General features: G+C 46.7%; 3 protein-coding genes across 4 annotated transcripts; all 3 read left to right on the forward strand.

Moving 5' to 3' along the window:
- Positions 1-1,381: 1,381 nt before the first annotated feature.
- LOC117868701 (sushi, von Willebrand factor type A, EGF and pentraxin domain-containing protein 1-like) lies at positions 1,382-10,750 on the forward strand. The gene is made up of 11 exons (XM_034754897.1): positions 1,382-1,538; positions 1,753-1,968; positions 2,443-2,535; positions 2,789-2,962; positions 3,718-3,873; positions 4,876-4,996; positions 5,425-5,642; positions 8,497-8,721; positions 9,401-9,550; positions 9,723-9,826; positions 10,409-10,750. The coding sequence occupies exons 1-11, from the start codon at positions 1,463-1,465 to the stop codon at positions 10,667-10,669; spliced, it is 1,794 nt and encodes a 597-aa protein (XP_034610788.1). The 5' UTR covers positions 1,382-1,462; the 3' UTR covers positions 10,670-10,750.
- A 1,715-nt stretch (positions 10,751-12,465) lies between these two features.
- Positions 12,466-26,617, forward strand: LOC117868703 (platelet endothelial aggregation receptor 1-like). The gene is made up of 17 exons (XM_034754898.1): positions 12,466-12,681; positions 12,989-13,135; positions 13,951-14,115; positions 14,558-14,709; positions 15,009-15,177; positions 16,042-16,150; positions 17,298-17,443; positions 18,381-18,506; positions 19,440-19,619; positions 19,826-20,050; positions 20,779-20,905; positions 21,875-22,074; positions 22,513-22,725; positions 23,498-23,643; positions 24,191-24,318; positions 25,761-25,893; positions 26,270-26,617. The coding sequence occupies exons 1-17, from the start codon at positions 12,594-12,596 to the stop codon at positions 26,615-26,617; spliced, it is 2,802 nt and encodes a 933-aa protein (XP_034610789.1). The 5' UTR covers positions 12,466-12,593.
- A 218-nt stretch (positions 26,618-26,835) lies between these two features.
- LOC117868642 lies at positions 26,836-52,039 on the forward strand. Of its 2 annotated transcripts, XR_004643679.1 has the most exons (17): positions 26,836-27,078; positions 27,531-27,657; positions 28,023-28,234; positions 29,915-30,077; positions 30,526-30,608; positions 32,397-32,557; positions 34,108-34,261; positions 35,424-35,599; positions 35,697-35,766; positions 36,387-36,539; positions 37,797-38,132; positions 40,553-40,662; positions 41,282-41,397; positions 44,848-44,977; positions 46,475-46,606; positions 48,391-49,688; positions 50,027-52,039. XR_004643679.1 is itself a non-coding variant. In XM_034754777.1 (16 exons), the coding sequence occupies exons 1-16, from the start codon at positions 26,880-26,882 to the stop codon at positions 48,607-48,609; spliced, it is 2,541 nt and encodes an 846-aa protein (XP_034610668.1). In that variant the 5' UTR covers positions 26,836-26,879; the 3' UTR covers positions 48,610-49,981. The 2 variants fall into 2 exon arrangements, 1 of the variants encoding a protein (XP_034610668.1); XM_034754777.1 differs by lacking the exon at positions 50,027-52,039 and having other exon boundaries at positions 48,391-49,981.
- The last annotated feature ends 18,170 nt before the right edge of the window (positions 52,040-70,209 follow it).

The raw sequence follows: 70,209 nt of genomic DNA on the forward strand, positions 1-70,209 counted from the left end.
TGGTGTGCCGAGTCTTCATTTATTCACTCTAATTTAAGGTTTCGCGTGCCAGTAGTACATTTTAACGTTTTTAGAAGGTCTCTTTCTATATGTCTATAATATATAACTAAACTATTGTTGTATGTAAAGTAAATAAGGTTTTTAAAATGTTTAAGAAGCTTCATTTACAATTAAATTAAAATGCATAGCCCCCTGGACTGGTGACCAGGACCCGGGCAGTGTGAGTGCCACTGAAAATCAGCTTGCGTGCCGCTTTCGGCACGCGTGCCATAGGTTGCCTACCCCAGGTCTATATAGTTCTCTTCCTGCCATATAAGTCCCACCACCCATTGTCTGCAGGGGGCATCAGGCATCCGTATTTGCAATTCATACATGAAACCCTCTCCCCTTGATTTGTCCTTGCCATCGACCTCTTGTTCCGTCAGCCCCACCATAAGTACCATGCCCAAAAGCTATTGTGTGAGGGGAACAATTCTATTCCAGACAAATTTCTCTCTAGATTTTTGAGACTGTTTGCATAACTTCCTTTCCCTGACATATACCTCTAATTTGTTAAGGCTGAAGGAGTCTAGAGACACCAAACATACCGAATCTCCTCTCTGTTCTAGGTGTAAAACATGTCCGTAATAGTTCAGCCTTTTCATATCCATGCTGCCTCACTCCCATTTGTCCTCTTATGATGAGTGGACAGAGATGAGTGAATAAAAATTTTACTTTTCATCCCCAAGAATCCCAGAACATTGCAAACTATACACAGCGGTTATTCACCCAATGCTGACATATATCCTCCTCTGGGGTGGAATTCATGACCCTCTTACCAGCACACAGCAACACTACACAACGTGAGAATAAGTGAAAAAGAATGCCATTTCCAACTGGCATTACAGAGGTCCACAGAATGCAGGGGCTCAGAATCTTGTTTTCATGCCTCAGTACCTTTCCCCCACCCCAGCAGCACAGCACCAGGCTGACTCTGAAAGACAGGCAGGACTACCTACCAAATTACCAGCAACACTTCCTACAGTAAACCTGAGTTGTCCTTAGCAGCCTCCCAAGCACCTCCCCTGCTCATTTTGTGAGCTATGATGGGATTACAGCAGGACGGATTGGCCAGAGGTGAATGATGAACAAAGCATTTTCCATCGCTCTGTCAGTCTTCCCCATTAGGATTTGATGTATTCCTGCTGCAAGATACATTTCTTCTGAGGTTGCAGCTAGGCCCAGATCCACACAGATATTTAGTATCTTAACTTCCATTGAAATCAGTGGAAGTTAGGAGACTAAAGACATTTGAGGATCTCTGGGCCACAGTGAGATTAGTGGGAACATCTTCTGTAACAACGGCACTTTGTCTTCACAGACCACAAGCAGTGGGGGGCCATGTCCCCCAGGACACTACTGCACAGTGGGGAGCAGCAGAGCACAGCCATGCCCTGCAGGGAGCTACAGCCCATTCTGGGGCATGGTGCAGTGTTTGGAGTGCCCAGAAGGCTTTTACTGTAAGGCTGGTTCCAGCAATTACACGGACTGTCCCGCAGGTGAGTGTGTCTGCAGTTACATCATAGGGAATGCTTCCACCTTGGCTGGAGGTCCTGTATAATACTGATGAGTCACACCATGGACTGATTGACATATCCTGGGATCAGTTCTTTTGGTGAAATTGATGGAGAGGGCACCCCAGCACCCTTGCCAACAATTTGAGACATTGCAAGCATCTCTTAACTGGTAGGAAAACTGTCGTCTCCCTCCTAGGACATTACTGCCCAAGGAATACAGAGTTTGCCACACAGTATCCCTGTCCACCAGGAACCTACAGTGAGGACTTAAACACGAGGGATGCCTCCAAGTGCCAGCTGTGTCCCCCTGGAAAAGTCTGCTCCAAATCAGGCTTGACGAGTCCTGATGGACCATGCACGCCTGGATGGTTTTGTCCACCCGGATCAGCATCAGGCGAGCCAATATCCCTAGGTAATCACGCTCCGGCACTGAAGGAAGCAGTGGAACTTGATTATTATTATTATTAGATGTGGTGATATTACAGAAGCATCAAGAAGTCACAGTTGAAGAAAAGGGCCCACGAGGTGTCTTTTTTCAATGCTGGAAAAAGACAGAGTGAAGAGAGGAAAAGATGCCGCCGCATGCAGTAACGTTAAATGAAACAAGAGCCCTTGTTTGTGGTGGGGATGTGTGTTTGCAATGGGTCTGCAATCTTGGCAGAAGTAGATCACTTCCCTGGGGAGAGGCTGGGTGGGTATTTCCATTGTGGGAGGACATGCATAGGGAGGAATTTCCACCCATCTGGTGCATTTCACATACTGTGGTGATGAAGGTCATGTGCTGTAAGTACCTAGCGAGAAGGAGAGGTTGGGACATGGGAGTGAGGCTCTTTCTGCTGCTGTATGTTCCTTTGCCTCTCTCAAGTTCGGTCCTTTCCATTAGCAGGGTCAGAAGCTTCACCTCGCGGGTCCTTCAGGCTATGCCAAGCAGGAACGTTTTGTCCTGGTGGTTCATCTCTTCCTATTCCCTGTACCCCAGGTAGGAGAGGATATATTATTTTTTGCCAGAGAGACCAAATTTTTGACACAAACCCTTCCCCCACCTGCCAAACTCCTCTGACTATCCCAGTCTTGTGCTGTCACTACTAGACCGCTGCTGTCTCCCAGTTACTGTTGCTTCAATGGCCTGTATGCGATGACATTATTGCAGCTCAAATGCTTTGGGGATCTAGTGGGACAAGCACAGAGACATGGAGCCTGAATGAGGATCTCCCTTCTGTTTCCTGTTCTAGGCTCGTACTGTGCATCTGCAGAGCTGGCTGCGCCATCTGGTCCCTGTGATGCTGGCTTTTACTGCACTGGGGGCTCCACGCTCCCCAACCCAACAGATGGGGCAGTGGGAAATATTTGTCCTCCAGGCTACGTGTGTCCCCAAGGAAGTTCTTCTCCATCTCCATGTCCCCCAGGTAGATCAGACAACAGCTGCTGGGTGCCCTTCTTTCCTTTGACTGATGCTTCGTGGGACACCTGAGTTCCTGACATTGTTTTAAAGCCCCTTGCTGTGTGGCACTGAAGCATGCCCCAGCAGTGCCTAAGGGGCAGCTTCTGTCAGCACGGGATCTTAGCTTTCACTCTGAGGCTGTTAAATGAGGAGCATCCAGCCCTAAATGTGCCCCCAATAACAGCTATGCTCCAGGAGGTGGAGAGATGGCTTTGCCAAGCCACTCTGGGAAAACGTGGCAAAGCAATGGGGAGCCGAAAACATTTAAAATCCTCCGTTTTGGTTCCGTTCCCTACAAACAATGGGAACTGGTCTTTCACACCTTCATTAAAAACGCATAAGGATTATGGCAAGGGGAGGGAGAGAGAGAAACACTTTTTGGATTGCTTAGTTTCCTGGTATTGGCCTGTAGATATTGTAAACCAGAGTTACTCCTCCTTAGGTAGGACCAGAATGGATATAAACTACCCAGCAACTAGCGCTCAAATGCCACCTCCTAAACCATCACATCACAGGGAAGACTGGGACTGCACTATCTGTGAGGTCCACCACAGCCAATGCTCATATACTATTCGCTTCAGCATCTCCTGGCCAGAGAGGCTGGGACTAGACTTGCGGAGAGCTCTCCCTCCAGCTTTTCAGCGCTCCTCCCCACAGGGATATCCAGGCACGTCCAGGATGCTGGGAGAATGTTAGCATGGATTTTTTTTTCTTTTCGAGGCTCTTTTTTGGCCCATCATGGTGGCCAATCAGCACAAGATTGCCGGCCCTGTTTAGCAGGATGGTTCTGCTCCCACCGAGGTCAAAGTACACCAGAGGGGCGGTGTAAGGAAGGCTGGTTTTGCCCAGAGGGGTCTGTATCAGGACTTAATCCAGGTAGGAAAGTTCTTGGATGACCCTTCTCATAGGGAAATGAGTGAAAGTAGCAATAACGGAAATGTTCCAGAATTGCTAGTTACTGTGAGATATGTCCCTTTAAGTCCTGTACCCAGCTTAGCCAAACAGGGGAGCTGTGAACAGTTCTGATAAAGCCACCTAAGCACTATCACCAGTTGCTGAGCTGAGCTGGGAGTGAATCTGTATGGTTGTCCAGTTTGTTCATTGTTATTTCTATTGGGGTAGCACTTTGCAGCCCCAGTTGTGGACCAGGACCCCTTTGTGCTAGGTGCCTGACAAACACAGAACAAAGAGGCAGTCCCAACCCCTCAAATACCTTACCCTACCCATGGCTATAATTATGCAAAGATTATCCCTTTGTGTTCATGGACTGGAACAAATGAAACAGAGGAAATCCCTGAAGAATCCATCTCAAGTTTTTCATAAGGCCCATTGTGGATCAGGACTGGACTTCGAGAGCTTTAGGGCAGTGGCTCTCAAACTTTTTTACTGGTGACCCCTTTCACATAGCAAGCCTCTGAGTGTGACCCCCCTGAGAAATATATTAAAAAAGTGTTTTTAATTTAACACCATTATAAATGCTGGCGCCAAAGCAGGGTTTGGGGTGGAGGCTGACAGCTCGCAACCCCCCATGTAATAACCTCACGACCCCCTGAGGGGTCCCGACCACCAGTTTGAGAACCCCTGCTTCAGGGTATACTCCGCCCCCAGTGAAGTCAGAGGAAGAATTTCAATGGTCGTTGGAGTTGTTCCTTATTGAGCCCCTTGTAGGCCTCCAGCCTGGCTGGATGTGTCTGATAAAGCTGTTAACATACCCCAGATTCTCTTCAGTTCTTCATGAAACATTCACGGTATTAAATCTGTGAGTTATTTCCCTTTGACACTGTCCCTTACTACAGCTGGCCATTACAGCCCTATACAGCAGCACTCAGAAGTTATGCACAGTCTCAGCATTAATCCAATCCGTTCTCTTATTCCTAGATTATATATGTCCTGTTGGCCACTATTGCCCCACAGGCAGCCCAGAGCCCAAACCCTGTCCCTCTGGGAAATACCAGGACCAGACTGGTCAAAGCCTGTGCAAGACGTGCCCAACAGGAAAGTAAGTGGAATGCATTTAGCCTGCTCCAGTATCCTGGTTCTTCTATTGGGAATTAGCATATGAATTCCCCTCTTGATGATTTGCCTTGGGCTGCTCTGTTATATCCTTTGATATACATGGCTGGTCTCCTTGATCATGTCCTTGTATCTCCTTCTGTCTGATTATATCCATTTCTGTATTGTAAGCCCTTCATCACAGAGTTGTCATCCTGTAGACATGTCTCCAGGGAGGTGCAAAACAGTCCCAAAGATAACAGCTTCCCCCAGACAGGTTTCATCTGAGTCCTTCATTTGTTTCCTGAAGGGCATTCTACATTGCCTTGTTTTGCAGTCACAGACTACAGGTGTTGCATGGAGAATGGCCCTTCTCTATCCTGGCGGAATTGTGGGCTGTGACAGGTTAATTTCAACTTGGCCTTTTATTGGTAGGTTCTGTGGCCCAGAAGTCCAAATCCAAGATCACAATGAGACCTTTTCACATGGAATGATCAAGCCAGCAGATTGCCCGGCTGGATACTACTGTCTCTCAGGAACTAAAGCTGCCAAGCAGTACCCATGCCCCCAGGGCACCTTCAGTAACCAGACTGGGCTGAGCAATTCCAAGGACTGCAGGGCTTGCCCTGGGGGAAAATTCTGTGCAGATGCAGGTAAGGAGCAGACAAGTGGAGATTAGCTTCCCTGTTCAGGCTGGGAAGATCCTGCATTTTGTCTTGGAAGGTCCAACTGAACTTGGAACGAAGACAGTAGGTCTTGATTTCATGCATGAGAGAGAAACCTCAACAGGGAATGTGGCCTTAGAAACTAACCCCCTGATTAGCTTGTTTCAACTGGGATACCTGTTTGCACATTGAATATACTTATCCTTGTTTAGTCGCTGTCCTGCACTGTTGTGTTGTGACGCTATGTCCTGGTAAACCGCTGTTGTGCTTCACTCCAGAAGTGGCCACATTTCAGCAGTGGGTGAAGCCATCTCTGCACAATCTTTTGGGGAATTTTTGGAGCTGAAAAGTGCTCTAGATATAGAAGATCCCAATGTCTTTATAAAACCTTCATCTCTGCAAGCTAGACAGAGATGGGCAAAGACAAAAATGGTTTTGGTTTGGCCAGACCCGGTTGGTGAAAGATTACAAATCCTGAACCAGAGGTGGTTTGGGTGTGGGATTAATTTATCCTGTATTCTCTCTCCCTGGTTAGGTGGATGTCAGGTTCTTTGTTAGCCCCATTTCTAAATGCCTCTGTGGATAAATCATAGTGTGGTGTAGGAGCAGGAGAGCGCTGCATGGGGCATTAGACACTGAATTAATCTAGATGCCATGGCTTGGCCATTTTTTGCAGCCCTGAGCTTGTGAACTACATAACGCCTCTGTTTTTTGTTTTTATCCTCCTCCGCACCAGGCCTCTTGACCCCGAGTGGCCCTTGTTTGCCCAGCTATTACTGCATTTTGAAGGCACATGTACCTAATCCTGTTAACGATGAAACTGGAGACTTGTGCCCAGCAGGACACTTCTGCCCACTGGGTAGCAGCAGCCCAGTGCCATGTCCCACTGGCACCTTTCTACCCCAGTCTGGGATGGCATCCCACAATGCTTGTCTGCCCTGCCCTGGGGGGAAGTTCTGCCAAGGAGAAGGGTTGGCCAGCATTTCAGGTGAGTAGTATACATCATGGATGTGTATGTATGAGATTCATGCCATTGTTTTTATTCCACAGCATCACCAATCGGTAGCTAACCTAGGAATGGGTCTGGCCCATTACAATTTGTAGGGCACCAAGATGCTGGGGAGAGTCAAGTTCTGAATCCTGTTCCAGTTTGGATCAAATGGGAACTAAACTTGGAAGATCCCCAGCCAGACTAAAAGCTGGAAGAGACAGAAATCTCAAAATTTGTGAATTTAACAGCTGGATTTCTAGACAAAAACTCTCTAGACAAGACCAGCTAAGCCACCAACCCACTGACAGTTCTGAGATTCACATTTCTTAGTCTTTCTCCTGAAATTCTCTGCTTTGCAGGAACCTGTCATGCTGGGTATTACTGTGATATGGAATCCACACGGCCAGACCAGAAACGCTGTCCACCTGGATCCTACTGCCCCAAAGGCACAGAGTCCCCAATCCCATGTGGTGCTGGAAGCCTCAACCCACATGGTGGGAAATGGCACTCAACAGACTGTCAGCCCTGCCCGGCCGGATATTTCTGCAGTGGTATGAGTCTTCATCAGTGTTGTTTGATGTTTGGGGAGGAGGAGGTGGAGTAGCAGACAAGTGGGAGGAGATGCTCTTCCCAGCTTTATTTCCTGTAGATTTGTCTTAACAGACATTCCAGGATCTATCCTGTTATAACTGCAGATAATCACATTAGCTCATTAGCCCATTTCCTTTGGCCAGTGTAGGATGGTTCCCTGCAGGGTATATGTCCAGCCTAGTTTTACTTGTCTTCCAACACTTCCTTTGGGTGCCTCTTCCAGACTCAGACATTTCACCATTCAGAAGGGTTTCTTGGTATGACAATGGTTTCCTTGGCTCAGCTTCATCCAGTTTCTCTTTTCTACCACCTTGGGCCAGTCACACTTCCTCTGCCCCCTTGGGGTTTAAACCCCTTAAAAAGCTGCTGGCGCTTGTTACCACGTTGCCCACATGCTCAGTGCCAGAGTCATGAATGAAATGTCTGGTGTGGCTCAGTAAAGTGAGGTAGCATAGGAACTTCTTAATATCATAAATAAAGACCCAACAGAAAGACAAAGGCACTGTATGATCTCGATGCCAGAGATGTCTTCCCCATACTCCAGGGACATGAAATAGCCTGGCGGGCAGGTGTTTGACACTGGTTAGCAGCCATGATCTACTGTAAGTGAAGGATCATATTACTGCTCTGAGATAGCTACTACTGTTCGGGTGGTATGCACCTTCTGTCTGTTTACCCAGGCATTTATTTGTCCCCTATCACTGTAATTAATATCTGAGCACCTCACAAGCATTAACTCACTTACCCTCCTGCTAGGGTGACCAGACAGCAAGTGTGAAAAATCGGGACGGGGTGGGGGGTAATAGGAGCCTATATAAGAAAAAGACCCAAAAATCGGGACTGTCCCTATAAAATCGGGACATCTGGTCACCCTACCTCCTGCACCTGGCCTGCAAGATACAGCAGGATTACTGTCCCCATTTCACAGATAGGGAACCAGGGGTGAAGTGGCTTGCCCAAGTTCACACAAGGAATTTGTGGGAGAGCGGGAAATGAAACTCAAACCTCCTAGATCCCAACTCAGAGCTGTACCCAGAACCCCATGCTTCCCCAGGACAGCTACTGCATAGCAGAGCTGTGCTTTGATTGGTGCAGTGACTGGCTTGCCTGGGTGATGCAGTAATAAGCATCTGTCTTTCTGAGGCTGGATTTTCACTGTGGAGAACATTTGTTTCCTGATTTGAACTGGGCATGTGATGAGGCCATGCACCTGAGGGATAGGATGGGAACCAAAAGGGTCTTCTTCTTCCATAACTGCAGGGCTAGGAAAAACTGCTGCAGAGGGACTGTGCTCTGCTGGTTACTACTGCCCGCCAGGCCAGACCTCATCCACTCCTCTCTCCTATCGCTGCCCCCGTGGCTTCTACTGCCCTGCAGGATCTGCCATTCCCATGGCCTGTGAGAGGGGGACCCACCAGACACAGGAAGGGAAAGAATCATGTGACATCTGCCCAGCAGGATTCTTCTGTGAACCATCCAGCAAAAGTGAGGGGGTGCTGGGGAGCGCTGTGCTTTTTGATGTAAGGGGGCAATGTCTGTTGCTGGGGGAAGACTGAGAACAGTGTCTTCCTGTTAAGCACAATGGGGCAAGTTCTCCTCCGAGACCCACAGGTGCAATTCCCATTGACTTCAGAATGTCCTTATTCACTTCAGTAAGCCTCTGCCAGGTGGGCACTGCATGCATTGGTATAGCAGGGAAGGGTGGCAGGTCAGTTCCGCCACTGGGTGAAGGAGAAATACACCTGTTGGAGTGTCAAGCAGCAGGCCAGAAGGGGTGGGACAACACTAGACCATTTCTGCCACCCTCAAGCCACAAAGCTTTGCAGCCAGACAAACATAGCAACGTAATAATGATGATGGACATTCCTGTAGCACCTCCGATTCAGAGAACCCAAAGCACTCAGCAAGATTTACTTACAATGAGCATTTCACCCATTGACCTGACTCTGCCCAGTCTTGGGAGGAAGATGGCAGTCAGCCTCTACACAATGCTCAGTGAATTTAGGACTAGAACTGAGATATCCTGCATTTAGTTGAGCCAGCAGGGGGTCAAGAAAGGCTTAATGTTCTGGTAGGAGTTTAGGGTCAACACATAAAAACTCCCTAGTCACAAGAGAAACAATCATGAAATCTCCAGAGCAAGTTGCCATTCTTTGTGTTCTAGGTTCTGGGACACAGACTCCCAGACTGTGCCCTAAAGGGTATTTCTGTCCACCCAGTACCAGCTTTGGTACAGAACATTCATGTCCAAGAGGTACATTTGGACCCAAGACTGGTGCCACTGGTGAATCTGACTGTGAGCCCTGCCCAGCAGGTAAGTAAAGGTCTGGCACAAGTAATCTATAGAGCATCTGAGGGAAGACTTGGGGGAAAGATGAAAGGTCAAATTCTGCCTTCAGTTACTCCACACTGACTTTCTCAGCAGATACGACATAGAGGAGACCTGGAGAGCCCCTGACTTTGGATTTCTTTTCTGTTAATTTCAGGCACGTATTGCTCATCTACAGCACTGTCCCAGCCATCGGGGCTTTGCCACTCCGGCTATTACTGCACCCAGGGAGCCATCCACCCAGCCCCCATCAGACACAAGGTGAGTGAATGCTAAGGGTTGGCTGCCCACCATGGTATCCCCAAAGCAGTGATCTTGGGTTTGGACTAGGGAGTAAAGGCTTCTAACCTATTAATAATAATAACCTATAATGTTGTAGAGTAATCACTCCCAAACACTCCAGTAATGCCCGTGGAAGTTGCAGTGTTTGCGATTGTTCCAGCAAAGTACCATGATGTTTCAGATGTTGTGGGAGAGCTCCTTGGTATTTGGAGGCAGCTCCATTCCTAATAAATTCTGAGAAGAGTAGGCAGTAGCCTGGCTGCCGAGATGTGATGATGCCTTGGAATCAGTCACTGCCATGTCTTTATTCCTGCACCTCTCATATCGGTGCTGTGCTGCCCACTGGCTAATTCATGGCACAAAAGTTGGCCAACGTTGGACCAGCCAACATTCCAGGAGCCCCTTTTAAGCCAGGCCAGTCATGCAGTGAGAGCTCCAATGGGAGCAGACCTGCAGCGCTCAGCTCACATCCATGCTTTCCAGTCTTTCTGCAGCACTAACTGGGAAACCTGTGTTTCCTGGGTGTTAATTTTCTCTTTTTCTCTATTTTTTGTTTCACAGGTGGAATCTGCTGGCCTACCTCTGCCTGGAAATGACATCTGCCCTCCTGGGCATTTCTGCCCCAGTGGCACAAGCCATCCTATGCCCTGCCCTCCTGGAACCTACTCTACCTCCCTGGGCCTGGGAGCAGAGGAGCAGTGCCAGCCCTGCCCAGCGGGACAGTACTGCAGTCAGGCGGGATTGTCTGATCTGTCCCAGACATCGCCTTGTAGTGCAGGGTGTGGCAGTGTGGTCATTCTCCTTTTTGTATTGACAAACTGAGACCTGCAGGCCTCCGTTGGAAGTAACATCGGGGCACCCAATAACACCTCATCATTGACAAATAGGGGCACAGGACTGAGATGACCCAGTAGTTGGGTAATAGGATATAGAGCTTTTGCCTCCTAGGTCACCAGTTAGAATCCAGCCCAAATTGATACTCATCAAATATTATTGCCATTAGGTGGCTACTCACTGACCTATGCAAAACGCATTTGTGATATCAATCCAGTTCTGTGGGACAGGAGTTCAAACCATGAAAGACATTGGGTCTGAATCTCTGTTGTCCTGCACCTTGTGTGTAATCGTTTATATCAGCTGGATGTAACTTGTAACCACAACACCTGAAACACCTGGTTCATTTTGTAGCCTTCTTTGCACTGGTGTAAATGACTGCTTAAGATGCAGGGCCACAGAAAGTCCGGCCCCGTGACACAATTGGCCCTCTTGTTGACAATCTCCAAACAGATGTCAAGGATTAACTGAACCCCAGTTAATCCTTCTCTCCCCTGGAGGGGTGCTGGTCCTTTCAGGTCAGCTATGAAGCCTGCACTTGGTCTGTCTGTTCTGTAGATGGTACAGAAGCCTTAAATCTCCATGGCTGTCAACCTTATGCCTTCCACCAGCATTAAATTAAATACAGAGATGTATGGTTTGCTACAAACTCATGATTTAGCCCAGAGAGCTTGCCTTTTGTGATGCCCAAGTAATGTATAATTTGTCAACACAGAACATTTTCTTTTTGTTTTCCTTTCTCCTGCATTAAACTCTTCTCGCACAAGGGGGTGCACTAATCAATAAAAAGGGAACATTACACTCCAAGAGGCTGCAGATGAAAAAATGCTGTTAGGCCATTGCTCATCCATCTCACAAACATCCCTTACAGTGAGAGACTAAAAACGCTCCATGTATTTAGTTTATTGAAGAGAAAGTTAAGAGGTGACTTGAGCAGGTGACAAGCACCTACATGGGGAGAAGCTGGACCCCATTTGGTATGAGAGACAGCTTCTGGCAGAACAGCCTCTCTGGGGGAGATTGGGAAGTCAGTCCGCCTTTGACCTGAGGTTGTTCTCCTTTAGGGCATGCTGCAGGGTCCATGTGGTCTCCTTAGCCCATAGGGAGTTGGGAGAGGTTGTGGGGGAATGAGGATTTAATTGTCCGGGCTTATTAAATGCTTGTATGTATTTAGTGATATCCCTAGGTAATTACTGGAGTCTGTTTTCTGTATCAGATATAGCTTAAAGAAATTGTTAGGGGTGCCCAAGCTTGGAATTGGTGTTCTGTGGTGCAGTGCAGCAGAAATGTGACTCAGTAATAAATAAATAAAGTTAGGCACCCAAATGAAAGTGGCCTGATTCTCAGCGGTTTTACCCTTACTCTGACTGAAGACAAGGGAAGCTGAGCAGTTTAGCCCTGTTCATTTAAGTAAAAACCTCAGTTTTGAAAAAAGCAATTTCCAGACCTGTCAGAGCGGAAAGCCCTATTTGTCCAGATTGGGGGCATGTTGTGGGCACTAAGGTACATCTACACTGAGTGCTGGAGGTATATTTTTAGCACAATAGCTGGATCAGAGCTAGCGCAGGTATGTCTGCTCAAGCTGTAATTTATACCTCCAGCTCCAAGTGTAGCCATACCCTCAGTTGCAGTAGCAGAAACAAATAGATGTTTTACCAGTCATTTGCACCGAAAAGAAAAATTCCCAAATGTGCCTAGCCCCCCACTCCCTTTCGTCCATCAGAGCAATGCTGGGAGGCCCATTTTTCAGCTCTTTGAATTCTCTCCTCCCACTCACAGGTATGTTTGTCATGAAGGAAACTCTGCTCCCTGCCCTTCCGATGGGATTCGTGGTTACAAATGCCCCAGTGGTTTCTACTGTCCTACTGGCACCAGACTGGAGATACCCTGTGAGCCAAGCACTTTCAGCCCTATGCCTGGAGCAAGCACCTGCCTCCCTTGCCCGGCTGGTATGGCCTGCAGACATACTGCCACTGTGGAGCCAGTCAGCTGCCCCAGAGGTAAGGAATCCAGCTGTACAGCAGAACCCTTAACCCAAGATGGGAAGGTGCAGTGTGTGAGGGGGAGCCCATAGAAATGCACACAGCTCCCCTTTGCTGCTCACCCACCCTGGGCACCAGATCCAGCAGTGCCTTCCTTCCTTTTAAGGGCAGTAAATAGTCCGAATGACCCCAGTGCTCATGGGGTGGAATCCTGGCTGCGTTGAAGATAATGGGAGTTTTGCCATTAACTATCAGTGGAGCCAGGTTTCCAAGGCAGGTGCTTTGTCTGATGAGGCATGCCTAATTCACCTCTTTGTATTTTCAGGTTACTATTGTCCAGCTCGGACTGCAATGCCCCTGCCATGCCCTGAAGGTACCATGAACACCCTGGAGGGGGCACTGTCTCCCGCTGCATGCAAACTGTGTCCAGTGGGGAGGTACTGCAGGGGGGACGCTAACTGGGAACCAGATGGTAAGTTGTCCTGGTAGATCCAGGCACTGGAAGTCATTGAGGCTTTCTCCTGCTTCATGCGGGGAGGGCGGGGAGTGGGGCTTTCTGAGCTGGATGAGGCCAGGAGGTAGTGGAGATTCCTAAAAGATTGGCAGAAGGGAGTTAAAGGAACCCCCCACACCCCTCCCTCTCTCTTACTCTCATTCACTCCATCACTCCATCACTCTGTTAATCAAGTTTGTGTAACGGGATTTGGATCTGTCATCTCGAGTCCTTTAGCTTCCCCCTCCCAATTCCTTTTCTTGTCTCCCTTCTCTCTCTCCTTTCTTCCTGCTCTCTCTTTGTTCCTACTCTTTCTTCCATCTCTCTTTTCTTTCTAGCCCCCCAGTGCTCTCTCCTTCTCTGCCGTCCCCTCAGCTCATCTCTGTCTCTCTCTCTCTAGCACAGAGCAATTAAGATGATGCCAAGATGCAAAGGTTTGAGTTATGAAGGAAGAGAGGAAAAACTGAGCTCATTCCAGAGGACAGAGTCACAAGGGGAACCAGGAGAGGAAAGAAAGGCCTGGGGGTGTCAGGATGAATGATTGGTGGGGGCGAGAATGTAAAGACTGGGGGATGGGAGGTCAGTCTAGAATAGAAGGGCCCAGGGAGTCAGAGGATGGAGGTGACGATATAGGGGAGTATCCCTGGTGGATACTGTAGAGAAGACAGTAGAAAGCTGCTTTTGTCCTGGGCCCACTTGTCTAGTTCTGGGGCTGGGGTAGGTACTTCCCCTGACCCCAGTGGAACTAAGTGCCATGGGCTGAGCCCTGAGCACCCTCTTTTTCCCAATGGCAGGTCTGTGTTCAGCCGGCTATTACTGCTCAGGAGGAGCTGCCGATGCCGTCCCGCACAGGACACCCAGGCTCCCACTCAATGGGCCCTGTCCACCTGGACACTACTGTCCGGGGGGCACTCAGTTCCCGGTCGCCTGCCCAGTGGGCACCCTGAATAATGCCACAGGTGAGTGCGGCTCCCCTCATGGATTTCTCCTGGGATCCACAGAGCAGCAGGGCCTAATTTCTGGTTGCATTGCATATGGTAACAAATCTGTAGCTACCTGGGAACATTATGGTGGTCACAATGCTGGACACCAGGACCGCTAGGAAAATCCAAGACCACACCAAAGATGCAACTCAGACCTGTCAGCTACAAAAGCATAGGCCCCTGTCACTTGAATTAAGGGAGATTCTCCCTTAGTGGTCAGCAGTATACTGCCTGTGACACACAGTAGGACAGTTCTATTTACAGCCAGTTGGGGGCAGCGGTGTGCATCCTGGCCAGCTGATTGCAATATAATTATCATAGCAAACACAACATTGATGTTACTGTGGTTCAGATGAGCTCTTCCTCCCACATCTGCCATTCCCCTGTAACTCTAGCTCTTCCCACCCCCCCAACCCAGGTGGCTCCTCCCAGGACAGCTGTGTGCCATGCTATCCTGGATTCTTCTGTGCTAGTATCGGTCTGAGCTCACCTACAGGACCCTGTGCTGCGGGTTTCTACTGCCCAGCGAACTTCAGCTCCTTCAGCCCCACTGCATTCCTCTGCCCAAAGGTACTGTCCTCTGGCCGGGATGAGAAGGGGGTTGGGTCTCCATACCCATTCAGTCTTTGCCACCTCTGCCAGGATTGCCCGCTGGTGACAGCCAACAGTGTCAGTTAACATTAAGGCAAAGAGTTTCCAGCTTTCATGTAGAGAGAAGCTGCAGAGGCCACGGGCCCAGGCCTGGCCTCAGTTAAGTCAAGAGGAATTTTGCCACAGGCTTCAGCAGCTCCAGTAGTTGGCCCTACAAACAGACCCTGAATTTGTTTGAATCTCTGTGCATTTCTCTTCCTTCTGTTTCTGATTCCTAGGGTCACTTCTGTTCCTCTGGGTCTGCCCATCCAGCCCCCTGCCCCACCGGGGAATACCAGCCAAACAGGGGTTCTGAGTCCTGCATTCCTTGCCAACCAGGCTTCTACTGCCAAGAGGCAGTTGCAGGAGACCCCCAACCCTGCCCTCCACACACCTACTGTCCTGAAGGTATGTATGGGATAGTCCTTCACACGCACAGTAGCACTCGCTGGCTCATACTGCTCTCCTAGCCTGGCTGTATAGCATGTGCCAATACATGCCCTTCCCCGCCACACTGCCACTGCTACTTCGCCTTCCACTCCTTTTCCCTTCCCTGCTGGGTATATATCTTCCCATTGGTCCTATGTCAGTGCATCTCACTACAAGCAAGGAGGGATTCTTCTAAAGGCTGGGGAATGGGGGAGTAGAAGCAGAGCAAACCATGGGCCATACTTACCTTTCCCTTGTACCTGATGGAATCATTTACATCTATGTGATGTGGATGTAAAACATTATCCAATCACAATGCACTCCCTCTGCACTAGTATGAATGACCAGGTGCCAGGCAGGCAAGAATCAGGCCCCTTGTGCATACCTTCCTCCAAGCTGGAGGGGAGGGAGAGAAGAAGTGGTGTAAGTATGTGTGAGACTACAAGCCGAGAGCAGGCTTGGGGGAACGGCCCTGGGGCGTGAACAGACAGGTAGGCACCAAGCAGAGCCCTTCTTCATTCGGTGATGCCTTGAGTTCAGGGTGCAGGTGTTTGCTCCTAAGGGCTCTGCAATGTCCTCTGCACTGATCAGACCCTGATAGCCTGGAGCAAATTCCATGTCAGCACAGAGCATGTGAATAAGTATGCCCTATGAGTGAGAGCATGCTGGTGACGCGGCTGGTTTTGTCACCCTGACAATGCCTGTGCAGCTACATGAGACAGAACTTCCCAATTCAAAAGAGTATAGTCACTGCAAATAATGGGCTTCCTGCATGACAGAAGTACTGTAAAGCATTTCCAGGCCCTCTCTGGCTTTATATTTACTCTCATGTTTCTGTGTTAGGTACACTGGTTCCTTCTCCGTGTCCCGATGGCACGTTCACCCCTCCAGACATGACTGGCCTCAGGGAGGAGAGAGAATGCCTGGCCTGTTCACCCGGTCACTACTGCAGGTCCTTATTCTGCCTGTTGCCTCTGTAGTTTCAAGTTGGAGCTAGTATTCTTCCTCCCTGCCCTAAACAGTTGGGCTGCATTGTTGTGCGCAGTTGAGCAGCTGCTTTGTTCCACCCCAGAGGTGGCTGTACTTCGGTAGTCAGTGAAGTGACCCCAGTATACATACTGAAAACTTTTACTCCAGCCCAGATTGTGCCACTGAGAGCTGTGTGGAGGGAACCCTCCACCTTTGCCTCTGTGCTGTCCTGCTTTGGATGCTGTCTCCAGTTTCCTGAGACTCTCCTTGTTCTTGTGCTACGAGAGAGGGAGAGCATAAGTGCCAGGTCTCCCTTCTGTAAACCATTTGTTATTGTATAGACATTTATCATGTCATGACAGACATTACCACAAAATTCAGGAACACCCTTGGGAGTTTCCTCGGGCAAACTGAGGACTCAGCTGGGACAGGATGTTCATTTTATTCAGCCTCAGCGTATGGAAAAGTTTCTGCAGATCATTCCTGCTCGCAGAAAGCAAGTGAAAATCATTCTGCTTAGCACTTCACTGGCTCTTCATAGGAACAAAGAGCTTAACAGACATTAGCTATTTAGGGCACAATAGCCTCATGGTGTGGGGTCTATCGAGATGGGCCTCAGGCACAAACTTTGTAGGCAGAGGTGAACTTCCCAAACCATTGGCAGTGTTGGGCTGCAGTGTTTGAGTTCAGACCCATCTCTCAAGGATAGTAAGCATTGTCAGCCCATCGTACAGAGGGGACGGATGACTGAGGCAGAGAGAGATGATGGGTAATGTTTTCAAAGGCATCAGAGTGACTTAGGAGCCTAAGTCCCATTTTCAAAAGTGTCACTTGGGAGCCTGGGTCTCACTGAACCTCCTTGTCAATTATACCTGAAGTGTCTTGTCCAAGGTCACGGAAAGGGCCTGTGTCAGAGCCAGCATTCCAGCGCAGGAGCCCACCTCTAATCTCTGTCTTTATCAAATGGGGGCCCAGTCCCTCAGTCCATCTGCGCCTTTTAGGGCTATAAAGTTCTCGGTTTGCCAGTAATGGGTACATTGCAGGCAGGGTCCAACATATGAGCTAGTGTTTGCATGAAGCACATCTCCAGCAGCTTCCCATGTAAATTCCCACTGCTTTCTCTACACCAGGGGCGGGCGGCTGGAGGGGAAGTGTGCTGCTGGGTACTTCTGCCAGGCCGGGAGTTCTGAGTCTACTCCCCAGGGCCATGACTTTCCCTGGAGCTCCCTGACAGAATGCCGCTGGGGGCAGGTGCGTGCGGGTCTCTGCCCAGCAGGTGAGTGAAAATCACAGTGGTATGTAAAGTGTACAGTAGATATCTGGTTTTAACCAGCCAGGGACTCTGAATGAGCAAGTGTCTGATATCTCTGCATGACCTGTGCTGACCCCTGCTTTGAAGGTCCCATCAGTTTAGGGTGAGTAAAGGGGATCTTTATCTGTATTGAAAGTGCTGCATTCATTAGTGCCTCCTCATCCGCTCCTTCCATTTTCCTGATTTCTGAACAAAGACATGCCTGACCAAAAATCCCAGATCCAAGCAATCCCGGTGTCCAAACCCGGAGCCCGGCTGAACTTTATTCCTCAGCCCCAGTCTAGCTCCAATGACTCTTGTCCTGGTAAGTGCTGCCCTAAGGGGCTGAGCAAGCTGTCTGCATGCTGTTCCCTCTTCTGTGCTGAATTCAGAGCAAGAGCCTTGAGTTCTAAGCTCTGATCTTCCATATGATAATTCATCATGCTTTGCCCTTTGGTTATTTCTTGGAGTGCCTTGGTGTCAAAAGGGGACATTGAATTAGTGTTTTGCATGGTCGGTTTTGGCTTTATCACCCCCAAACCATCCACCTTGGGCTGGAGATAGGGTCCCAGAGTGTGGGCTCGTCTGGCTCAGCTGCCAGGGGAGATAACCGGCCCTATAGCCTTAGTTTTATGTTGGAGCGGGACTCCTGGAGCTCTGGACTCTACCCACTGTCAATTCTTACCTCTGTGACTTGTCGGGTGATGCGAATGTCAGGAGGTGGTTGATGGAACATAATGATGCCAACGTCTGCTGGTGCAAATTCACAGTGCTGGGTTGTTGGCCTGGCAAGCTCTGAAGGTGACTGTTTTTTTTCTCTTCGTGCGAACAGCTCACCCACAGCTGCTAATGCTGTATCAGAGGGAGATAGCCACGGAGTCACCTTGCCCAACAAAAGGGACATTTTTTGTTTCTCCGTTAGGTTTCTACTGCCAGGAAGGCTCCGAGGTGCCCACGCCATGCCCCCCCAACACCATTGGAGCTATCCCAGGGGCAAGGCGGAGAGAAGACTGCCTGCCCTGTCCACCAGGCCACTGGTGTAAAGCAGGTCGGGACTCGGGAGATAGTGGGAATAATTGATTATGTGTCAGAGAGGAAAGTGTGTGTGTGAAATCAGTGAGCCAGTCAAGCTGGTACTGATGTAGGGGTCTGGAATGTGAAACACAGGAAGCTTGGACAAATCCATGGTCCAGCCAGTAAGGTACCCTGTCTTCATCAGTGAGTGACCAGTGCTGGATACTGCAGAGAAAAGAATAAATACACACTTTATTCACCTTATACTTTTTTATTAGTATTAATTTTTATTTTTTTATGAAGCTCTCTAAATGTAAGCAGGGCTTTATAATCTAGAGCAGTGGTTCTCAACCAGGGGCACACGTACCCCTGGGGGTACAGAGGTCTTCCAGGGGGTACATCAACTTATCTAGATATTTGCGTAGTTTTACAACAGGCTACATAAAAAGCTCTAGCGAAGTCAGTACAAACTAAAATTTCATACAGACAATGACTTGTTTATACTGCTCTATATACTGTACACTGAAATGCAAGTACAATATGTATTTTCCATGTGATTTATTTTATAATAATATGGTAAAAATGGGAAAGTAAGCAATTTTTGTCAGTAATAATGTGCTGTGGCACTTTTGTATTTTTATGTCTGATTTTGTAAGCAAGTAGTTTTTAAGTGAGGGGTAACTTGGGGGTACGCAAGACAAATCAGACTCCTGAAAGGGGTACAGTAGTCTGAACAGGTTGAGAGTCACTGATCTAGAGAGGGGCCCCAAACCAAATTCAATCTCCAGTTCCCCTATGCTCTGTAGTTCTAATCTTCCAGAGAGGTGTGCTGTTTGTGGCTGGATTCTGTCCGTGTGGGTGTTTGAATAGAATCCAATGCGAGATGTCCAGGAGGAGGTTGGGGAAGAAGGTTCTGGCTGGAGAGTGAGAGTACCTCTGCTGATGCTCCTGTTTTCTGTTTGTTCAGGGGATCCAGTGACCTATCCGTGCCCCCCTGGACACTACTGTGGCAGCGTGAATCTCACCGAGCCCATCACTCTCTTGGCACCTCTGCAATGCCCTGAGCACACTTACCGCACTGCCCCAGGGGCACAGAGCCTGGCAGATTGCCAGCCTTGCCCCCCAGGTTATGTCTGCCAAACACCAGGTGAGCTGCCAGCTGAGGGCCAAATATTGCTGCTGTGAAAGTCAGATGCAAATCTCCCATTGCAGTGGGATCCAACCCTGAGACAGGAGGGGGTCGAAATTCCAGGGTCTGCTGCATGACCCCCTCATGTTCACAGCGGTGATAGAACCTGTGCAACTTGCCACTATTTCCCTTCACTGCCCTTCTTTTCATTCTGTCTCCACCAGGCCTTACCAGTTTTGAAGACTACCCCTGCCCCCCCGGATACTGGTGCCCAGGCAAAGGGGACAGGCTTTTCTGCCCTCCTGGTACCTTCAGGACCCAGCCTGGTGCAGCATCTTTGGAAGAGTGTGGCCCCTGCTCTCCTGGCTATTATTGCCCGGACCCGGCAGAGACGGGGCTGCCCAATGTCCAAGGAGCTCTTTGCCAACCCGGCTACGAGTGCCCACCAGGTGAGATGCCCACGGTCCTTGTTTTTCATCCTTTTTCTGCACAACACTGCGCACGATGGCTCCTGATTGTAGCAGGCAGGGGTGGCCCTGCGATCGCTTCCTTGCAGTGAGCCTCGGGGGGGCCGCTCACCCTGAGGTGACATCGCGGGCAGGCTGAGCATCCTGAGGCCCTACCTGGTTGTCACCCACGGAATCCCATGCTCAGTGTTGCCGTGATTGTGACACACAAGCAGAATGAGCTGGGACTGGAGAAGAACAGGTGCCTTGCAGCAGCCAGACATGAGCCAGTCCCTTTCTGTGTTCAAGTTTAAGTTAATAGGCAAGTAGATGGACTTCCAGCAAATGGGTCTGTGTCCTTCAGTGAACAAGGTGGGGCATATAGGGATGGTACTTTCCTCACTGGCTCTATAGACCACAGAAGTCCCTCGCCATTCTCACAATGTCCCCCCACCTCCTGTCAAGGTCAAATTTTTTCCACTGATGGTAATTCATGTTAGGAGCTCTTACATCTTGTTCAGTGTTAACCCTCCGTCTGTTCCTTGGCTGGCCATGAGTTGGGCGCCATAAGGATGTTCTTCCATGAGACATTTAGCTGATCTGTCCTCCATCATCCTAACCACATGTCCTGCCCACTGAATGATTACAGGGTTTAAATATCCCACCCCCCCATCTCCTTCCGCTGCTCCCTGGGAATGTCACGTTATCACCAGTCCTTATGTCCCCATCAGGTTCAGTGAATCCAACCATATGCAGGGGTGGCTCCTATTGCGGGCTCCGCACAGGGGTCCCTTCCATGTGTCCAGGTGGATATTATTGTCCGGAAGGATCATCCAAGTACAACATCCCCGAGCAGCTGTGAGTATAGAGCATTCTTGGTGAAGGCAGTACTAGGGTCCTGGAAGCTCTGTATACTCTGAAATCCACCTACTGTAAAATCAGAAGGTTTTAGTCACAACCTTCATGCATTTTGCAAATGTTTCAAAAATATTTTCCATCACAATCGCAGATTTTGAAATAGTAGGCCTTCAACTATTGGGGCCAGTTAGGGTGATCCTCAGTTTGTAGCAGTCTGCCTGAGGTTGTGGGGGGAGGGGAATGGGGCAGGGAGAAAGAATTTGACCTGATGAGACCCCCTTTAAAATTTGCACTGAGCTAACCTTTGAATTTTTATTTTCCTGTTTTTGGAAATTCATTCTGGGAAGTTGTAAAATGTAGAGTTGCATGTCCACATGGTATCTGTATACACATGCAAAACAGAGTTTGTGTATGAGCCATGACTTTGTAATCCAGACCTGTGTGCTTAGAAATGTGTGAGCATTTCCAAAAGTTCCAATTTAAATGGTGCTTTTGCAAATTTCGTATGATGTGTTATTTTCACATCCAGTCCAGTATTGCTAGTGCAGCTCAAGGTCAGTCTGAATATATCTGTGCAAAGCGTCACTCCATGTAGTTCTGGGGTTTAGACAGCTGTCAGTGTATTGGAACCTGCTTTCAGGGAGTTGTGATATGGTGAAACTCTGTTTAGAGTGTAGGGACAGAAGCTTCGCTGCATTTGAATGGACTTTCACTGATTCTATAAAGATGCGTCACTCCATTTGAAGCCGGTTCCATTCTATCACTTTTCTTAAAATGTAGCAATTATCTTCTCCCAGGTAGGCATTTAACTGCTGCTTTCCCAGGCGACTATCTCCTCCCTCTCCTCCTCTCCGTTGCCTGTGTCCTAGGATGCTGTGAAGACTAGTTCCCTTCCAGCCTGGCCACCAGGAATTGCAGCAAAGCTCTTTTCCCATTCACCTGGCTTCCTGCCTTTGTCTCTCCCTTTAGGTGTGTGTTCCCCTATTACTGCCCCCCAGGCAGTGCCCATCCACTGCTCTGCAAGGGAGGCTACACAGCCCTGAACGTGACCGGCCCAAGGGACTCCTTTGAGAAATGCTGCAGGATTTGTGATCCGGGCACCTACCGTAGTGACTCCCTTCTCAGCCCATCCTGCCAGCCCTGCCCATCAGGCTTCAGTTGCCCGCAAGGTAACTGAGCAGGGACTCCATAGAATAGAAGGCTGGGGCAATATAGGGGACATGGCTGTCAGACTGGGTTGTGGGAGGGCTGGTATATTACAAGGGATCCCACTGTGAGTCTGGGTGTTAGATGGCGCTCAGGACTTGCCAAGCGACACTGTTGGCTTTCAGGGGAGAGGAAGACTCATCTTTCAGACAGCTGATGGCAGGTTTCCACTGGGATCCTTTGTTAAGCATGCTGGGCACATGAGCTACTTGTGCGGGGCATGGAGAGCTTCATGCATACACCACACTGGGTGCCACTGGCTCCATCCCAGTTGAATAATTTCATCCCCTTGCCTGTCTCCAGAATTGCACTGGGCTGGGTCCTTTCCATTCTGTCCAGTGTTTCCCCAGTGGAGGGGACAGCAGTCGCTGTGTCTGACATGCCCCCGTTGCTTTCCCCAGGCAGTGCAAGTTATCTCCAGCAGCCCTGCCCCAGGGGGTATTACTGCCCTCCCCGGGCACCTGCACCCATGCCCTGCCCCCCAGGGACCCACGGCAACAGCAGCCTGGCAAAGCAGCCCGAGGAATGTCATGCCTGCCCTGCTGGCTCCTTCAACCACCTCTATGCTCAGGCAGGGTGTTTCCCGTGCGGGAGCTCTTCCTCCTCACAGCCAGGTGAGTCACGCCTTGTGTAGGGGAAGCTGGCTTGCTTGGTTAGAGAGTGGTGGTAAAACACCAATCCGTTGGCCTCTGTGCTCATTATGAATGACTTCCTCAACCAGGAACAGGACAGCCCACTGGGGCCTCTTTGATGCTCTGTGTTTGCCTCCGACCCCCAGCTGCCCCCTGGTCTGTCCTCTAGCTGAGACTGAGTGCACGGCCTTCAAACCTGCCTCCTGCCCCACACAAACTATGGTAGCTGACGGGATTTAGTCCCATTGGGTACAAGTGGGAGGGAAGAATAGATAACATGCCAGGGTCTGCCTTGCTGCATAACTCTAGCATTTCAAGTCGTCCCTAGTGGGCTGGGACCGGCGATCCACAGAGCCCTCAGCTGGCCCCATCCTGACCCAGATGGCTCAGTGGACAAGTTAAAAGAGAGCTTGTCTATCTGCCGCTTCTGAAAACCCCCAGCTGGGCCCCTCCTGCCTCTCAGTGCGAAGGATCCTGCCACAGGAACTTCTGTGACCCTGGTGTTGAGACTGCATAAGGCAGCTGAATCAAGCTCGCCCCATGCCCCTCCACATAGCTGTATCAGCTTTCCAAGGATAAAGTGACTGTGCACTTGGGTGTGTCCATAAAGTCAGCAGGTACGCCATGGAACCATGGGGAACAGATGACATGGGACGAGTTCCCTTTTTGAGGGCACAGTTCGTTCCACAAAAGATGCTCCCTTCCATTGATTCGCATACCTAATTCCATGGCACTGTTGCTGTTGTCTCCGAAGGGGCTAGCAGCTGTAGCTGCCATGGGCTGAACCGGGCTTTTCAGGAGTCAGATGGCTCTTGTATCTGCCAAGCAGGGTACGTTTACTATGACGAGAGAGGCAAGAAAAATTCTGACACCAACAGTGACCAAGACTGCCAGCCTCAGGTAAGACTGTTGCAGAACAGCCCTTGTGCGCACTGAAACTGAATGGCTCAGGGGATGGGTAATGTAACATATGAGGGGATGGTGCAGTGGTTAGAACACAAACTTGGGACTCGAGTCTGGGATCAATTCCCTGCTCTGCCGCAAAATCCCTCTGTGACCCTCGACAAGTCTCTCTGTGCCTCACTTCCCACTCTGTGAAATGGGGATAATACTTCTCTCCCTCCCCAGGGTGTTGTGAGGTGCTTATGTATTATGGTAATAGAGGCCATATCAATGGGACTTACGTCTCTGGGGTTGTCTTTATGGCACATTTCAGTTAGAGCTGGTTGGAGAACTGTAATGGAAGTGAAATTGGTCTTATTCTTCCTCCCTGTGTTCTGACCACTACTTTTTGTAACAGTGTTAACTGGGTAAGAGGTTACCCTCCGAATCCTGGAGTTCGGCTGTTGGATGGGGTGGGGGAGACAGTTGAAGTGATGCCATGGCCGTGGTGTAACGTTAGTGCTTGTCCGTATCTCACACGCGTGTGCTCACGTTGTTGTTGCAGGTGGAGGAGCGCTGTGCTCCCGGGGAAGTCCGTCTGGCATCCACACGTAAATGCATTTCCCCCGAACTATATGACTGTTCTCCCTTCTGTGGTGCGCTGGGCGGAGAACTCAGTGCAGAGTTGGGCATGTAAGTCTCACTCCAGCCTCCTGTTATGAAAACTCTGGCTAGCTCAGAGTATCAGTCCCACCCTAGAGGGGCTGGGTGAGATGGGGGCAGTGTCTCTCCAGGGCAGGGCTGAGTGGGTATGAAAACTTTCCCCTTGCTGGACTTTTTCTGTGGATAAATGTTGGCCTTAGGTCTCCGGCTCCATTCACTAACACTGACTTCGCTCTGCTAAATGAAGAAGCATAAATACAAAGCACTCACATTTTCAAAAGTAACTAATAATACGGGTGCCCAACTAGAGACCTCTGAAAGGGACCTGATCTTCCGGGGGCGAGTGAGCAGCACTTTGAGCTGTCTTAAGTTGGTCTCTCAAAATCATTAGTCGCTTATGAAAATTAAGACCAAAACTGATGATTAATTCAGAGTTCATTCCTCATTCATCCTTTTAATGGAGCTGCTTCATTTTGGGTCTAAATCACTTTCATGGTTTCAGGTCGAGGCTCTTGAATATAGAAGTCAGTCAGTATCTGTAGGACATTACCCTGTTCTGTGTGGGTGAACTGCTGTACCTCAAAAACTCCTCCAGAGAATAAAAAAATAGATTGCATAGAAACATAGCAGGAGAGCACTGAATCAGTATGTACGTTGCTCTCACCTCTCCTTGCTCTCAGCAAAAAGTCTGGAAGGGATACAAACCTTATGCTTCAGAACTTTGTCGGAGAAAAACAAAGTGAGTTCTCACTATTTGTTTAGGTATAGCAAGTCAGATGCTTTATTAACTCTCACAATGTGCAGAGGAGAGAGCTAAGCAGGTCTCTCTCAGGTAACTAATTACAGCAAGCATTTATACCTTTCATTACAGAAATAATGAGGGACAGCTGCATTTTGTTTATACGTAGGCCATCTTGATATCTCATTTCCTCACTTGTTTTGACTCTTGCCAACACACAATATTTTCTATACCTTATCTACGCAAGGTCTTCTACACCTTATCTATACCAGGTCATATTGACTTCTTACACAGTTCTTTCTCACCCGCCTCACACAATCCTCGCTTCTACAAATCTCGCGTTATCAGGGTTACAGTTAGCCTGACTCTTGCTAACAAACGTCATGCATTGCAGTTCCCTTCTGTCAGTTCTTTTCTCTGCTTCCACAACTTAAACCAATATCTATGAGAGACCAGGATGAAACATAGGTGAGAGGGCAGCTTATCCCGCGTCTGCCTGCTGCAGGGTTCTTACACCTTCCTATGAAGCACCTGGGACTAGTCACTGTCTGAGATACTGCAGTAGATGGACCTTGCATGTGATCGACTCTGGCAATCCCTGTTTTCCACTTTTACAGAACTGACCACCTGACTGTACAGATTATAGAATAATGGAGCTAGTTTAACCATCTGCATCTTGCAGCTGCTTGCCCAGGGACTGTATATAACCAAGACCCTTTCTCTCTTTGGCAAGGTGTCGCTGTGAGCAGTATGTCTCCGCTGAAGAGCTGTGTGACCGAGAATGCTTGCTGAACACCCCACAGATCTCTCTGAGCCTTGGCATCCATTCAGAGCTCCTCCTGAGTGTTGAGGAAGGAGAGGACAGAGTGAGTAGAGACAGGCTGGGCCCTGCTCCCCAGGTGGTGTGAGGCTGGAGAGAGCTAATAGATTGCAGCCAGGTAAGGAGATTGTGCTGAGTTCGAAGGTAGGGTGTTGGTGTGATGTGGAGGAGCCAGACTGTGCACAGAAAGAGGGTGTCGCTCCGTATTGTTCAGAGGACGTGGAATACGGAGAAGGTGAGAGAATGGTGAATCCCTATGGAATGGTAGTGACTGAATGTTGTGGGGAAGAATCACTAAGACAGTCACAGGCAGATTAATTAAAGGTAGAGGTGGGGCTGGGACATGGGAGGAAGCCTGATTCCAAGGTTAATAGTATCACTGGTAATTCTCTGTCCCCCTGAGGCCCTGCCCTGTTTTGCAGGAGGTGACAAACATTCTGGGCCCAGATGAACACGTGCAGAAGAGCCAGCAGGTGTATTTGGTTCTGTTTGGCTCCACTGGGGTATTTGGTTTCATTATTTCCAGCACAGACATGCTGGATACATTCCTCACAGGTGAGACGCGAAAACTCGGTAAAGATGAAGAGTCAGCAAATAACCTTAGGTTTCCTATGAGCTACATGGGGCAGAGGGAATTTGTTTTCAAATGCACCACATTACACAAGGGAGTTCTCATTTTACAGGAAATCTTGAATGTGACCCTGTGTTCAGAGGGACATTCATTGGCTACACTTTCAAACCCCTCGGGCACCTGGGAATTAAGTAGTTGATAGTTATGAGATCACTCCAGCCTTCCAAGAAACTCGTGGAGGATTCTGTATCTTCGCAGATCAATGCACTGATGAGAAAGGTCCTGATGCTTCTCTCCCACCAGCAGACTATTGATTTCAGTTGGGTCACTCCTGGTTGACACTGGTATCAGTGAGAGCAGAGTTGGGCCCCCAGAGCAGAAAGATGGGAGGAAAGTGGCTTTACATTGTCGAGGGGTAGGTGTTGTCTGACACTGCCTCTTTGGCATGTGTTCTCCAGGCAATGCTCCCACTCCTGTCCTCTTTTTCTCCATTGCCTGCCCCAGGAGATTTTTGGTTGGATCTGCCATTGCAGAGAGTTCGGCGTGGCGAGCAGACTGCCTCCTCCAAGGACACCCATCCCTTACCCTGCATCCCCAACCCTATTGTGTGTTTGAATGTGGGAGATACCATCCTTTTCCAGCTCACCATTCATCCCCACAGTGAGTCTTGTCGTGTGGATTCATGTGCTGTCCGCTAGTCAGTCTAATCTTCCTATGTGTCTAGACCCACCATGTATATGACTGTCTACCAAACGATGGGCTGGTACTGCATGCCTGCATCTCTTCTACATGTCCCCTGCCTTTCTACCTTTACACACGCCTGACTGCAGGGGACTTCTGGGTTCGATTCTAGGTTCTGCCACTGGCTCACTGTGTGGCCATGTATATGTCACTTAACTGTTGTCTTAATTTTCCTATCTGTACAATGGGGATAAAATCATGAGGCTTCACTAGTGCATTGTGAGACCCTCAGTGCTGTAATGTGCAAAGTGTTATCATTAGATGGTGTAACACCCCTTCGGTCCCACGCATTGCTCAGTGCGGTGCAGCCTGATTGCATCCATCCTAACCAAGGGGCTCAGAATTGCTAACTCTGTGCTGCTCGTTCCCAGATCGCGCTTCCAGCCACTACCCCGTCTATCAGAAGCAGCATCTGTACAACAGCAATCCTAGCTGGGATTTTGGTCCTTTCCGAAGACTGGACCACCTTATTCGGGAGACTCACCTCAACATCTCCAGGTAATTCCTAATGCTAATGGGGAAGGGAGCTCAAGACTGAGTGATGTTGTTATGATGAGATATGTTGTACGTTTCCCTTCTTCCTGGAGGAGGGTGGTTCCTTCAGTGAAAGGCTAGGTCTATGGCAAAGAGCAGCATGTGAAAATCCTGGATTGAGGGCTTGATGTATTGAAGTCCATGGAAAGACCTCCCATTGACTTCAGTGAGCTTTGTATCAGGCCCTAAATGAGTATGGACATTGAGTCCTCCCAAGAATGGTTCTTCCAGATAATGCATTTAGATTTCTGGCTGGAGAAGCTAATGGCTGTAGAACTTAACACTAAAGGCAGTTGGATCTGTCTGTATCTTCTTCTTCTCTCCTTCAGGTTTGCCCATGTTTTCCTAGATCCTGGGAGATACGTTTTCAGGGATAGCACCATCCAGGAGCGTATCTTGATCGTGGCTGTAAACGAGGAGAACATGGGCTGTGACCCTGTCAACGCTTCCTTCCAGCCCTCTTCTCCATACCAGCTGGCCAGACACGGGGTTCTGAAACATCGGGCACTAAATTTAGCTCCTGACTGGGCAACTATCTCAGGTACAGCAGTCAAGGCAAATTGATACCTTAAACCAAAGGAGCTTGTTGGTGACCTTCCTTGTAGTATGGGAATGAGCTCCCACTTGATACATACCCTTTTAATAGGGTTCTCTGTCCACTAACCAGAGAGAAGGACTTTTATAGGCATCATGCATTGATGGGCCAAAACTATCCCTGGTGTAAACCCCTTGACATTAGTGAGCATGCTCCAAGGGTTAATTTAGCTGTCCCAGTCTACTCCTGTACCTCCTGCAGGGTCAGCTGCTGTAATTCATGAGGAGCATCTCTCAGTACCCTCACCCTACAGAGAGACACACGCATTGTGAGATGAATATCGTTTGTGTGTGTGAATGGCGAGCTACATTCTGCAAGCTTCCAGAAGGCCAGAATTGTAGCTGGAGCAGCCACAACAGGGGTTATTGGGTCCCACTGGGGCAGAAGTTCATTGACAGAGGGGAGGTGCTCATAGAACTATGGCCTTTAAAGGGCTGTGTTAGGGATGGAAAGGCACCGTGCACTTCATAGACCTTCAATGCTAAGCCCCTGCCCGTGCAGGGGAACTTGTTTATATTTTAGGTAATGGGTCCCATAACTTTCCTCTTGCACCAATGGCAGAATCTTCCTTCTCATTCACTCACCAGTCCATCCCCAGATGCATCAGAGGGTGCTTAAGCCCATCAGGCAACAGTAACAAATGCTTAAACCAGTCTGCCTCTCTGTAAATAGCATCAAGCCCCTGGCCTTTTCCTGTTCTCATCAGTACCCTTCCCTCCTGGAGCCAACCTTCTCAAGGCTTCCTGCTGTCCCTAGCTAGGAATAGGCCTGAGGCAGGAGTTAAAGGGGAGATACGTAGAGCAGCCACCTTTTCCCCCCAAGTTCTCATGGAAGGAATGCAGGTAATCAATGGCTACCTTCCCCTCAGCACCAGAGCACCAATTGTTAGTGTTTCCTGATAAACTGGAAGGAAATAAATTCATTGTAAAAAATTTGGGAAGGTCTGATCCCAGGAGCACAGCTCTGGAGGGGGATCTCAGAGGCCTGGCTCTGTTATCCCTCAACTAGCCGAGAGAGAGAGCAGAAATATGCATGAAAGTGTGGCCTGCAAGCATGAGCACCAGCTTCCATCACCGGCTTCATCCGTCAGTGCTGAACTCCTCTTCCATCCACACGCGTGCCAGGCCTACAGGGACCATTCCACAATCCTCCTTACCTGAGTGCGATTAGTGAAGGTGGGGTGGCTAAATGTTCCTCTGGGCTAGGTTGGGACTAAGGAGAAGAGGAGTGCTTAGCCAAGATGATGGAGGTTGCTAGATGTCCCTGTTATTGGGTATGGAGAAGGCAGTGCCCCTCTGAAGCACGTCAGTGGTGATTGCATCAGAAATGGTGAGTGCCCCTCCTGCTGTGGATGCTGGAGGCATCAGCACCGATGGAGGAAGGCAATGGGATGCTGTTGATTCCATATGCAGGTGGCCTTTAGGGTTTCCCTTGTTGGATGTGCAAGGCCAGTCCATCACTAGGTGATATCCTTTCCATGATTCCCCTAATTATACAGTAGATAAAAGGGTAGCCCAGGCCCCAACCATTCTGCACCATGGTACCATCCCAGGTACCGTGGCAGCACTCAGCCACTGATGCTGACACATAGCTCCCTCATCCGACCATCTCGCCTGGTCTTTCTAGCGGTGCTCTTTGTACTGGGCTGCTTGATGGTTGTGCTGATGACCCTGGCTATCATGCTGAGGCCCCCCATTTCCAGCCCCAGTCCCATGAACAACTGGAAGCCACGGTGGAGGAGCCTGGGTGAGCCACACATCCCACCCGAGTACATCCTCATTAAAGACAGGTGAGTCTGTCTGCATGCTGGGACTCCACTAGCTCTGGGGCATACAAATAGAGGTCTGCAGGATAGAGTGCAAGAGCAATAAAGGAAACGGGCTTCTTATTGCACAGTCCAGGTGGGGTGCTGATCCCTGTTGGCCTTTGGCACTGCACTCCTGTCCAACATCCCAGTGTGATGGGTCCTCAACTGCACAGAGATGAAGCTTCTCTGCTTCCCCACAGAGTGGTCGTTTCCCCTGTTGCACTCCAGGGCCCTCCCATTCACATCTCCACCGGCATCCCCTGCACAATGCCACCACCTCACTCTTTTTGCATGAATCACTTTGCCTGGTTCTCTGCTCCATACCCCTCTTACTCCAGAATCAACAAGGAAAACTGTGAGTGGGTGCATGGAGCGTGCGTGTAATGCTCCACTCATGGATATGTATCACACTCTCTTTTTCTCCTTCCAGCCTTCAGTACTATGAAGTCCTTGGTCCCCAGGGTTCTGGAAGAGGAGCTGATGGTGGAGAGAAAGGAGTTATCCATGGTCCAGGTAAAGCATTTTGTCAAAGGCTAGACTCTCTCCTTTTGACTTGTTCGTACTCATTCCCACCAACTCTATTCTGTTCTGTTCTCATTCGTGTACCACGCCCATACCATAGTATCCCATTGCCTGCACACTTGGAAACTCATGCTGATGCCCATACATTTGTGGTCACACACTCAGGCTGCCATGTCGCTCAGAGACACAGACATCTGATAGGTTCCTCCTTCCATTCACTTTCTCTCTCCCCAGTGTGGGACAGGAGCCTGCCAGCTGTGTAATGGGTTTAATAGTCCCCCCCACACACACACACACGCACACCTCGTATTGAGGAGGGTAACCATCCTCAGGATATCTGAGGTGAGGGAAGAATGCACAACATTAAAGAGCAAAGCCAACCTCCTGGAAAATGAGGGCCCTGTATTCTGCTGTTGGCTCTTACGTTCTCTAAGTACCCAGCAACCTACAGTCTTTCTTCCCCTCCTTCAGTGACAACGTCTCAGAGGTGACGGGCTCAAGGTGTGGTTCATGCTAATGCAATAAGTTCAGGGCCCAGCAGGTGGCACCATCTACTGGCTCTGGGAACTGTTGTGCTGTAAAAAGCTGAAACTAAGAGCCTAACAGGACACAGTGGGCTGGGGCTGTGGGGCCTGGAACTTCCAAGGGGAGAAGATTCCATGCTTTGTTCAGCAAAGTTCCCTGAAGTTCTGAAAAAACAGCACCTGGTGTCTGTGCTCTGTGGCTGTCTTTTTACTGGCCCCTGCTCTAAGAGAGACAGGATGGCTTTGTCATTTCCACTGCCACACAGGTCCTTGGATCCAGGCGTTTGTTCTTTCTCATCTCCTAGAAAAACAATAATAAATATATTTTTAGCGTGATTCCAGCTAGGCACTGCACCAACAGTCAGAACATACTAATATGCAAAAGCTGCTGTGGTGTAAACCACGCAACCCCAATGGTAATATCAGAGAATGAATGACACTTAGCACTTAACTGGCACTTTTCAGCCACAGGTCTCAAAGCGCATTACAAAGGCTGGTCTCTTTCTCCTTGTGGGAGAGATCAGCAGAATAAGACACATGCAGGAGATGTGACTTAAGGACACGCAGGAAGTACAGGGCCGAGTTATGAAAAGACTGTAGCTGGCCCTTTATGCATTCCTTCTGCGCTCCCACTGAGACTGGGTTTCTGTTCTCCAAACAAGCAAAGGCCAGAGGGGGTGAGTCCAATGAGCTTTGTAAAATAAATGTGCAATTCATAGGAACACCACAGCTCTCCTTTCACATACAAAAGTATCTGACTACATCACCCGTGTCCACAGATCCATTGGGATTCCCTTTTCATTTCAGAAGACAGATCCATGGACGGTTCTTAGTTATTAGAACCCTCAAAGCACTTTATCCAGCCACCCTCACTGTGGGCTTTATCTTGCTCTGCTCCATTCCCTCCAGGTATCTAGCATTGGTTCTGACCCTCACAGTCTTGCCATTGTTAGGTAAAGGCCTTCTGTTCTGCAGCCACTTGCAGCTCCAGCCATGTGCAACAGCCTCCCTGTATCTCCTGCCTCATCGACTCGACTCTCCTTTCTGCCTTCATACCACACTTCTCTCTCCCCCATTACCGTTTATTGCATTCTGTGACGCATGCTAGGATGTAGATTGGTATTAAAGGCCCAGAATGAAATGGTGTATCATGAAATCATACCCATTTGGAGATTCAGCTGGTGACTCTCAAGGAGAGAAATATCTTCCGGCCTTCCAGTCAGCAATGGGAAATGAGAGGTACTTTGTGTTTCAGGTGAGCCGCCCGCACCGAGGGACCTGGAAGATTTCAGCGTCCGCACCCTATATGATAAACTGGAGGACCAAAACCTTCACCTGGCTTCTCAGCTGGCAAAACACAGGGTGGATGTGTTGGCCTTTTACAGGGGGATCAGCCAGCGGATCCAGGGTCTGATGGTCAGTATGGAGAGGAGCTTACGGAAGGGGATCTCAGAACCTTGGAACTTGGAGCATAGATAGTTTAGTGGATAGGAATTTACTCAGTATAGCGGCTGTGCCTGAGAATTCCCAGTAGCAGCAATGGCCAGAGAGACATACAGCTGGGCAAGAGATTCCATCCTTCTACTCTCACCTCATTGTGGTTAGCAATGCCTTCGTTACCTCTATATAGGCTAGACTACAGCAGCACGCTCTACCTGGAGCTACCTGAAAGGCTACCAGGTGCAGCATACAGCTGTCCACTCTCTGAGCAAGGCAGACCAGCAGGAACATATCATTCTGCACTGGCTACCAGTCCACTTCTGGGTGAAGCTCAGGGAGCTAGTCACTACAGAGCCTGGAAGTGCCCAGAGCCCACCTCTCTCAGACAACAGCTTCCCCTAGTGCCTAGTCCCTTGCATGTAGCTGGAGTGCTTCTACACCTTGTCCCCTGGGTGACACGCATGACAGCCAGCCAAAAGGCATTTCCTGGCTTTCACTTCTGGAATTTGCTCCCAGTGAAAATACTTCTGAGCCTGATCTTGGCTATATTGTACTGCAGTATTGGATGAAACTCTTCACTCCAGCTTTTTGCTACCTGTGGGCTCTGGATCCCGGGTACTTAGCCTATTAGCTAGATTTTCAGTGTCTCTTAGACCTGGTCTGCGTTAGAAAGTTGTACCAGCAAAACTGATCCATTTTCTGCACAGCCTCATGATTGTCCACCCTTACTTCTGTCCCCGAACAACAAAACCCTCTGCTTTTTTGGGCATTTCCGCTCCTTTTGGGGAGAGACATGAGCCTCCTGCCAGTACAGTTTTGTTATCACAATGGCAGTATGGATGCATACATAACTATAACGGTATAAGCGGTCCTCTGGCTGCAATCCCACAATGCAACATTCCTTTCAGGAGTGACCTGTCAAGTAACACTTTGGAACTCGGCTGCCCCGGGTCACAGTGACCAGAAGTGCAACTCATTTTAAATGCTCAGTGTGGTTTCCAGAGCTACAAATGTTTCTGGTACCTGCTATATTTTTGCTGAAAGCATGGCTCCTTGCTCCTTGCTCTGAGTCTCATTCTACTGCCTGGTCCAGGAGAGAGGTGCTAGATTTATTTGCACTGTACAGACAGTAACATGGGCGGGCAGCTGTAGTTCTGCAAGGGGATGCAGTGTATTTGCTCCCTGGGGGCTCTACAGAGCAGTTAGGCACAGCCATGGGGCTCCTGGAATCCTTTCTGGAGCTTCCCAGTGTTCAGGAGATGCACACTCACTGCTGCACCTGTCATTTGGCATACAGAATACTCTTAGACTCTTATTCTAAGCCACACAAAGCTCACCTGATACAATAGTGTCCTTACAAATGAACGTGATCTAGAGTCAAATTCTGCCCTGGGATGCCAGCATGGGACCTGCATTTGAAGGTGGCATTTAGCCCATGGTGTCTGTGTGCTTAGTTGGAGAGGCTGGGAAAGGGAGGAATGAATACAAGAGTGGTAAAGCATGACAATGCTGCTCTCTGTAACTAGGACATGGTGCAAACTCTGGACTCTGAAGGGCTGAAAGGCCTCACCAGGCAAAGCATCTCAGTGCATAGAACCCAGGGGAGCACCCAGGCAGCCATGGGCATTGGGCAAAATGACGAATTGACCAGCAGAGGCTTTCAAGCAATGGGCCACACAGGTGAGAGAACCAGAACGGAGGGAAGGGAGCAGTAGGGATTGGATGGCAGATAGTGCTCCATGAGCCATCCACAGCATGTTTAGGAAAGGCATGGTTCATGTAAATGGAGAGAAGAGACAACTCAATATCCCAGTTTTCCATGTCACTGCAAGTCACAATTCCCATAGGAATTGATGGCAGCTCCTTAGGTGAGTTTCTTTGGGGAAGAGGCTTATCAAACAGGGTGAAATCAATAGAGTCCTATAGAAATGTAATAGTATTCTATTGACATTACTGTAAACCTTAAGAAATTCAATAGGGCATTATCAACTTTTTTCATTGGCTTTATTGGACCCACCCTATAGGATTCCATAGCAGACCTATAATTCTCTATTAAATTCTATGGAATGGCATAAGATAAGTCATAATTCTCCATTCAAGTCCACAGAGTTCTAATTTTGAGAGCCCCATAGATATTAACCCTATTAAATTCTGATCTGTAGGACTCTTCCACAAGGGCTGCAGATGAGATGCGCTGGTTGCACATTGTTACAGACAGGTATTAAGTACATAAGAACGGCCATATTGGGTCAGACTAAAGGTCCATCTAGCCCAGTATCCTGTCTTCTGACAGTGGCCAGTGCCAGACACTTCAGGGAATGAACAGAACAGGGCAATTGGCGAGTGATCCGTCCCCTGTCGTCCAGTCCCAGCTTCTGGCAGTCAGAGGTTTTGGGACACCCGGACAATGGGGTTGTGTCTCTGACTATCTTGGTTAAAAGCCATTCATAGACCTATCCTCCATGAACCTATTGCCATCAGCAGTGGTCTGGATTCATAAAGCTCAAGTCAAGCCTGAAACTGGGCTGTCTCCTGAGCTCCCTTTCAAACGAGATGTAAAACTGAGGCTCTACTAAGGTTGTTAGTCCCAACCTCAGTGCCCCGGTCAGATCCCAGCTCCGATAACTCCACTGAGCATCTGTACATTCTCCCAGTAGTGTAAGTACAGCATTCTTAGCTTCCTGTCCTAAAATACCATGCACTTGTAAACCACGGCCACATTGGCTGCATGTCAGTGGTGGATAAATGAGACTTGCGTATAGGTTTTAAAGCACTTGGGAATGAGTGGGGCTTTATAAATGTGTGGACAACCTTTGATTATTGCTGTTGCTGAATTCATTAGGTGCTGAGTGGCGGGAGGCAACAGAGTTAATGAAAGCTCTGAAAATCCTGCTCGGTAAAGTCCATTGTGGGAAGACGATTGTGAAGCAAGAGCCATCACAGCACGTACAGGGACAGGATGGGACAGCAGAATCCAGCCTGGCCAGTCAAAGGAAAGCAGGAGCAGAGGGAGGGCAGGTGAAGAACAGCTGACGCAAAATGGACCTCTGTATTATTCCCAATGGCTTGTGTCTCTGTCCATGTCTATGACACTTGATCCATGTTTGTCATACAGGATCCTGGTGGGCTCCAGCAGCATGGACGCTCCAATAGGAAAGGCCCCTTTGTCACCTGCGAAGAACAAGGTAAGAGCCGTGGTTCAGCTGTGGACACGGTAACAATTCAGGGGGTGCTGTGGAGGCTGCTTAGATAAATACTTGGTTAAAATAATCACCAGAGTGTATGGGTAGCGACACTTTTTGTTTTTTTAATTTTCTTTGGACAGTTTATAATTAGTATTTACAGGGAGGTCTTTTTAAAGTGGTGGTAAAGTAAAAGAGCATTGCCCAGTAAGCTCCCATTGCACACCAGTCCAAGAAAGGCCCTACAGCACATGGACCCTCACCCCCAGTGCATAGAACGGTATTGTTATGGGGGGAAATCTGCAGCAGCCCTAGCCATTTGCAGCCATGCACTCAGCAATCACCTCCTGTGAAAGATGTTGGGTGCCACTCCATGGATCAGCCACTAGGTGGATGCTGTCTGGAGAACCGGACGCCATCTAGATATGAAGGAGCATCAGCTCCGTGATTCTCTTACTACCTGGGGCTCAGGAGAAGTATTCTCTCTAGGCACTACAGTTCTTGCTTGTGGCAATGTGTTACCCAGTAACTACCCACCTGTCCAGCCATCTTCATGAAGCCACCTCCTTTCTCCAGGCCTGGAGGTGCTCCTCTAGCTGACATGCCATGTCTGTGTTTCCCAGGTCTAGGTCCTCAGCCTGGGAGGGCCATGCTGGAATGCCTGACTGAGCTTGAGGTGGAGAGTCTGATGGCAACTTCCCCCCTTGCCAGGACCTTGCGTGAGATCAGGCAGGCTTTGGAGAAGCAGCAGCAGTGTCCTATTGCTTCTGCTGCAGGTAATGAAGCAAAATTCCTCTTGCGTGTCCTGCAGCCTGTGCCCCTTGAGGTGCAGAACGCAAACATATAGGATTGGTGTCGGGAGGAGGAATCATTAATTACGAAGTCCACTCTACATTTGCGCGCAGATGAGTGACTCTTACATAGTCTTATAGATAAAATATCTCTGCAGTTCATTGACTAGTTTAACATGAGTCAGAGCTGGTGGATTGACCTCCCTGGAGAATGAAGTCCTCTGTTGATCCACAGGTACCGCATAAGTATTAAAAGGGCAAGCTTCCCTGGCAGTGTGTCTCAATCCTGGCTGGGAAAGATTAGAGGAAAAGTCAGTCTCTGGGGCCCATTCACCTCTTGGCCTCTGTGCTGAAAATGACAGTAAGAGTGACAGTGCTTAGGGGAGATTGAGGATCTCTCTCCTCTGGGGACTGGACATGTCTGAGCAGGGCCGGCTGTACTGTTTTTGCCACCACAAGCAGCACGCCGAATTGCTGCCGCGGACAGCATGGGCAGTCCGTGGGCCGTTAGGGCGGCACACGCGTTTCCGTGGCATTTCGGTGGCAGCTTCTGTCTTCAGCCGGAAGACAGAAGCCGCCGAATTGCCACTGCGGGCAGCTGAACATAGAAGTTGCCGCTACCGCGGAAACACGCGTGTTGCCCTAATGGCACGTGGACTGCCCCCGCTGTCTGCAGCGGCAATTCGGCGCGCTGCTTGGAGTGGGAAAAACACACGGACTGCCGCCCCTTGCAGATTGCCGCCCCAAGCACTTGCTTGGAATGCTGGTGCCTGGAGCCGGCCCTGTGTCTGAGGCAAGCTGCTAAACCTGAAGCTACAGGGAGCCTTCAGTCATGGCTAGGTGGGTGGGAATGGGAAGTATCACCATGTGACAGTGTGTATATGGAGACCACAAAAGCGTGGCTTGGCAGCGGACACTGGACTCGCTTGCCCCAGCCTTCTTTAAAGAACCCAGCAGTTGATAATGGCATAATCCTCTGTGCAGGGTGCCATTACACCTACACTCTGTGCATCTCCAGAAAGTATCTCCCTGGAAGCCTGTGATAATGGGAGGAAATAGCTTGCAGAACTGTAGCTTATTGTGGAGAATTTCACAGAGGAAGGAAGGATGGTGCTAGTTCACAGGTGGAGGACATCCCCAGGGAGCAGGAAATGGTATTGGTTGACAGAGGGAAGACAGCTCCAGGGAGCAGGGAATTATGCTAGATTGCTTAGCTGAATTGCTGTGGCTTTTCTTTTCCAGAGGCATATTTGAGTGACAGTACTCCAAGGTCCACCAGGAATTCATTGGTCACCACAGATCTGTCCAGCTTGTCCCCTCGCCAGTTTGTGGTTTACCGCTTTGGCTGCACTGTGATTCGCCTGCTAAGCCGGGCCTGCTCCCACCCGGCTGTGGTACTCATGTTGGCTCAGACAGTCCCAGACCAAAGCCCGGAAGGGGTCCAAGAGGCTCTCCAAAGCCCTCGAGATTCCTACTATGATGCCACCAACAGGTTCCTGTATATATGTTCAGCACGCCTGGAGAATGCCGGGGAATTTATAGCCATCCTGCTGAATGCCATGGCATGGATCAAAGCAGGTATGAGTGGCAGCAATCAATGGGAGCAGAGTATTGCTATTTATACTCGATCTGTGACTCAGCAGGTGAGGAACAGGTTCTTTTATAGGGATGTCTTCATAGCCCCAATAATTTCTTTGTTGCTTGGTAAGAGTTTGCTGTCTGGGCAAAGTTTGGTTTTCTTTGCTCCTGGACACAGCTCTATCAAGAGACCTGCAGTGCTGCTCTATGTGACACCATTCGTGTTATTTCCCTTCCCCAGATGCTTCAAGCCCTTTCTGGCCCTGATACTGAGGCCCAAACTTCAAAGGCCCTGGGCACTCTCCAGCAGTAGGATCACAGCCCAATACAAGGGAGGCTTTCATTCAGTGTTTGAATTATTTGACAGCCAGGTCTCCAGCTGCTAAAATTATTATAATTTGTATTAACATGGTGCCCAGTCATGGACCAGAACCCCATTGTGCAAGGTGCTGCACAAATTCAACGTGATAGTCCCCCCTGCCCCAAAGACCCTACAATCTAAATAAATCTTAAAGTCAATGGAGCTATGCTGATTTACACCAGCTGAGGATTTAGCCTTGATTTTACTCTTATTTTCTATCCCTTTGCAGGCTTCAGAGCTGATAAGTGAACTGGTCTGTTCTTTAAAGGTGTTGCACAATTTTTTCAATTGCTTCAACTCCTGACTATCATTACATCACTGCAGAAAGCAGCTAGTGGTGTTTGTGCTTCACAGTGAATCATTGGCAAGAGAAAGAGAGCATGCATCTACCCTGTAATTACCATGCAAATCACTCATCAAGGAAATGTCAGACTATCACAAGCAGAGTTTTGTAATTCAGTGACGCTTCAGAGCCACTTTCTATAACTTCAGCTAATGAGTATTAGCAGCCTCTATGCTGCTGTTGAGCGACTGATCTGAAACGAATAGAGGTGAATCCCAAAGCTCCTAGATCATCCCCAATCTAAAGATTCCCCCCTCTGGTCACTGAACTTAATTAAGCTTTTCTTTATATCTATATATATGTAGAAAATAGAGCCAGGTGTATGCTAGATGGGCTGTGCATGTCCAGGGATAGTGTAAGTAGCATACGTATGCTAGCTGGGTTGGCAGGCTGCTGAGTATCCAGGTTGATTCCTTGAATTAACTTTGGGATAGCATCATGATCAATCATAGAATATCAGGGTTGGATGAGACCTCAGGAGGTCATCTAGTCCAACCCCCTGCTCAAAGCAGGACCAATCCCCAGACAGATTTTTACCCCAGTTCCCTAAATGGCCCCCTCAAGGATTGAACTCACAACCCTGGGTTTAGCAGGCTAATGCTCAAACCACTGAGCTATCCCCCCTCCCCAAGTTGGACAGCTCCCATAAATAAGCATGTGTTGTTGTTTTTCCATAAACCAGCCAGAGGGGTTGTCTTGGGACTCTGAGTATCAGGTTTGAAATGACTGGAACTATACGTTCAAATACCATTAAGCTCAGCTCAGCCCTTCATCCTTCTGACCAACATGGAGTTTGCCTTACAAAGCCAAGGTCCCATCTTCCTGATGTGGACAACAAGGACTTGCTTCTCTTTTGTGAGAGTAGAAGCAGGCCCTAAAGATCTCATGGCACTTTTGGTAAGAATATGGGTTTGCCCCAATGTCCTTGGTGAATATCGTTCTCCCTCAACTACAGCTTGTCTTCGGTTTGTTGATTACCCCCTTGCATCACTGGAAGTCAGCTACACATATAGGACCAGATTTTCAGTGGTGATGGGTGCCTACCACCACAACTGCAGGTGCTCAGCATCCCTGAAAATCAGACCCATAGAGTGTAGGACATACTTTGAGTTCCATTGGAACACAATGTATTACATGTACTATGTTACTGTGGCATTCTGAACGTTATACAGTCAAATCAACCAACTTCATCCTATACCCTTACAACGTGTAATTCTCTTTTTGCAATGAGGCGTGGATTTTTGTTTATTTATCTCTCTCTCTCACTCTTTCTCTCTTTAATCTCTTTCTAATTAGCATTAGTAAAGGAAAAAGGAGTTATTGTTTCTAGTTGTAGCTGTCCCGTGGTTCCACCAGCCACAATCCCTTTGACACTATTGGCCTGTCTACTGTGGGGATGTGTCTCTAAAAATTCGTACTGCTTTTAAACCCGGTTCACGAAAACTAGTTGTAAAACTCAACTGCGGTGTTTGGGGAAACTTCCTCAGTGTGTATGGAGACCCTGTGTCTCTCACTGTCATCCTCCATTCTTTCTAAAACTATTTCTGCTGGACAAATGCTTTGGTTACTTTTGCCTTTTGTCTGCTACCATGTGCACTCAGTGGAGAGGCTATTTAATGGCTAAAGAAGTTACACTATTGGATTAAAAGGACTGTGATCACTAAAGATGAGCGGTGTGAATGGGGTGTGACTCTGTCTACTTTTGCCTTTCTCCAGGATCTACAGCAGCTGCCACTGCTCATTCTTGCTTTCAGATGGAACTCAACAAAGGCATCACAGCTGTAGCCAATGCCTTTTTCCAGTGTTCCTGGGGAGCAGTAGAGAAGGTAGTTGAGATTATGTGACTTCCATTAGTGGCAGTGACAATCACACATGCAGATCAAGGGACAGTGGATTAGAGCAGTATGAAATGTGCTCCAATCCACCCAAAATTTACCTGGTTTAGCTGGGTTTGTTGAAAATTCAGACTTCATGCAAGGTTTGTTGATGCATTAAAGAACCTTCTGAGCATACCTGGAGCTGATTTATGGTTTTGACTTGAATTCGTTACACTTTAGTGGGTTTACATGGTATCAGCACCAAGCTCGGAGGTGCTGCTGAGTTTCACTTTTAACAACCCAAAAGTGAAACATGGCCCGGGAAGCATGAATGGCAATAATTCAGCAATGAGAGGCAGCCAATCCTCATCAGGTTCGTTAGTTAATTTCCCTGCAGGACTTTTGCAGTATCCAGTGTGATCAGAGAGGAAACGTTGCTCTTTTGATTGACCCTCTGGTGTTTACACCATGACTGAGAGTCTTTGTGTCTGATTTTTTCAGATGTGCTGAATGCCCACAATTCCTGCTGAAATCAGTGGAAGATTGCAGGTACTCAGCATTTCTGGAAATAAGGCTCTGGAATTGTAATCCCCATGGGTTGTTTCCTTTCTCTTGGTGCTCATTTTAGGATCCTGCAGAAGACAAACCATCCACTTGCTTTGACTCCCAGACAATATTTGAAGAACTTCTGAGCATCCGAATGTCACCAGATCCCCAATTCCTTGAGAAATCCCAACATGAGAGGTACTGGAGATCAACACACAGTTAAAAACAATTATGAGCCATATCAACTGGGAGGAAGAATTGAATCAGAAAAATATGGATGATAATCGGGAGCTGTTTAAGAACACTTTACTAGATGTCGCAAAAGACACAATTCCACAGTCAAGGAAGAAGGCTGTATTGGTTAAAAAACCAACCTAGTTTAGAGGGGAAGTAAAGGCAGCTAGCTAGCTAGATATAGATATAGATAATTGAAAAAAGGGAAAACTTATAGTAGTGAACATAAATCAGAAGTTGGGAATTGTAGAAAAAAATTTTAAGGAAAGGGACACAAGGAGAAATCTATGGCCAGTAGAGTTAAGGACAATAAGAAGAGGTTTGGGTGGGTTTTTTTAAGTATATGAGGAACAAAAAGAATCCTGTCAGTGGAATTGGTCCATTAGCAGATGGAAATACTAGAATTATCAATAATAATCAGAAAAGGCAGAATTGTTCAATAAATATTTCTGTTCTGTATTTGGGAAAAGACAGTGGAAGTAGTCTCACTGTATGATGATAACACTCTTTCCATTCCACTAATATCTCAGGATGATGTTAAACTAGAGATACTAAAGGTAGACATGTTTAAATCAGTCAGTCAAGATAAGTTGCATCCAAGAATTTTAAAAGAGCTGGCAGTGGACAACATTAATGTTGATTTTCAATAATTCTTGGGATACTGGGGAAGTTCCAGAAACTGGAAGAAAGCTAATGAGCCACTATTTAAAAAGGGTAAATGAGATGGCCTGGGTAATTATAGTCCTGGCAGTCTGACATCGATCCCAGGCAAGATAATGGAGTAACTGATCTGAGACTCAATTAATAAAAAAATAATGAAGGGTAATATAATTAATGCCAACCAACATGGATTTATGGAAAATAGATCCTGTCAAGCTAACTTGCTATTTTTTTGATGAGATTACAAGTTTGGTTGATAAAAGTAATAGTGTTGATGCAACATACTTAGACTTCTGAAAGGCATTGGACTTGGTACCACATGACAGTTTGATTTTAAAAAACTAGAACAATATAAAATGAATATGGCCCACATCAAATGGATTAAGCTAGCTAACTGATAGGTCTCAAAGTATAATTTTCAATGGGGAATGATCATTAAGCAGGTGTTTCTAATGGGGTCCCACAGGGATCTGTTCTTGTCCCTACTCTATTTAATATTTGTAATGACCTGGAAGAAAAGAAAAAATATCACTGATAAAGCTTGCAGATGACACAAAATTGGGGCAGTGGTAAATAGTGTAGGACGCAGATCATTGATACAGAGCAATCTGGATCGCTTGGTAAACTGGGTGCAGGCAAACAATATGAATTTTAATATAGCTAAACATAAATGTATACCTCTAGGAACAAAGAACATAGACCATACCTACAAGATGGGGGACTCTATGCTGGGAAGCAGACACTCTGAAAAAGATTTGGGGGTCATGGTGGATAATTAGCTGAACATATGCTCCCAGTGCAATACTGTGGCCACAAGGACTAATGTGATCCTTGGAGTCATAAACAGGGGAATCTCAATTAAGAGCAGAGAGGTTATTTTACCTCTGTATTTGGCACTGGTGCAACTACTGCTGGAATAGAGTGTCCTGTTGTGGTGTCCACAGTTCAAGAAGGAAGTTGATAAATTGGAGCGGGTTCAGAGAAGAGCCACAAGAATGATTAAAGGATTAGAAAACCTGCCTTATAGTGTTATAATCAAGGAGCCCACTCTACTTAGTTTAGCAAAGAGAAGGTTAAGGGGTGGCACTGCTGACTTGATCACAGTCTATAAGTACCTACATGGGGAATAAATATTTAATAATGGACTCTTTGGTCTAGCAGAGCAAGGTATAACAGAATCCAATGGCTGGAAGTTGAAGCTAGACAAATTCAGACTGGAAATAAGGCATACATTTTTAACAGTGAGAGTAATTAATCATTGGAACAATTTACCCAGGGTGCTAGTGGATTCTCTGTCACTGACAGTTTTTACATCAAGATAGGGTGTTTCTCTAAAAGATCTGCTCTAGGAATTATTTTGAGGAAGTTCTCTGGCCTGTATTATACCGGAGGTCAGACTAGATGATCACAATGATCTCTTTCGGCCTTGGAATCTGTGAATCTAATAATTGCTCCATATGGAATTACAGAGCAAAACTGCTGTACATTCCTATATTGAGGTTTTGCCTAATTAGATAATTGGCATATATCTCTCCTACTCTTGTGTTAGGCTACTTTGCTTCTGCTTTCAAAGTTGCGTTTGGATACAGATCAAAGCCATGGGTGCAGCTGTTGCCACTGATATTGCATCCAAGATGAGTTTCTGACTACGAGCCCTGGAAAGGAGCCCAGAGAATGCTTTGTGTGCAGTAAGAGCGGTGTGGTCTAGTGGTCTGTGCACTCTAGGGTTCTAGTAATCAAGCAAGTGACTTACCCTCCCCCATCTGAGTCTCAATTTCCCCATTTGCAAAAATGGGGCTAATATGACTTATTTATTTCACACCAGGGGTTATGAGGTGTATTTAATTACTATTTGTAAAGTACTTTAAAAAAAGTTGTAATGAGAATGAGAGATGTAGCAGTTCCTTCTTCAGAGTGCCAGGAAGAGTTCTGTGAGCCAAATAACACTGCAGGCTTTCTGCAATGATTTATTAAAAGAGCTACCACTGAAAATGGGCAGCGTAGCTTGAGGGTGATGTGACAACTATCTACAGGTACATGAAGGGTCTAATACCAAGGCAGGAGGAGGATTGCGATAGGATGGACCATTGAAGGAATAACAAGAGGAGACTGAGCTAAGGAATATTTAAGCTGAATAGCAGGGGGAAATTCCCAACAATTGGCATTATTAGACTGTCTTCTCCAAAAAAAAAAAAAATGGCGGACGTCTCATTGCTTGCTTTTGGTTCCACCCCTTACGCTACATGAATGTTCTCTATAGGACAAATTTCACAGTGTACTTATGCTGCATGGACCTGCAAAAGCTGCCCAAAATATGTCAAACCCACCCAGAGTCAAGGGAGAGTTGGAACAGGCTGGATATTGAGAAGCTTTGTTAGCTGTAATAACTTTTTCTGGAGAAAGAAAACTATGAAGTAGTCAGATCTTGCTCTACTGAAGCTATGGTGACCCTAGGGAAAGGGGTGGGATTCAGAGCCCGAGCCACAACTTCAAAGCACTGTCTACACAGCTGTTTTTATAGCCCTAGCACAAGCCCTGCTAGCGCAACTCTATAGAGCTGGGCTGTGTAGACATACCCTATCAGACTTGCTTCCAGGCTTGCGATGAGATTGCAAGTGAATCAGTTCACTCTCTCATCATCTTTCCCCAACTCCTTTCCCACCTATTGCAGGTGAAGATGGAATATAAATGGAGACTCTGGAGGGTGATCAGAGGAGTCATACTGGAAATGCATGTTGTGTTTTCTGTGTCTAGGTTGCAACATTACCAATGTTTTCAGCTTCAGGCGGAGATTCGGGATATGATGGAAAGTTCAAGGAGAAAAGGAGCAATGAAGTGGAGTGGTGAGGGGGATAAGAAAAATGCAGAGTCCTCTGGCATTCAGGTCAGTCGCTCATAGGCTGTGGGCCTATATCATAGGGCGACCCCGCGTGGCATGCTCCCCTGCAACCATGGCATGACAGGCCCACCCATCTTACTTTCCGTCATTCAGAGTCCCTAGAAATAGTCCAAAGTGTCCTTGAATACAAATGGCCCTTGTGGGGATAATTTATTACAGAAGAAAAAGTCATGCACATTACAAATACCATCACTGTAATCCAGGCAATACATCAAATAGAGCTCCAGCGTGCCACACCCCAGCTCTCCGGCCCAGCCCCAGTGTCCCTCACCATGACCTGGCTTTCTGATCCTGCCCCAGCATCTCTTACCATGCCCCAGCTCTTCAGAGCAGCCTCTTTGGCCCGCTGGCTTCAGCTCTCTGGCTCCAAGAGCCAGAAAACATCTTCCTCTCCTGCTCTCAGCCTCCCGCCTTCTCTGGCCTTGATTGTCTGAGGTTCAGGAAGGACAGTAGGCTACACCCTCCACTGGCTCCCTGATAATTCCTCCCTCTTTCCAGAGAGGGTGTGCTGAGAACTTTCTGCTCTCTGCAGCTTTCCCCAGAGACCCCCCTCCAGTCTCCCGACTTTTCTTAAATGACACTCACCGGGTCTTTCCCTGGCCTTTTATAGCCTCTGGTGCTACTCACCCTCTTAAGGGGCCAAACCGGGAGCCCCTATTGTGGCGCAAGAGAGCTGTACCTGCTTCATTCACAGGTGCCAGCCAACGTGTAACAATCTGATTCTCCTTCAGCTCATTCAGTTCTTTCCTGATGTTATTCCATCAATGTCAGTGGAATTACTCCTGATTTTCAGCAGCGTAAGAGAGAGAAGAATTAGACCCCTATATATTGAAGAAGTTGAGTTTATGACATTTTCTCTTCATTTTTCAGTCTTTTATTTTAAAATTTCCACTATACCGATAGCCACCAGGGCTTTTGGGTGCCTCAGTTTTGAGGTGCCCAGTTTAACGCCTCCTAAAGAGGTGTGAAGTTCTGAAAGTGCCAAGCACCTGCACTATGGAAATCAGGCCCCTAGAAAGATGGGCACCCAAAATTTCTAGTAAGTTTTAAAAGCCTTGTTAGTATGACAGACAGACAAATTTACAGACCAGCCAACTCTTAGAAGAGAATAGGTGCTCCCCCAAGTGTCACTGCTCCACCACTCTCTATTGTCACTCTTGGTAAGAGAGCCCGGGGACTCTCCTCACAGCCTCTCCTGTTACTCTTTCTCCTTAATGGTATTACATCTGTGACCTTCCGCATGGCTTGCACATCTAACCGTCTCCAGCAGGGACTCCTGCTGGGACAGGCTGCAATTAGGTAGTGTGAGCTCGCCAACACTATTTATTTATATATATTTATTCCACCTCTGCATCCAAGCGCTGTGTATTTCCATGTGGGAAGGATCAGGGCTTCAGTTCCTTTGAGTGTCAATTGACTTGGTTGCACACCGGAGGGCTCTTTGACTGAAGGGTCTCAATAGCCTGTGTTCTCTTGTGGAAGGTTGCGAAGCTGGAGAAGATGCTGGATGGGCTGAACGAGGAGTTCTTCCAGCTTACAGTGCAGGCCTTGACAAGCCAGAAGGAGGAGGAACTACTGGACCAGAAGCTCAGAATCCAGGAGGAATCATTTGCGGTATGAACCACTTTTCATGGACTTGGTGCATTTATGAAACTCCACAGAGGTGTCCACAACAGCTCACCTTCAACTTGGTGCAGCCCCTAATGATTTTGCCTCCTGTGCTGCAAATGGTGAGGGTGAAGAGCCAGGCTAAGTGAACAGTTCAGACATCCCTGAACCAGTTGTCTCCTTTCCTGCAGACCCATCAACTCCAGTATCATTAGTTCAGTTCATCAGAGAAGGGGAAAGTTTTTCCTCCAGGATAAAGTCCTTTATCAGGCAGCTTGCCTTGTATGGTTGTGTTCCCATCACTTACTCTACTGTTGTGACACAAATGGCATTGCACCATGCTGCATGCAGGCTGACAACCCTGTGCTCCCGGAATCTAGCCCCAGAATATAGGTGACAACAGAAGGTCAGACATTTACCTATGCAGATCCAGCCAAACAAGTTATCTGCTGAAGCACAGGGAAAAGGAGAAGAAAGCTGGTCTTGGATTCTGCAAACTTCTTGAACTTTGTGGTCATTAACAGAACCTAAGCTTCTCTAGGCCCCTAGCAGAGCATGCTGTGATCTAGAAGTTGGATAACTTTAAAACATGTATGTGGGTCTCCATAAGCTCAGCTTTTGCTACAACAGTAAGGCATTGTAGACTAGTGGTTAGAGCAGGGAACAGCACCAGGACTCTTCAGTTCTATTCCCAGATCTTTGCCTGGCTCCATGTATGATCTTGGACAAATCACTTTACTTCTCTGTCCCTCAGTTTCTGCATCTATAAAATGGGCTATAAGTGATACTTTCACAGCAATTGTGAAGTTTAATTCATTGGAACATGTAAAACACGTTGCAAACTTTGATGTTGCTATAGAAGTACTGAAAGGTATAATTAATTACAATCCAAACATTGCATGGAGTACAGAGTCCAGATGAAACTGCAGCTTTCCAGAGCCCTCTGTAGAAAACTTTGAAAAACATTCAGTTGAGAACTAGTCCCACTCCTGTCTCTCATTTCTTGTTGTTCTTTTCCTTGATGTCTTGTCACAGTGAGCAGTTGCATGAATATAGGATTTCTGTTTCCTAAGAGCTCATCTGTCAGAGCTTTCTGTTTGTATCACCACAAATAGTTGCTGTGGAGATGGATTATGGAGCAACCAAGGTTTGTGACTTGCAGTGGGGATTAACCAGCAGGAGAATGAAAATCCTGATTCTCTTTATGCAAATATGTCCCTTTCAGTAAACGAGAGGAAAAAAATATGGCTATAAGGGGAACGGCTTCTACATGGAATATATTCCTGGACGTGGCTGTGAATCTTTAATAGATGATGACCAGTTTTATATAGTACATATAGACATATCTGAGCTAGTTTTGATCCAATTAACTCAAAAAGCAACTGCACAGACTTCAGTGCTGTCACATTTTCACTGCTATCAGTGCCCAAGCTAACTAGATGAAAGCTAGCTCAGGTACGTCTATGTACATTCTGCAATCACACCTCTGATTGCAGTGTAGACATACCCACTGAATCTGGGTCTTAGGATGGATTCCCTATAAGCGAAGGATGATAATAGTTGCACGTCGATAGCATTTTTGAACCCTTGATCTTGCTGTGCTTTATAAAGGTGGGCATTGTACAGACATGTGATTGATAGTTTTTCACTTGCTCAAGATCACTAGAACCCAGGTCTCCTGGTTCTTAGTGCTACATTCTAGCCCTAAGCCAGGCTGCCTCAGGAAAGATGTTGCTGCTGTCTAACTCCATGGGAGTGTGCTGTTGTTTTATTTTACATTTTTATGGCAGACACTGGGCAGGATTCATGAGGAGGAAGCACAACACTTCACAGAGCAGCTGGAATCCTGGGCCGGGAAGAGAGACCAGGCCCAGTTGCTGGAAATTAAGAAGAGCTGTGTTGCTCAGAGAATTAAAGACACAGAATCTGAACTGTTTCATCTTCTGCAAACCACAACGGCCACCAGCTCATCTCCTGAAGGAGCCCAGCAATCCTTTTGTACCAGCTAAAAGCATCCAACTGATGATGTTCCATCATTGCTGGGGCGAACAGACCTGTGAACACACAGACACCTAATTTCCATGGGACATTCATACATGTACATACACACAGTGACATGCTGGTACATATATGAGGCTACACAACCTTCAACACACACACATGCATGATGAGGGTTATATGGGCACATATCGGAAGATAAATATATGCACAGAAACAAAGACACTAATGGATACAGTTTGATACAAATACATATGTTCATGAACAGATGTACATGTACAGAGATGTTCACATGCACACTGATAGATGCATGCTGTAGATCCTACATATATACATTCTTTACAGCTGTGAAGGCGTAGACTCAAATGTATTCCTACACACTGTTAATCATCCATAATTGTGCAGGATTGAAAATATCAATGTTCTTAACTTATATTGGTGTTCTGAATGTACCACTCTCAATCAATAAGACAAAAAGGGAGTAGGAAATTAGACTCTTCACATACATTGCAGGAAATCCCTGCCCATCAGCAAAATAAATTATGTACATCTCATGCAAGCTGCACCCTTAAGGTTATTTGTTTTCCTAGAAAAAAGGGTGCTTTCATCCTATCTGGTCTGATTTTTAATAGCTTAGGAACATTAACTCAAGCAGAAATGTGTCTGACTTCTGCAGTGCAGACTGCAGCCTCCTCCCTTTCTCCCCAGGTGTCTTCAGATCTCTTCCAGGTAAGGTATAGTAAGGTAAAGCTGCCTGGCTGGGAGCCAGCATAACACCTTGGCAACCCACACAGGCAGGTGCCTGCTAGTAGATTCCAGCAGCCTCGACCAGGCCCCTTTAATTGATAGAAGTGATATTTATTCAGCTGTCGCCTCAGGAAGAGGCTTTTGAGCCCTGCAGGTTCCTAAGCACAAACAAATGTTTACAGGGCACTTCTGCATGGCGTATCTACAGGTGGCGTCATCAGTGAGAGAAACAGTTGGCACCTGGCAGCCAGGACAGACGTGCTCAGTTTGGCTTTTACAAGGTGGTTGCCTGGTCAGATGTGAAGGAATTTCAGGGTCCTTCCCCCTGGGGGATGCTTTTCAGGTACCTACCCCTCTTACATGTTGTTTCCCTCATTCATTCTGTGCCTTGGTTCTGACTTTCCTTGGCCTGCACAGGCAAACTGGAACATGGGGTCTGGTTACCATTGCAGCTCTGTCTTGGGGGGAGCATAGCCACTTACCAGCACCCTGAGGAGCTTTTAGCAAAGGACAGGGCGGGAGGAGTCTATGGATCACAGCTTGGCTAAGAGCAAACACCTAACTCAGAGCATTCGCAGGCGGGACTTAGGCCAGGCTCTGGGATTGCTTTTCTGTGTCCGTATATGATAGTGGGAAAGTTGTCATTGGTCTCTTGCTTTTTTTTTTTTTTTTTTTTTTTAGGTTATTGGTAGAAATGTTTATAACGGTGCTTCATGGAGGTAAGTGACTTGCCAGCCTTGGATTTCTGTTGCCTCCTACATGTCCATAAGGAACTTAGTCACTCAGGACAAAAGAGGCAATAAAACTAGCATTCCTGTCCCCCATTGGTATACTGTTTTTCGCGGGGAAAAAATTAAAATATTGCATAGAAAGTGATTTTCTTTTTCAAAATTTCCTACAAAAAATACTTGGTATTTTTTGTCCAGCTCTAATGTTAGGAGAAGGTAAGTGAAAAGTTTCCTGGGTGAAATTTTCAAAAATGTCTAAGTGACTTGGGAGCCGAAATTGCATTTTCAAAAGTGATTTAGGCCCAGATTTTTAAAAGGCATTTAGGCATTACTAGGCTCAGCCTTGCAATCGCTAACTGATTCAGGCACCTAAATCTCATTTTCAAAAGGTATTTAGGCCATGAAGAGCCAAAATCCCCTTGACAGTTGATGAGATTTAGGATCCTAAGTGTTTAATCACATTTTAAAATGACATTTAGACTCCTTAATCAGTGAGGCATTGCAAAGCTGAGAGCAGCAGTGCCTAAATACCTTTAAAAATCTGGCCCTAAGGGCCTGAAGGAGCTTGGTCATAACCTAAAATGTTAGTCACCCTAGAACTGTGAAAAATTCACACCCTGTACTCTACCGTTAGGTTGATTTAACCCCCACTGTAGACAAGTGTCGCTTCTGTAAGTCGTTCAAACCCGGAACGAAAAAGGAGAGAGACATCTGTCTCAGGGCACTCCTGATGGAGTCGGCGCTGACTCCGGCACCGGAGCAGCGGTCTGACTCGGCCCCGAGCAGCGCAGCATCGGTACAGAGTGCCCCGCTGGTGCCATCTACGAGCCAGTACTGATTCCCTGCCCCAGCCCTGACCCCGGCCAAGAAGTCCAACATGTCTGCGAGGGGAAGATCTCCCACATCCCGTAAGGGAAAGGAGAGGGGTGGAGGAGAGCCAAGAGCCATGCTGGGCGGCTCAACACCTCCGTCAGGGAGTCAGGCCCCAGCTCATATTGAGTGGTCGAGCCCCTCCCTTACTATGCCTGCCACACTGGACATTGACGAGGACCTCAGTCAACTCGAAGTCCTGTCGACGCCCGAGGCCCTGCAGGCAGCGCAGGAGATCCTGACGCTACTGGTGCCGCCCACATTGGCTCCAGAGGTACCCAAGCCCAGGGGTAAACCCGCCTTGGGACCGTTCCAAATGTCCCCACCTCAGCCGGGGGGACATCCCATCAGCGCTCGCCTGCACGGAGCCGTCATGCCTCGGACTTTGGGAGCAGGCTCAGAAAAGCCCTCTTCAGTCTCCGGACCCTGGGCACCGACAGTGGGATTTGAGGCACGGCTCGCCGGTAACCTGACGCAGACCTGCGGAATATCATGCCCCCGGCATGAGCGTCGAGACTGACCCATTGTGTCTCCAACGTCTCGGCACTGGTCCTGCAACCAATCAGCGGAATGGGGTCACCGGTCACCCGCCTGCCGGCACCCGTCGCCAAGACGCGAATCCCCTCTATCGGGGAGATTCTACCGATGACCGTCCTGCTCTAGATCCCGGTACAGGTCAAGCAGCGTGAGGCGTAGATCGCCGGTCTACTGACACAGATATGCCAAATGACAAAGATCCCCGGGGTCCCGTGGGAGGAACTCGTCTCAGTCGGATAGGTCGGAGTCGAGGCACAGCGGCCTATGGATACTGCTAAGGGAAAAACTTCCAGCACCGATGCATGTGGCGAGCACACACACCTAATATGGAATGGACATAAGCAACACATCTTGAAGAACACCAGTTACGGAAAAGGTAATTGTCTTTTTCCCCTTCATCCAGAATTCAACCATCCCCTAAAGTGACTCCTGCTGGGAGAGGCTAAGCCAGAATAGCTTAGGGAGAAAGCTTTTGGTTTTGTGCAGAGCTCCCAGCCAGACTGGCAAGAGGAAAGGAAAGGGAGACAGTTGTACTGAGGCTCCAAGCTCAATATCTGTAACTGGGGTGAGATGGGGGCAAAATGGTAGGGGTGGGGCTTCAGTGAACATGATGTACCAGAGCCCCATATTTCTCTCGATGGACCTGCTCCCTGCAGCCACAACTAGTTTAAGTTTTGCCCCATGAATTATGTCTTTCTCAACAGAAAACGAAAAGACCCTTTTTAACATTCACTGCAAAGTCCAGCTTCTCCTGGAGAGCATCAAACACTGCTGTGGCTATGAGAATGAAGGTATGGTGGGTCACTGTGCCTTTCCAGGGGCCCCGTCTTGTTACGGCTGTGCTTGACCATGCAGTTTGACACTAGCCCAGGTTTCTGCCGACTTTCACTTTCAGGGTGGGGGCGTCCTCAAGCCTTATGGGGTTGAAGTCTGAGAGAATGTTCACGCTAACTACCTGCAGATTGTAACTATCGAGTCCATGCGGCTCTGCTGATATTCCAGTTCAAATCAGGCCACAGGGGCCAACCTCTGGTGCTCTTGCATGTAATCCCATGTATAGTTGCATACAAAGGCTCCAAGTTACCATGGTCCCAGTGTGACATAACAGGAAGCCAATGTCTCTAAGGAGGCCCCATGAACTTGTTAAATCACATGAAATAAGCTAATAAGATGTAGGTTTCTAGTTACCGGTTATGGATTCTAGCTGATCCTGTGCAGATTTTTATGCTCAGAACAAGAAAGATTTTCATTTTAGAGATGGGCCTGAATCATACTCCTCCTGCTCCCAGACTTCATTTACTCGCTGGCCTTCAGCCCTTATCTGTGTCTTGCTTTGCAGGTGAAATCGAGCTGGCAGACGTGAGTGGCCAGGTGAAGAATTTGCTTCAGAACCAACATTGCTATGCCTCAGAGCTTCTGAGCGAGAGAGAGATCTGTGTACTCCTCAGTGTCACACGTAGGTACAGCACTGTCAGTCCCGCAAGAAGAAAATGCCTCTGCATTTTGGCCACTAGTGTTCTGATGACTAGCAAAAGAAATGGGGGGCTTGTAAAGGAACGCAGCACTTGGAGGGCATGGTGCCAGCTCTCGCTAGCATTCCAAATGGGAGTGGTGAGATTTCCTACATCCTCTAATACTTTACCACTCAAGACGTGGTACAAGGCATGGTGACCATTCTCCTTTGGGATAGGCACCGTCACACCTCTAGCCTACCACAAGGGTCCTGGAGCTGCAGGGCACTTCCCAGACTTATTCACAGGTGCTGTCTATGCTTCGAGCATGTTCATGAGTGTTCCCCAGCATTGTGAGAGAGGTTTCCATTCAAGACCAAAATGATTTATCTTGATCAGTCCCTTCTGTAGCCTCTTCCAGAGAAAAACAAAAGACTTTACAGTTTCAGGTTATACAGCACCTTTCATCTGCAGATCTTACAGCCCTTTGCAAAGCAGGTATTATCACCCTACTTTTTTCAGATGGGGAAACAGAGGTAAAAAGATGTTATGGTTGAAATGTTCAATAAGGATTAATTCGGGGGTTTCCCAACCCAAGCTATGCATTTCTTAATAGGCAGCAGGTTTCAAACAAACAAACAAAAGGATGTATTTCTTCACACAATGCACAGTCAACCTGTGGAACTCCTTACCAGAGGATGTTGTGAAGGCCAAGACCATAACAGGGTTCAAAAAAGAACTAGATAAATTCATGGAGAATAGGTCTGTCAATGGCTATTAGCTAGGATGGGAAGGGATGGTGACCCTAGCCTTTGTTTGCCAGAGGCTGGGAATGAGTGACAGGGGATGGATCACTTGAGGATTACTTGTTCTGTTCATTCCCTCTGGGGGCACCTGGCATTGACCACTGTTGGAAGATGGGATACTGGGCTAGATGGACCTTTAGTCTGACCCACTATGCTGTTCTTATGGTCTTATGTTCTCAGAGATGCTGAGCATCTACAACTGCAGTCAAAGTCAATGGGAGCTGCAGGTGCTCAGCACTTTCTGAATATCAAGCCCAATGTGTCTAAAGTTGGGCACCTTCAATCAGAGGCCACTTCTGAAAAATTTGACTTGAATGACTAGGCCAAAACTACACAGTGAGTCACTGTCAGATTAAGATTTCCTGGTGCCTAGTCCCAATTCTGGCCACTAGACAGTGCATCCTCAGGATAATTGTTTTTCTCTTTATGAAATTCCTTTGTCCCTTTTAGGTGGTGAAGGTTCTTCAGAGGTAGTATTTACACCACTACTGAAAGATGAAGGAGTTATTAACCCTAAATTCCTTGGTGAGTAGTGCTAGTGAGCTAGATGGTCTTATGAGACTGATGTTAGGATGTTGGGTTTATTTCCAAGATAAAAGAAGATACCATCTCAGCTGTATTGCTCAGGAACGGATCAAAGCCCAAGCTAAGAGGGAAAGATTTAAATTTGCAGTCAGAAATATTTCTTTGCAGTTTCTTGGAGCCAAATTGGCATTGTTAGAGGGCAGCAGGCCTAGCTTAGAGGGGATGACACAGCTCAGATCCACCTGGGAGTAGTTAATTCACTGAGTAACTAGGAGGTAGTCAATTAGGCAGGGAAGCACCTGAGCATGATACAAGGTTAAGGATCTCAATTAGAGAGGGAACTTCTGAGCAGAAAAGCTGCTGCTGCCAGTGAGACTAAGGGATTGCAGAGAGGGACTTCTTCCAGCAGACTGGTGAGATACTGCTAGACAAAACCAACACCCCAAAGAGGGAGAAACAGGTTAGGAGGCTGGGGAAGAAAGACTACCGAGGGTGGAAATAGCTTAGAGGACAATAAGGGATGGAGAAGGACTGGTTCTAGCCCTTTCAAACACAGGCCCTGAACTGGAACCCAGGGACTGGTTGGGCAGGCCTGGGTTCCCATACCCACTCCAGCCAGGGAGTTTTAGAAATGAGGCTCCTAAACCCTGGAGACCTAAGATAATAAGTTCCTGCTAGAGCTATGCTTGCCTGCAAGGGGGTGCTTAGGAAGCAATGGTGCCCTTTCTACAGGTATTTATGTCCAAAGTGCCTCTGAATTTCCTTCCATTTGGGGTGTTGTATTGCTGTTTTAGACAGGAGCAGACTTGCGTGCTGCAGGCAACACATCTCTCTCCTGGGAAAGAGAGTGCTCTTTTGTTTCAATTTACAGTTAAATTAGTCCAGCATTTCCTGGGAGTGATACGTGTTTTGGCTAACATATAACCCATAGAGAAGGTTGCGAAGAGCAGGAAGCGCTTGTCTGGGGATCAGCCTTATTGATTGCCCATATGGTTTTGCAATGGCCTAAACCAGTTACCTAGTAGTGTTGTGGCCCTATGGCGCTCTTGATCCAATGGCTGGATCAGATCAATACAGGTAGCCAGCATAATAATCCATCATAATGTCAATCAGTGTCTGAGATGATTGATTTATTCTGCATATACTTGCATTCAGAGCCTGAATAGTAGAGTGTATTTTGTAATTGTAAGGAATATTTTATCTGAAGAGCTCTAGGCACTTTGCAAATGTTAAGTAATTGAGCCATAACCCTCCTCCCAGGATTTCTGATTGGTAAGTATTATTGTCCTCTTTTTACAGTAGTGAAATTGAAGCACAGAGCAGATAAATGACTTGCACAAAGTCACCCAGTGAGTCAGTGGCAGAGTTGGAAAGAGAACCCAGGAGGTCTTGTTACACCATCACCTTCTGTAATCACTTGACTAAGCTCCTGGAGCTGGGAATAGAATCCAAGAGACCTGACTCCCAGTCTCTTGTTAGAATAACTATACTAGACTCCTCCTTAAACTTTGATTTTTTTTTTTTTTTTTTGGCCTTTTCATTTCTGATATTAATTGGAGAATTAGTGCTACAGTTGGTTTGGGTGAAATCAGATAGTGAGTGCCATGGTGGTACAAGTGTTGAAGTTTCCAACCTTTCCAACTCAGAATGCTTTTCTCCTCTCTCTGAAGCTAAACTGGGTAACTGGGAAGATTCCAAGGTCTCTTCTACCAGAGTGAAATCCAAAAAGGCTGGCAAAAAACCAACTGTGCTCTTAGAGCTTCCGTCTGCAGAAGGTGAGCCTCTGAAACCTAATGAGGAGACAATAGGGTTTAATCCTGTTATGTTCCCTTTAGATTTCTAGCACCCACCCATGAGCATTGTGTGTTTCTGCTGCAGGCAAACGGAGTCCATCGCCCCAGGGCAACAGGACTAAATCTATGGTTTCCTCTCCGAAACAATCCAGGAGACCCTGATAGTGGCAAATCCCAAGGGATGGTTGGTGCTGAGCTGTTGGAGGACCTCTCCTTTCCGGCTGCCATTTGAAAATGTTTCATGTTTGCTGGCTTGTTCCTTGGTGAAGCACCTGTTGGATGGGTTGGGTCCAGGTCGGAGTCTGGAACACTAGGAACGTTACATGCGTGTATTGCCTTTCATTCTGAATGACCTCAAATTTACTATGGAAAAACACTTCCATTCTCTGCTGGCCAATTTGAAAGGAAGTGAGATAATGGCTTCCTTCATGATGGCTCACAGAAAAATGCAAAGTTGCATCTCAAGAGGGAGTAGCATGAACTAGTGATCTAAGTATGGGCATAGAAGGGGAGACCTTCTGAGCTGTAATCCCTTTATTGAGCCCTGCTACACTGGACCACTGATTTATTGTTAATTCAGCAGAAAAGGTGCATGTGGTGCTTGACAGACCCATTTAAAATCACAGCTCCATCCCACAAGGAATTTACAGTCCAGCTAAAACCCTTTAGCTGGTGGCTAATCTCACTGAGCTACTACTTCAGTGGGATTACTCCCATACGTGGATTTAGGCATATGATTAAGTACCTTGCTGAACAGAGGTTGTAATTCATTACACTGAATCATCACTTTATGTGAAACATACTATAATGTTAGCCTAGAAATTGCCTGACCTTCCTTTTGTAAGGCCTGGGTCATGTATCTTTGGTCCTTGGCTCCTCCAGTGGATGATTCAGATGAAACAGCTCAGAATATTAGCCTTGCCTGGTGGTTTTCTCTGCACTGCTGCAAAAGTGACAACTCTAGGAGGTTTATAACTACCTGATTAGGAGAGCATATGCAGGCAAAATATTTACCGAAGCCTGAGTAAGGACCACAGGTTCAGGCCCTATAAGATTACTAGATTATTGGATGTAAAATACAACTTGCACTGATGTCCTGGTTAATGTGTCACCAGCTTTATGGGTACCAGCTGGAGGTTCTTTTGCTGCTTGGCTACTTTCTCTGTGCTTCAGAATTCTACTTTGCTCCTTCTGATTCATGTAACCTTTGCTTTGTTATGTACTTCATCCCTTGGTGTGTCAGTGAACCATTAGGGCTGTTTGTGTTGAATGGCTTTCATACGTGTCTCCCTTACAGAGAAAGAAACATTAAAATAGTAGAAAGAACCAGGAGTACTTGAGGCACCTTAGACTAACATATGTATTTATTTTGCTGATACAGACTAGCATGGCTACCACTCCGACTTAAAATAGTAGGTTTCTTTGGAGTTACTCTACATTTATACCAGAGCAATCTCAGTCTTGTGAATGTCGCTCCATGCTAGAGCCTGGAGCTCAACAGGCCCCAGCTACAAGTGTCATGTTTGGGGTGGGTCTGGTCGGAAAACTACGCAAGCCTCTGAGGCTTGGGTCATGTCAGCTCTACTCCTCCTGCCCATAAGGCCGGTGGCTGTGTCTGCATCCCCCACTCCTGCTGGCCGCTGGCACTGTGCTGTACATGAGCATGCCCAGGAGTCGCAGTGCCTCTCATCGCACAGCACGAGAGCAGGCCAGGCAGCCACCAGCTCATGCATCTGTGGCTGCACCGACCCCTGGGCAGCAGTGGTGCTGACTCCGGTTCAGGGGAAATGTCAGGGTTGGGTGGGAAAACTACTTGACCTGCTCAGGTGGGTGTGGGCCCATTTCAGGTTTGGGTCGGGCTAACAACTTAGGCCCAAGCAGACCTCTACTCTGTGGTACTAGGATCAGATTCAGTTCTCATTTACCCTGGTATTGAATCCAGAATGGGCCAGTCCAGATGGTCATATTAGATTTCATTCTAGGATCTCAAATATTGCTTAGGTGGTGTGTTATCCCCATTTTCCAGATGGAGAGACTTAGGTTGCACAGACAGGTTAAGTGACTTACTCAAGGTTTCACAGCAGCTCGGTAGCAGAATAGAGGTAGCCCTCCCAATCCTGCACTCTGATCCCCAGACCACGTTGTCACTAATGTTTAAGCATCTCTCAAAAAGAAAAATGATCCTGGCTTTAGTGTGAGTGAGGCAAGATAGACTGAGACTGTTGTCAAGGTGAAACTACCTTAGCAAAGACCCAAGCACCTAGTGATCGAAGGCATAACAATGGAGTCCCTGAAAGGCAGATGCTGTCAGACAACAGCCATGCCACAGGATGAGGAATGAGGTCTCCCCTATAGGCAGGGTCTGCACAACATAGCCGTGATCTTCAGAGGAGTGGAACTTCCAAAGAACATGAGTGAAGTTAATGGAAGTGGTGGATGCTTAGCACCTGTGAAAATCAGGCCGCCTGCGTTTAGTGTGGCTTTAGCACCTAGAGACCAGACTTCTAACAGCGTTCAGCATCCCATAGCTAAGAAGTACCTAAATCTATGACAATGGCAGATGCAGGAGGCAGAGTGCTTCTGGAAACACATGCCACAGATTTAGATCCTTAAATTGGGGGCTGAGTAATCTTGAAAATGTCTGGAATGATACTGTTTGTACTGGTGTGGAAGGGTGTTTTGTTGACCGATTTCAGTGTATATACGGAGGGTGAAATCCTGTCCCTACTACTGACTTCAGTGGGGCCAAGATTTCACCACAAATGCTATTAATATATACAGTGAGTTGGTGGGGGAGGTGGTTATGTCATCGTAGGTGATTATTTTGTACCTCAGTGCAAATAGGGTTATTTTGGGTCTTTTGGCAAGCAGTGACCTGCATGCATGTGCACTGAGTAACTGTATGCAAATTTGTCCTGTCTCCATCCTCTCTCACTTAATAAGACTAGCATCTTTATTTACATATCTCAGTAGACTGGGCATTTCATATCTAAAACAATCATCATAAAACAATCAGGGTGATGCCTATACAAAGCATCCTAATTTCCTTAATAAAAAATAAGACCAATTACAGCCTATTAAAACAATTCTGGGGCCAGCTTCTCTCCCTGCAGGTGGCTCAAGGTGGACGCAAAAGTAGTGAACATTTCTGACAACGTTGCTATGTGTTCTGGTGTCCTTCTCTGTAAAATAAGAGTGATAATTATTTGTGTGTCAGAGGTGCAGGGAGGATGAATTAATGAACCATTCTAAAGCCCTTTGAAAATGAAAAGTGCTACAAAATGCTAATGGTTACCTGAAAATCCTGGCCTGATCTAGGATATTGCCATTTTTTTCCCTTCCTTTAAGTCTCTCCTTAAAATACCCTTCTTCCAGGTAGCCTAAAACTACTAGTCCCTCAGCTGTATGCAAACATTAACAAAAAGATGACATAATTAAAAAGAGATTTTAATAGGATAAACTAATAAGACATGCTATACTTCACTGCTGAATACATGTATTTTTTTTTTCTTGCATTCTATCCTTCATCTTTGGTCTGTCCATTGACTAGGTGGGGCCAGGGACCTTTTCTCTTTATCATCTGTTTTGGCATTATACATTTAAGAAGCAGAGATGAAATTCTACCCCCCTTGAAAGCAATGGAAAGTTTTCCCATTGTTGTCTTTGGGGCTAGGATTTCACTCCATGTTTCTAGGGAACTTTGATAATCAAGTATCAGAGGGTAGCCGTGTTAGTCTGGATCTCTAAAAAGCAATAGAGAGTCCTGTGGCACCTTTAAGACTAACAGATGTATTGGAGCATAAGCTTTCATGGGTGAATGCCCACTTCGTCAGATGCAAGTCAACATTCTCATACTAGTCAGCCTACAGGTGAATTTGAAAGTGGTCATTCACCCACCCAAGAAAACCATAAGGAGAATATTTCTCCCATCCTTGATTGTCAAAGAAGCTTCTCCTGCACACATGTATCCACAGTTCGTGCCTAATCATAGCCTTTAGCCTGTTTCACAAGACAGAGAAGAGCAAGAGATGGTTGAAAAATTTCAATCAAAATTATTTTCCCCAAAGCATAAATAAATGAACTGTCTTTTTCAACACACTAGAACTTTTCCCAACAATCGATTTCTGCTTTCATAGAAGGCTTTTGGGTTTTCAGTGAAACTATTGATTGAAAATTTAACACCAAAAAATATTTGGGTGGGGGGAAGAAAACTACTTACCAACCACCTGTAATTAGATTCATGGTGTTAGGCAACCATATTTTAGCACAGGAGGAGGCCTGATGTAATAGTCACGTTCAACCGTGGTAGCACGTTAACGCATAAGCCCATCAGGTGAGTGCCCTTATGCTCTTCAGTGTGGGGATTAGCAGCCTTGGTTGATTCATAGGTTTTAAGGCCAGAAGGGGCTATTATGACCATCTAATCTGACCTCCTGTGTAAGGCAGGCCAAAGAACCTCACTCAATAATCTATTCTAGGTCATGTAAATGCTAAACTTATTGATAAGCATCTCAACAGAGTCATCTCTCCCTATGTTTTAGATAGGTCTCCAAAACAGCACAATGAAGCAATGGGCAAGAACACATTCTTAGTAAAACATAAGGGAAGTCTCCACAGAATAGATGAGACAGCTAGAATAAGAAGTGCATTGACTTTGCTGGGCAGGGTCGTGGTGGGTGAGGCTGCATGGAGCTTTGGACCTTAGAACTAGAGCTGGTCCAAAGGTAGCATTTCCATTCTGTGGGAAATTGACATTTCAATAAAGGGTTTGGGCCAATTCAGAACAAAACATAGAAATTTCAAAATATCCCGTGGAAAGGAAACTTCACAATTTCAGGGGGAAATTGAATTCTTTGTTGCATTTTTTTCTAGATGAAACAAAGCAGCCAGCTGCCCCTGACTGCCAGACACTGTTCCCAGGAAGTGGGTGGGGGGCAGCCTGGGGAGATCTCTGGAGCCAGCAGTAGCCCAGGGAGTCCCACACCACAGACCCAAGAGTTTAGAATCCCTGAGAGCTCTGTGGGCTACCAGGCTCCAGCCACAGAGCAGGGAACCTAGATGCTCTGAGACCCATCTTTAAACTGGCTGCCAGGGTGGCAGCTGCCTACAGGCATCAGCTTGCACTATCAGCCCTACCATTAGTTCATTTTAAACTCTACTTGTATTACCAACACTGCTAAAGTGTTTTGTTTAATGAATTTCTATAGCATTTTTACCTTTGCCTTGCACCACATTAACTCCCCTAACCATCTGCGTGGCCACGACCCTTTGTGTGGTATTAAGTTTTCCAGTTAGCGAAGCCAGGGTGGGAATAATATAAACCCATTAAAACTGCTTATCGGCGTTTGGAGATAAGGTTCAGATAATTACGTAGAACTGCTGGCTCAAACTCGCTGCTTCAAGGTGTTTTTCTGTATCCAAACAGAAACAACCTCTCATAAAACACAATGAAACAATCAAAGCGATAACAATAAAAACATAGTTTTACTCTATGAAAAAAGGAGGGAACCAAATTTAGAGTAAAGGATCTACCCACAACCAGTTGTCGCCTGGCCCTTGGCTTCAGTACAATTTCTCTTCCCCATAAAAATGCAATAAATGAAGTCATTATGTTTAGTTATTTTTAGTAAAACCTTTTACTGGTTCCAGAACATGGATAAACAAGTAATATACCAAATAATAACTCAGGCGCAGAAAGACTAAAGGCAAGGGACCACATTTTGACAGGCATTGGGGTGCCTAACTCCCATTGATTTCAATACCTAAATACTTTTTTAAAATGTAGGCGCCAACATTCAAGCACTACTGAGATCCTCAAATTCCCCTAACTCTCTAGGTGCCTAAACTTCCACTGTTAAAGTCCCTGAGAAGCCTCAGTTTCTGTCAGCGAGCATGTGCACAGCTGCCTCCATCTAGGAACCAGGACCCTATCTCAGGCCAAAGCTGCAGTGGGATCATCAAATGAGACCTGGGGATGATCCATTAGGTGTGCTCTGAGCCCATCTAAACCCCCATAAAACATAGGAAGCAGCCTGCCCACCTCCCCCTTTGTAACTTTTAGCCCAGTGGTTAGAGTATTCAGCTGGGATGTGGGAGACCCTGGTTCAGTTCCCCCTCTGCCTGATGAGGAGAAGGTATTTGAAGTTGGGCCTCCACTGTCCCTGTTGAATGTCCCTAAGCACTGAGCTATGGGTTATTCTAGTGTGGAGCTCTCTGTTTCTCCCAGTGAAGCTTTTCCAGTGTGTGTAAATAATTACAAATACACTGGAGCAGGGGACTGGAATCTGGTGCTATACAAACAGCAGACAAAAAGACAGTCCCTGCCCCAGTGAGCTTACAGTCTATGTAGACAAGACAGACAGGAGGGGAAATGGGCAAAACACACAAGCAGAGTGACTAATGCCATGATAGAAAACATTATTTTGGGAGGTTTAGTTAGGAGGGGATCAACTAAATGGAAAGAAAAGTGAAACAAAGGGGGTGGGGGCAGAAGAGGGTAAGAGGGACAAGTGTGGAGTGGAGTTAAGATGAAGAGAGTGAGGGAGGGCAAAAGAAATAGCCAACAAGCACAGGGCAGAGCAAGTCCAGCCAAAACTAGAAATACACCAGAAGTTGTTATATTGAGTAATCAGATATTCATTTATTCAAGTCACATAACCAATGTGGTTTATCTAGCTATGAAACTGGGATGTCTTCGGTTTTCTGACTCCTGCATCTTTAAGTTTCTAAGGAGTTTCCATGTGTGCTGAGTCCAGCCACCATTTTGCTAACAGAGTTGGCGCAGCCTGTAGCGAGGAGGCATCTGCTGTGCTTTCTCTCAAGAGGACGTTGCTTTTGTTCTTCCTTGTTTGTCAGCTTTCCCTCAGCCTAACATGGATAGTTTTAGACTTGCAAGGGCATGTTTTGCTTCTGGAAACATGAGCAGGAATTCTGGGATTTCCAAACAGCAGAGAGCTCAGAGGACACAAAGGAGCTGTGAGATTGCTTCGGGATAAAAGGAAAGATAAAGAGGTCAAACGCAGGCAAATTTAGCAGCTTAATGAAAAAGAGGAACAACTTGAAACCTATGTCCAGGTCTGATGCTTCTCTGTGCTAATGCCATTGATTCATAGATTTCAAGGCCAGAAGGGACTGTTGTGATTGCCACAGTTACAGGAGTTGCTGCACCTGTGTCCCCTCTTGGAGTCCACTGCTTGGGTCTTAGGTTCATGCCTGTATCTATCTCAGGAAGGAGGGGGAAATTTTGCAATTCTCTCACTCCTAGATGGGCCCCTGTGCTACAGTACTCTGGGTTTGAAGCATTCTTATCCTGCAAGTCTGACTGAATTCGGGCACCTGCAGTTCTTCCATCTGGAGTCTCAGGGGTGGGGCTGTTCCTAAATTACATAACATGTTTTAGTGACTGTCAAGACCCAACCGCCCCTTATAACACTGAAACAAACGTTCAAAATTAAGGACCTACCTCCTAATGTGTTATGTGATTTAGGGAGAGCCCCTGACCAGCGGTGAATGTAGTGACTAGACTAGACAGCCTCCTTAAAACTGAAGTATTTTTAATCTGAACCATAGGAACAACATTTTTAGAGAGAGAATATCTCAAAACTACAAACCGTTCACACACGTCTTTCTGACCCAGAGCCCTACTGCTTCCTGGAGGCAGTCTAGGCAGGCCTAGCTTCTCAGACACCCTTAGCGGGCCCCTGTGTCTCCATCTAGTTCCTCCTGAATGACTATTGCCTCTCTCTTGAGAGTGTCCCTTTTTAATCCTCCCACAGTTCTTTTGTTGTTCTTGTGTTGGCAGGGGTTTTCCTGTCCTGGTCACAAGCAGTTTTCTGCGTTGGCTGGGACGGAGACAAAATCATCAACGTTAATTGGCGTAGGGACCATCTTTTTGGTCTGTGTCTGTACAGTGCCCAGCATAGTGGGGCCTGGTCCTTGACTTGGGCTCCTGGCACTAGAGTAATACATAAATAATAGTTCTGACATTCTCCCTTAACCACTCTGAAGTGTTTGCAGAGAGGTGACCATATTGAGCCATTCTTTTCCTTCCTGCCTGTTTTTTCACACAGCCCCTATTGAGCTAAACCAATATATTGATACAGGAAATACCCCAATAACCAAATCAATACATGGTATTTATAACTTAATACAGAACAGCTCCAGATCCATCACAATGACCATTGCATTTGACCTCATGTATAACCCATGTCAGAGAATGTCTCTTAATAATTCCTGCATGCAGACAATGTCCTGGAGTTGAATTTTATGGGAATTAGCAGGAACTCTTGTTTCGAAGTTACACTCCTGACCTCACAAAATGACAGTCCTATTGCTTTCCACCTGTCAGTTTCAAAGTGCTTTATAAAGAAAATTATTCCCATTATACACACGGGGAAGGTAGCTGAAAAGAACAAAAGAATGGCCATATTGGGTCAGACCAATGGTCCGTGTAGCCCAGTGTCCTGTCTTCCAACAGTGGCTGGCAGCAGGTGCTTCAGAGGGAATGAACCGAAGAGGGCAATTATTAAGTTTCTCATCCCCTGTCATCCAGCCCCAGCTTCTGGCAGTCCAAGGTTTAGGCACACCCAGACCATGGGATTGCATCTCTGACTGCCTTAGCTAATAGCCATTGATGGACCTATCCTCCATGAACTTATCTAAATCTTTTCTGTACTCAGTTATACTTTTGGCTTTCACAACATCCCCCAGCAATGAGTTCCACAGGTTGACCGTGTGTTGTGTGTTAAGAAGTACTTCCTTATGTTTGTTTTAAGACTGCTGCCTATTAATTTCATTGGGTGACCCCTCAGTTCTTGTGTTATGTGAAGGGGTAAATAGCACTTTTTCTCCACACCATTTGTGATTTTATAGAGCTCTATCACATCCCCCTTTAGTCGTCTCTTTTGTAAGCTGAACAGTCCCAGACTCTAAACTCTCCCATACCTTTAATCATTTTTTGTTGCCCTTCTCTGTACTTTTTACAAGCCTAATATATCTTTTTTTAGATGGGACTTGCCCAGGTCACACAGCAGGTCAGTGGTAAGGTCTGAAATAGAAACCAGGCTTTCTGAGGCCAAGTCCAAAGTAACATGCAGTGTAGGATTAGTGACAGTGTAAATTTAGTTTAATGTTATTATATTTGTGATATAAATATATTACATTGTTATGCTAGCTATGAAAGAGTTTGGATTCTTGTTCCTTATCTCTGCCTTCTTAGAATTTTGCATAACTTAAACATAACTATGCCATACAGCAGTGTTTTCTGTGCAATATGAGGGTTGATGTTAAAAAACAAACTCCAAGAATTGAGATATAGGACTTGAAAGGGCTCTGTCAGAAAGGGGGAGAATCTTAGCTAATTGGGATTGCTGGCTGGATGTCCCTCGCTGGATCTTTCCAATGCAGGCAAGTGCCATTTAGGGCACAAACAAGGCTCTGCAATCCCTGTCTATCCTGGGCTGCTGCTTGTACGTCTTCTGTGTTAAGTCCTGCAAGTTTTCTCTCTCTAACTAGTGTTCTCCAGGGGGAGTCTTTCAATCAGCCCCTTTTTCATGTTCCTTCAGCTGCCCAGTGGCACACCTGCCATGGCAGATGTTCTGGCTTCATTCTCAACACATGTCCCAGACATTTCCATCTTCTTTTCTAGATAGTTTTGGAGTTGTTGAAGTCTCTGAGGAGCAGGATAGATAGTTTAAATCACCTATTTTAATCCTGATTTAAATTGTCAAGCAGGGAACGTTGAGTTAATATATCCATTTTCATCATCTTTTGCATTTCTACTTTGTAGTTATTTTCCTAAAGAAAGGTTTATTGTCATTGGTTGGTAACCATTTTGATTTGCAACTAAATATAGCCATTACACTAAATGTTGTGCTTTTTACTAACTAGAAAAGTAAACTATATGCATACACGTTTATTTAAACAGTTATATAGCTACACTTACATTTATTCAGATTCTTAATTTGTGACACTTTTTATTATGTTAGAAAATGATGAATGATGCATCTCTTAATTACTAGATAAGTAATTTTTTCTTGTCATTTGTGTCGAGCTCTATTTGAATAGAAATTCAAATGCAATTAAAATAAACAAAAACAACATTCTGATTATTTTATTACACAAAACTGCCTTAAATGTTGGAAAAAAAAGTTTATCAAAACATACTTTGAATTTAAAACTAACTTTATTAAACAAGGGAAGTTTATCTACATTTAGTGAATTTAACTGATTGTTTCTGGTCACCATGTCCTTCAAGATTTTAGAACTAGTAGATCTCCTCCACACACCCAGTTTTTATTCACAGACTGAAAGAAGAAAATGGGTGTTCCTGCTTTTTCAACTCCCAACTGATTTCTTAACTTTGAATGAACTAATCATTGAACTGAACTGGTTGCATAAACTGAAAAGAATAAAATTTTCTATCTGCATGTGCTATTGTTGTCAAAAGCTGGTTTAGCATTTCAACAATCTCTGATTGCCAGTGACTTCTAGCAGTTCAATGGGGTGACTTTATTTAAACCTTGGTAGCAAACATGGCCCTGCTTGTACTTAATTTAAAGGGTTTTAATTGATTATAATAAGCCTACTCCTTAACATACATTGTTAATTTCAAATTTTCATTTTAAATTTTAAAGAAACCTCATATTTAATTTAAATTTTAAAAATTAAATTAAAAAAGATTGCTTTTTATCTACCCTGCTGAGGAGAGAGAATCCTTTTTTATATGCTTACAAAGGAAGGCATTTGTGACTGCACCAATGCAGAGATGAAAGTTTGTTGCTTATATTTCCCTCCCTGGATTTAGGTCTCATTTGGGCAGCACATACTAACTGGGGAATAGTCTGAGTATAGGGCTGCACTGCTTCCTACTAGTGGAATATCTCCCAGCCACCTCTTATGTATCATGGAATGCTCCCTGTGGGGTAGAGGAGGATCTTTCACCTACTTGGGCCCCCTGGAATAAAGGTGGCAGTGGTAGGGGAGAATGGCTGCTTTGTTTCCACTTTGTGCCACCCAAACTGCTGCAAAGTGGCCCCAGGACAGCCAGGAATTGGGACCAGAGAGTATAAAGCAAAGACCAAGGGCTTGTCTACATATAGAGCATTGTAGCGCCTAGTGAAGATGCTGTCTACACCGACAGGAGCGCTTCTCCTGTTGGCCTAGGTACTTCACCTCCCCGAGATGTGGTAACTATGTCGATGGGAGAAGCCTGGGAGTTCAGTTGGTATAACTGCATCTTTCTGAGCGACATAGTTATACTGACATCATTTGGTTGTGTAGACCAGGGCTAAGCTGCAGGGGGATCAGAGGAAACTCCAGTGTTACCAGCTCTTGAAATTTTGGGGCATGTTTGTTTAAACCCTGGAGTCATGTGAATACAGCAGAAGTTCAGGGTTCACTGGGGGCCAGAAGGATGTTTCTAGTTTCATGGTTGCAGAGAAATACTGAAAAATTTGCTCCCTAGCTGAGAGCTGAATCTGAGATGTATTATGTCTTCAAGAAATCCAAAGTTGATTCTTTATTGATGCTCAAGAGGAAATTGTTGATTCTGTGTCCCCCGTAGGTGCTCAGCAGATCTTTGAACTCAGATTTCTGGCAGGGGTGAAAATTATTTTTAGATGTTTAGTTTTAAACTCTAGATGCTATTTGTATTTTGTTAATGATTTACCACCTTACACAGTTTCCCTTTACTGTATTTACATATCCTTTCTCAGTTGAAGGTAAATGTAAGAATGAGGAAGACATTGAGGCTGTGCTGTAAACTGTCTGGTTACTTTGGCTTCTCCAACACAACCTAGAAAACTGTTCGTGCAAAACAACCTGATCTCTTGCTCAAGCTCAGAAAGGAAATATTGACTTGGACTTATTCTCCTTTGTTTTTTTTTTCTGATGTGCACCCTAGATATCGTTCAGGGAAGGAATTTAAGACTTCATGGCAGAGACCTTGGACTGAAGGTACATGGGTAATTAGGGTTAGGAGGAAACTTTTCCTGGGAACAGGTTATCCCATAACTGCAGTATTTCTTGTACCGTCCTCTGAAGCAGCTGGTACTGGTTGTTGTCAGAGACAGGACACTGGGCTAGGTGACGCGCTGGTCTGATCCAGTCTGGCAGTTTCTATTTTCCAAAGATGGGAACTCTTCATGGTTTTCAGACTTCCTGCTGAGAATGCCAGCTAAGATGGTGGGTTATGATGATTGGTTTGTGTTGTGCACAAGAAATGGACCTTCTGAAATGCCGTCGTAGCTCTTCATTGTGAGACACATTTGGTATGGGGTGCAATAGACCTGTGACAGTCCTGGTTTCTGCTGGAGTTTTCTGCTTTATACTTCTGTCTCCTTTATCACAGTTACATAGAAGGCAGCTTTTATGTGATCTGATTCACAAAGAAGCTCACAAAACACTTTGTAGAAAAATATGTACAAGAGAGAGAGAACTAAATTCCACCAATGCCTGCCCTCTCCCTGCAATTGAAAGAGAGAATGGGTATGATCTTCCCAATGTTGTGCAGAAGGCCAGCACAAGATTTATACACCCCTTAACCCCTTGCTAGGTTAGCATCTGCCTTGAAGCATGAGCATTTATATCCTTCTCCAAGCACTTGCTTATTTTTAATACTTACCATTATAACTCTGGATAGTCTCATTATCTATATATCCATTATCTGTATAAATGTCCAATACCTTTTTTTCTTTGCTAAGTATCTTATGGCAGTGAGTTCCACTGACTGATTCTGTCTTGTGTGGGACAGGTATTTGCTTTGGTTCCCATTATGGGTCCCTTCATGTCATGGATTGGTTGGGTAGCAAGGGAGGGGTCTTGCATTGCTGCTGCCCATGTTGCACAATGGATAAATAGAAGATTTCAGTGTCCTGGGAGCTTAATAGACTGGCATATTTGGCCAGCACAGACTTCACTTTAAAAAGAAAATTGAGATAAAAATACAGGTAAAAAGATGAGCCCCCTTCCACCAAATAGCAGCAAGAGATGGCTAGAGCCAACAAGACATTAATATCCCACAGAACAGTGAGAGCAGAAAGGAAAGCCATTGCTTGACTGAAGAGGTGCAAGACATTATGACACCTTAGCTCTTTGGGGGCAGGGACCATCTTTCTTCTGTGTCTGTGACTTTGGCTCCTACACATTATTATTAATAATTCATCACTGGAAAATCCTCCAGGATATGCTGAAGTGTGTAAGGAAGCCACCACGCTATTTCTCATAACAACTTCACTGGAAATGCTGAAATGAAGACTTAAAAGAACGGCCGCGTGCTGTTGAATTGGCTTGCGGATGCCTGTCTTCGCAAGTCATGTGTATGTGAGCTGGGGACTGGAAGTTGGGGCAGGTGGGTTCTGTCCCTTGCTCTGCCACTGACTCGCTGCATGATTCTGGGCAAGCAGCTCAATAGTTGTGCCTCAGTTTCTCCATCTATAAAATGAAACCCCTACCTCACAGGACTGTAGTGAGTAGACATGGCCTCAAGATGCAAAATCTGGACCCAGATGCAAAAATTGTGAGCATTCAGACCTAGGATTTTGATTTGGCCCGTTTTTAGAGATGGGAGCCAGCTGTGGACTTTGGATCCAGTTGCTTTTCCAACTTTTCAGGCCCATGTGTTATGAGTAAAGTGCTTTGATCTCGTCAGCTGAAAGACTCTACATGCAATGCGGTGGTGTAGTTTGCAGTCTTCACACTAGCAGAGCCAATCAAGGCTTATTCACACAACAAGGTGCTAACCTTCAGAACCAGTCAGCTGTGTCTTCTCAGTGCCCTTTGGAACATCAGCTTCTTGCATCAGGAAGAGAGTGAGAAATAGAGGTCAAGTCACTGGCTTAAATTAAATGTAATTATTAAAAACGAAAGGATCCCCATAGACAGCCACATTTAGATTTTATACTCCATGTTTTGAGTATTTGAAATAAACTCCCTTGAAGAATTAGAAGGGTTTGAAAGAGAGGGAATACTGAGGCGTCACTGGAAACAATATAGATGGTCAAAAAATGAGCAAACTAGAGAGAGGATAATTAGCAGGATATACAGTGTGCCATCCAGTATATTACCCACTGGAGTCTCTTTATGAAATATTACAGTCATGCTCCTTTTGTGCTATCTCTGTTGCCCATTTCAGCTTTCTTCAGTTCTTACTGCCAT

This window comes from Trachemys scripta, chromosome 21, assembly GCF_013100865.1.
Source record: "Trachemys scripta elegans isolate TJP31775 chromosome 21, CAS_Tse_1.0, whole genome shotgun sequence".
Taxonomy (NCBI): domain Eukaryota; kingdom Metazoa; phylum Chordata; order Testudines; family Emydidae; genus Trachemys; species Trachemys scripta.

What these genes read in the sequence shown, in the direction of transcription:
- LOC117868701 (XM_034754897.1), top strand. Translation starts at nt 1,463, where the DNA reads ATGGTGCAGTGTTTGGAGTGCCCAGAAGGCTTTTACTGTAAGGCTGGT. An exon ending in AAAATTCTGTGCAGATGCAG is followed by an intron (nt 5,643 to 8,496) that starts GTAAGGAGCAGA and finishes CCATAACTGCAG; the next exon opens with GGCTAGGAAAAACTGCTGCA. An exon ending in CAGCCCCCATCAGACACAAG is followed by an intron (nt 9,827 to 10,408) that starts GTGAGTGAATGC and finishes TTTGTTTCACAG; the next exon opens with GTGGAATCTGCTGGCCTACC.
- LOC117868703 (XM_034754898.1), top strand. Translation starts at nt 12,594, where the DNA reads ATGCCTGGAGCAAGCACCTGCCTCCCTTGCCCGGCTGGTATGGCCTGC. An exon ending in CTGCATTCCTCTGCCCAAAG is followed by an intron (nt 14,710 to 15,008) that starts GTACTGTCCTCT and finishes TCTGATTCCTAG; the next exon opens with GGTCACTTCTGTTCCTCTGG. An exon ending in TTATGTCTGCCAAACACCAG is followed by an intron (nt 19,620 to 19,825) that starts GTGAGCTGCCAG and finishes TGTCTCCACCAG; the next exon opens with GCCTTACCAGTTTTGAAGAC.
- LOC117868642 (XM_034754777.1), top strand. Translation starts at nt 26,880, where the DNA reads ATGCTCCCACTCCTGTCCTCTTTTTCTCCATTGCCTGCCCCAGGAGAT. An exon ending in AGGAGTTATCCATGGTCCAG is followed by an intron (nt 30,609 to 32,396) that starts GTAAAGCATTTT and finishes TTTGTGTTTCAG; the next exon opens with GTGAGCCGCCCGCACCGAGG. An exon ending in CCTGGGGAGCAGTAGAGAAG is followed by an intron (nt 40,663 to 41,281) that starts GTAGTTGAGATT and finishes TGCTCATTTTAG; the next exon opens with GATCCTGCAGAAGACAAACC.